Source organism: Histomonas meleagridis, assembly GCF_020186115.1.
Source record: "Histomonas meleagridis strain 2922-C6/04-10x chromosome Unknown contig_15, whole genome shotgun sequence".
Classification (NCBI taxonomy): Eukaryota; Parabasalia; order Tritrichomonadida; family Dientamoebidae; genus Histomonas; species Histomonas meleagridis.
In genome coordinates this window covers 14,747-81,629 of record NW_027150778.1, presented here as the reverse complement: position 1 = coordinate 81,629, position 66,883 = coordinate 14,747, and the positions used below count along the sequence as shown (strand labels likewise).

The window sequence follows — 66,883 nt, the reverse complement described above, 5'->3', positions numbered from 1 at the left end:
TGCCAACGATACCGAGATATGGATACTCGTCCTCGGGGACAAGGATCGTCTTGTTTGCCGAAAGAAATGCTAAGGCTTCATCAACATCACCACCTTTGCACCCATAGTTGGTGTGGCCCCATGTGCAATCGTTGATTTGGGCTGATGAGATTTGATGCTTTTTAACACCCATAAGTGCAAATTGGGCAGAAATGGCATTGGCCGTGGATTGCGCCCAGCATGAGCCACATGTGGCTTGATCACGTGGGAGATCTAATATGTTGGAAAATTTACGCCATGAGAACTCTGATGGTGTGGTGCCTGTAAGCTTGGGAAGTTGTGGACAGTATTTGGATTCAAGATTACGTGGTGGCATTGCAATATCATCATTATAACGATGTGTTGTTGGACCGCCACTTGCAATGTTGTGACATGTGGTGGGAAGAAGGAAGGCAGATTCATCGATAACTGGGCCGAAATCTTCAAAATCAAATATGTATTCAGCTGGATGGGATGAACGAATTGAATAGCCGTGTTGATAGAAACGAACTGGAAGACTTGATTCAGCGTCTAAGTAAAACACATAGAACCAATTGGAAACTTTTTGAATGTTTGACTTCTTCCAAGAATGACATTTTTTGCCAAGAACAACATGAATACCTTCGTATACCCATGTGTCATCAGCTGGGTCAGGAAGGTAATGGTTTATATCATCTTCATTACCCTTTATTTCGCTGAACAAACAAGACTGTACATCAAATGGTGTTTCCTGGATTGTATAAGTTCTATTGCCAAGAATATGAACAATGCGTTGTGCTCCTCCAAATTTGATTTCACTTTGGCGTGCAGGTGTATTAAAAGTATCTACATGAACTTCGACTGGCTCTCGAATTTTTTGATATGGAATGCTCCATGTACCGCGAATGCGATATTTAGGAGGCCACTGAGGAATAACTGGATCAGCACTGAATGTTAGAGCCAAGAAAGCTGAAAACATTTCTTTGAGGCGGTTTTTTGAACCGATGCATTATCACATCACATGTCGGAGTAGAAAAAATTGTTTTTGTCTTTTTTGGACATATGTAAAAGAGAAATATATATATTTCATTATTTGGATTACTTCTTTCAATAGCAATGGAAGTATGATTGGAAAATATCAGATATTTTTGTACTTATACTTAAATCAGTCAAATGAACTTCCCATTGTTTTCCATTGTATACATCATCGTTTTCAAATTGAAATGAAGACGATATAAACGTATTTATCGTGCTTTAGTATAAATTTGGTTATAAGAATTGTGTCTCATATGTTTAAAATAGAATTTTATGTATACAAATTGACTTATGTCTGTTTCGTCTGTAAATTAAAAAATTTATGGAATGAATTGATCAATTGAATTAATCTCCAAATTAAATCACGATTTCAGAAAATATTCATTCATCTTTCATTTGGTTTCAAAACGACGCTTTTTTCCACGTATTCCTTCACACTTAAACACTAACATTAAATGTTCTTTTCAAAAAATTGGTCACATACTTTAAATTTCACATAACATGTCAAAATATCAGGATTTTGGGGTAATTTATGCGAATACATTATAAACAAAAAACAATTAGATTTGTTAAGCAATGTTATTCCTTAGCAAAGAAGGAGGAAGATTTAAATTTACCTCAATGCTCCCAAGAAATTGAAGAAAAATCTCTAAACCTGATGAAGCAAGGAATAAATCCAGCTGACTCTCTTGATTGGCATTTCCATGGGATTGTTCCTATCTTTAGTCGGAATTTTTTGGGACAAGTTTTACTTATGCTTACATATTTTCCAGAACCTGGTTCATGTTTTCTTGAATATCTTATAGAAGGAAATTCACACAATACAGACCGTCTTCCGTGGGATCAAATTCTTACAAATCTAATTTCCCATTTTCCAAATACATTGGGAATTCTTGATCATTGTTTTCAAGTACCACATTTATGCAAATATGAACTACGTTCTCTTTTTATTCATATAGGAGGAGTTAAAAATTTATATATTTTTTCTCAAGATCCAACTTTTCACAATGTTTTATCAAGTATCCTCAAATCCCTTTCCACCGAAAACATTTTTTCTTATACAGAGGAACCTAGCATTCCCATTCAGATTGAAGTCTATCATGATGAAAATTTATTTCCAACCATTGATGAATGCGAGACGAGTTTTGAATTATCATTTTCACAATTTTGTGAGAATTTACTATCATCAACAGATAAAGAAACGCGTATTAATACTCTTAACTCACTTGGTGAGCTTTCGCATCAAAAAACCTCCTTTAACGATTCAATTTCGAGTTTACTTCTTTATTTTTTTGAATCGAACGATCAAGCCGATGAACAGATTTTAACTCTCAGAATTTTGGCGGTTACTCTTCAGCCACTCAATTTTGCATACCTTGGCAAAATATGGGAAGTTCTTCGTAACTTGATCGCAAACACAGATGATATCGATATCATTGATACTATTTGCACGTTTTTGTGTAGTAACTTTGAAAAATATGGAAGCATTTTTCTAATTGAGACCGGAATCATTGATAACATTGTCTCATTATTAGTATCAGATTTACCATTTTCTACCAAACAAAATGCTACTTTAATCTTATTGAACATTGCTAATTCATGTTCAGTTCAACAATTACTTGATATTGTAACAGATGATATTTTTACAAATTTTTTATCATTTTTATATACGGAAGACATACAAATAATCACGAAGATCTTTCATTTCATAACAAGAATTTTAAAGGTCTTCGATGATAAAGAACATTTGTATGATTTGATTTACCCATTTTCAGATGTAGTTTGTAAATTTCTTGTGTGTGATGACTTGGAAATAAAATACCATGCGCATTTTATTAACAAGTTTATGATAGAATTTGGAGAGAGTTAAAGTCAGATTAGATTCTGTTTAGAATAAATTTTTAGATATTTTAATTGTTGCTTTTTTTATGCGTAAATAAATTAATATTTTTTCTTTTCTTTTTTTTTATTTATATGAAAAGTAATCTAAAAAAAACTTTGGAATGAAAAACTTATTTTCTTTTATGTTATTTCATTTATTTCTTCAGAATGATCTGTAAACGGTTAATGATGGTATGTCAAAATTATAATGTAAAAATGAGCAATTCCACAAATTACAAAGTTTGGAAACATGTTCACAATTTCCATTTTTGTTAAATTCAACGTTGAAAAGCAAATAAAACATTCCTTACTCAAGATCATCTCATTTATGTCATGACAAAATACATAGCTCATATTATTTATGTTAATATTTATCATGCTCAAAAATTCCCTTGGTGATATTGTTCGGCCATAAAGTTTTTCTCTTCATCAATTTCTTCTTCATAATCCATGTTAATGTTATTTTCTTCAAGGTTCAAATCAGAAATCAAGAAGGAAATTTCTTTGGTGGCGTTGTCTAAGGCTGCTTGATCAACTGAAAGAATTAACGCTAGATTTGAATATAAAAATTTTTGGATTGAAGGCGACAAAAGGACGCATTGTACACCAAAGTGTTCATGAATAATCTGACTTAGAGCCTGTGAAATGAAGCAAATCTTCACATTTCTTTTTCTTCCAATATAAGTTTCACAAAATTTTTGAAAAAAACTTAGGACACTATGGTCTAAACAATCTGGCGTTAAAATTTAATGATACGATTTTGTTCTATCATATGATGAATTTTTGCAGCAAATTCTAAATCTGGAAAATTATACTCATCAATTTTTTTAAAACTTGCCAAACCATAATTAATATCGATGTTACTCAGTAAGGCCATATTCTGGTCCTCAAAGAGATGAAATCCAAATGGAGAAGAGATGACCAAAAAAGATTGCACCATTCGGAAATGTTATATGAAAATCGTCAAAAAGTTTAGTCAGCGGCTTTTTGAGTGCGTTAAAATTTTAAACCATTCAAACCTTAGGTTATAAAATTTCCAAAATCATTTTATAAATGGAAACAACAACGAAAAGGAAGAGAGAAAAGTTTCTCCCTGAAGAAGATCAGAAGCTCAGGGAGCTAGTGGCTATCCATGGAGAATCGTCTTGGGATATAGTTTCAAAGAATATGAAAAATAGAAATCAAAGACAATGTAGAGAAAGATGGAAACATTACCTATCATGCTCAAGACCAAAGGCACCATGGACAAATGACGAAGACGAGTTGTTGTATCAAAAGATGACCGAATTAGGTCCAAAGTGGACAAAAATTGCCAAATTTTTCGATGGAAGAACAGACATTCAAGTCAAAGCAAGATGGATGCAAAGGTTTGCAATGTTTAGTGATTTGCACATTAAGAAAAAACGCCAAAATACACAACCTAAAACGATTATCGATAATCAACAAAAAACACAAATAATCAATAATAATAACAAAAATAATATTAACCAAAATAATCTTCAAAATAAAACAACACCAAAACCACAAGAGATGGATTTGTTTAATCCAAATCAACAATTATTTGATTATCAATCGCTTGATAATTCTTTTTCAAGTTTTGATTCATTATGTTTCTTTTGATTGTACAGAATGAACCGGACTAAGTAAATGTCGAATAAAGTTTTAAAATTATTTTTTGTGTTTTGTTAAATTAAAAAATTTTTGAGGCTAAAATCAAACAAAGTCTTCAAAAAAGTCCAGAAAATATTTTCGTGTAAAGTATTTAAATTCGTGTTCGTTATTTGAAACCGTTTTTGTGGATTGCAAAATAGTGAATAAAACAATATTCATGGAACAAATTTAAAAAAAAATCAATTAATGTAAAAAACATTTTTCATTTCATTAGAAAAAGTTACTTTTAATTTAACTGGTGCAAATATTTATTCATTGGTTCAAAAAATAATGGAATTATTTGATTTGCAAAATTTTTTTTTTGTGTTGGTTTTAATTTTTTAATAATAAATATGACTTTCTTTGCATTTTGTTAGCAAAATAATGAATGAACAAAAATTAATTGATAAAAACTTTACAAAAAATCTTTTCAAAATTCATTGATTAAATTCATTTTATGCACTATTCACCAATTAAAAAACAGAAGATATAATTAAATAATTTTATGAATAATTTAAGAAATATCACTACAAAAATCATCGGAGATTTCAAAATAAAAAATTTGGCGAATATTTATAATGCTTAATGCAGTTTTATTAAGGAATATTATAATAGACACATAATTCTTCAGTTTATATGATAGACTACAGTGAAAAACCTGTAGACGGGTGAATGATTGCTAAATATATCTTTAATATTATTTTAAAACTATTACAATATAACATTTGTAAATTATTCAGATTATTTTTAGAAACATTTATAAAGACTTCACAATATGGTAAATTGTCAAAGTGGTTATTGAAAAAAATTTCAATTATTCGATTTAATAATTGCATTCATTGAAAGCCACCATGAATTCAACAAATTACTTTATGGAAACACATGATAATTAAATAAAATATGATAAAAATGAAGAAAATATTTAGTCTATATTTACCGTTATGCAATAATTCCAAATCAGTTTTCCTTTTCATGCCGATACTGCGGTTATTACCGGTTTGTTTCAAATTTCTCACAAAATTCAAATTAAAATTTCTGCTCATTGAAAAAGTTTATGAAAGAACGTTAAAATACATAAACAGACGAAAAAAAATATCTTGTTTCAATCAAAAAATGTTTCAATTGATGGTTTTGCTGAAGGCGAAATTTTTGGAACGTTCCGGCTAGTTGATAAAGGAAATGATAAATATCAATTTATATGGAAGCCTTCAAATCTTATTGATATAAAGCAATTGGTTAAATTATCAGTTCCCGTAAAGATAAAATTGCCTCTAAATAGGATATCAGAATTAATTGTTGATATGAAGTCTTTTTCTGAAGTAACTTTAAATTTTCTACTTATTGATTTTTTACTGTTTCCGAAATTTATCTTTCATGAATTTCCTCACCTTTCAGTAACAAGCATGTTAGAGTTTTTAGTTTATAAAAATGTTTTATCTAAGCGATCAAAAAGATTATACACTATTATTAATAGGCAAAACATAAATTTTGCTTTTTTTGGTTTTGCCTCACCTTCATCTCTTAAAAGAAAAGATTCAAAGAAAATGACATCACATAATTTAATTTTGAAATCTTTCAATGTCAGACCATTTCTTAATTGTATTCCACCAGTTACATATGCTGAATTCGAAAGTTCTGATATCACTTCAATTAAGAAGCAAATTTTCAAACGAGGAATTGATTCAAAATCACGTCCGAAAATTTGGACCCAACTTCTAAATCTTACTCAAGACATCCATTCTACTCTTTATGAAGAATATAAATTACTAAAATTACAATTTTCGAATCTTACATCTTCGCAAATATCAAACAATAAAATTCTAAAAGATAGTTTGCGAATAATTGAACTTGATGTCAAACGTAACGATCGTAAAACGCCAGCTTTTTCGTCTGATGATAGTCCAAACTTGATCTTACTTAAACAAGTATTAATTATATATTCCATCTATAATCGAGACATTGGTTATATTCAAGGAATGGCCGACATTGTATCTGTTTTGATTCTTTTGTATTTTAAAGAATGGCAAGATAATGAAAAAGTCGTTTTATATAACAATGAAATAATCGAACGAGAAGAAGCCGAAAATTTTATTTTTTGGCATTTTGTACGTATATTTGAAATAACTCAAACTGATCGAATGTTTAATCAACTTAAATATTCGGAAAGGTTTATATTAAAAGTGAGCGCTTGTATAGCTTTTTCTGGGCATGAGCCTATAAGAGAATTACTTTCGGGTTATAGCCCAAAAATTATTTCATTTTTGTTAAGACCTGTTTTGTTATTGTTTAAAAGAGAATTTAAAAATAAATATTTGTTAATACTTTGGGATTCAATTTTCGCTGCTGAAGAACCTTTTGTATTCATTAGATTTATAACAGCGGCAATTTTGGTGTTTATTTATCCAAAATTATTGGAATATATTAATAATAAAATTGAGGTTTCTAATATTTTGGAAGATGCTGCTGAAAAAATTGATGTGAATTCAATAAAGAAAATTGCTTTTGCGTTGATGAAAGAAGTGAAAAAATCAAAATTATTAAAAGAAAGTACAAAAAAAGCAATTTATGGTCCTCTCCTTTTAAATACAGATTTTGTAGATTATTCGCCACAGTATTTCAATCTAAAATAAATTATATATATAATTTAAAATAATTTTTTTCTTTGATCTGTAGGGATAAACGATAGAAAAATTCAATCACTTTTGTGCAAAAAGGTGTTATCGTTCCATTGAAAAAATGTTAAAAAAAACAATAAGAAGACGTTAAGACCTGTTTAATTGGAGGAAACCAAAAATGGCAAATACACCCATGAACCTTTTAGAAAGTATAAGCGATGATAACTTTGGTGTGGATGACTCAGAAAGCTATTCAGACAAGGAAAGTGGTGAAAGTGAGAAAAGTGATTCGTCAGATGATATTCTTGACCAAATCAACAAAATGCAACAAGAAAAAAAACAGCACTCAATAGAACCAACAAATCCAGAAAGTATACCAGAAATAGTTCCAACAATTATTGCTCCAGAAATAGTTCCAACAAAACCAATTGAAGTTGAAAAGCCAACTGAAACTCATGAAGAACCAACTGAAACTCCTGAACCAATTCAACCAGAAGCCCCCCAAAGCCAAGAAACTTCAAACATAGAAGCCACTGAAACAACTACAAATGAAGATACAGAAGAACAAAAAAATAATTTTACAGAAGAAGAAGAACACCAAGAAGAAGATAATGAAGCAGAACCCGAATTCTCCTACAGCAAGTTTCTTCTTAGTGGTATTCTCATGATTTCTCCAGATATTAATACTTCAGATTATTTCGATGATGAAAATAGTATGCCTCCAATTTTTAATCAAGCTTCGCCAACAAAGAAAAAGAGTATATTCGAACTCGAAGATTTCGAGGACTCCATCCTACTGCCTCCAAAAGAAGAAGAACCTGAAGAAGACACCAAAAAAGAAATTTTACCAAAGAAATTTCCGAACACACTTAGTGAATTTTCAGCTTTTGTTTGCTGTGGGAAAACTCCAATTTTCCTATTTGATTATGGGAAATGTTTAACAGCTTTCTTTGCACATGATTTACATTCTAAATATAAAACATTTGATTTCGATGATTCTCCACCTTCAAGAAAAAAGTATTCCATATTTTCTTTAACAGATACAAAAGTGGGTATTCTTGGAGGAAGTGGAACTAAGAATGGAATAGATTTATGGGTTCTTTCACATAGTCCAATTCCAAAATGGGAAAATATTAAACTTTTAGGATCTCCATTTCCAACATTAAAAGAACATGCAACAGCTTGTCTTGAAAAAAACAACATCTTTTATCTGTATACATTCGGTGGATTCAAGTTCAATTCATATATGAAAGATTTACTTATCATATTCTATTCAAAAGGATTTTGTACATATCGTGAATTTACACCAAACAGCTCAAGTCCTGTGCCAAGGATGAAACACACCTTAACTACATGTGGTGATAAAATTTATTTGTTTGGTGGAATTTCAGAAACATCTACATTACTTAATGATTTTTGGGTTCTTGATACATCAGTCAATGGACTTTTAAATCCTATTTGGAAATTAGTACCAGGAGAATGTCCTCCGCCACGTCATTCGCACGCTGCTTATTGCTTGAAGAACAAGCTTTACATCGTTGGCGGTTATGACCAAAACAACGAAAAATTGAATGACATTTGGCGGTTTGACGGTGAAAAGTGGACACTTTTTGCCGCCTTCGATAGCAACAAAAATGTTTTCCCATCTTATCTTGGATTAATATCTTTTGAACCCAAATATGAAATTGTACCTCGCTTGCCTGCAAGCCGTGCATTCTCGTCCAAATTTATCAAGTTCCAAAATGATAATGTCAAACATCTCAAAAAAGCTGGCTTTTATTCACGCCAAATTCGGTACGAACAAGAAGCGCAGCAAAAGATTCGCCATGTTCTAGATCGCTTAAAGAACGGGAAATCACCACAAGCCTTAATGAAGGAAATCACATCAATTTTTAATGAAACCATTGAGATGACCAAAGTACAAAAGATGGTTTTTGACGAAGCTAATCGCATCTTACAGCAATTTGGTTCCAAACTATCCGACCGTGGTCGTATATATTATAATTATTATAATCTTAATCACCAACTTCATCATAAACAGAAAGTTTTTAAGCACAATGCTGATCGAGAATCTGATGAACAGAACGAAGATCTTCAACTTGCCAAAAAATATTCGAAAGAATTATTAAGTTTACAAATCCAACGGCCACCATCAGCGTTACCTAAGAACTTTACCGAGGACATCACAGTCATGTTAAAAGACTTCAACAAAGACGAATCACATCAAACATTATTTTCACATTTTTATTATGTTAATCAGCAACTTCAATATGAGAGCAACAAAAAAGAAATACAAAAACTTAAGGAACGGATCCAACATTACCATAACAAGTTAAATAACCAAAGCAAAGATTTTTCACAGTATATGAAATTGTTAACTGATCTCCAAAGTGACATCGAAACGACAAAGAAGAAGACCGAAGAATGGCGGAAAATGGACAAAGAGATTGAACTTGAATTCGAAACATTAAATGCGTTAAGAGAATATAATGAAAATCCAAACGAATTCAAGAAAATGTATGAAGAACTCGAAAAGGAAAACAAAAACATTAAAGACCAAATAAAAGTAGAAATAGAAACAATCGCAAATAAAAAAGAAGACTTAGAAACATTGAAGAAATTAATAGAAACAATTAGAACGTCGTTCGTAGGGAAGTCTGAAGAAGAAGTGAAAAAGGTTCTGCAGGAATTGGTGCCGAAGTTAAACGACACGTCAAACAAAATATTCAAATAAAAATTTGCGTAATTTGAGTAAAATAAAATTATTTTCGTTATTTGATTTTTGTTTGCTGATCAGAACGATTTAAAGTTTTGGTTTAATAATAAAATTGTTTTACATGCTATATATCGTAAACGGTAATGTCTATGTGTTAAGCAACAAAAAATTGCAATAATAATATTGTGATTGAAAATTAATTTTAAAGATAAAAAGCATTGAAATGAAATTAATAGACACTCTTCATTATATTTTTCATTTTGGCAAAAATCGAACAAAATGGGAAAGGTGTTGCAAACGTTCTGATTAATATCACTTAGTAGCAAAGTTAATGTGCTCCTGTGGGCAGCGATCTGCCCAAGATGAAAAACACTACTTTTTATAATAAAAATCAAAAGAATCATGATAATGGAATAAATTCACTCATAAAAATAATATATTTCTGAAAAAAATGCAATTATTGTAAATTTTGATAGAAATATAAAACAAAATGAACTTAATGTTATTCCATCAGCAACTACAATTTAGAAGCACAGGGAGATTTTTTTTTTTTTGAAGTAACAATTCAGTTAAATCAATAAAAACAAATTATCAATTTTGTATACTTTATTTACATAATTTGAATTATTATTTGGTCGTAATTTCCAAAAAATGTCAACACAAAAATTTGCGCAATTATTGTAACGGTTTCGATCGTTATATATTGAAAAAGCTGGGCAGGCCCGTTGACCGTAAGAAAATTGATGCCATTCGCATTCAATTGAATGAGACAACAAAGTCATTTTTCACAGAAGATATTTCAATGGTTTATGACGGGTTGTTTTTATTTTGGTGATGAGCAGCAATGAACATATTTCAACACTGTTTTCATGTGTTGAGATATTGTCTAATAATCAGGGCGCTAATGAAATGTTTCAAGAGGCCAATAATTGGATTTGTACATGGATTCAATCAGATTATTTATTTAATGATTTTCACGCAGTTTTCGAAATATTTTCATCAAATCCTCATGACCAAAACACCCAGAAAGTACTTTTTGTAACTCTTAAGGCAATTCAAGAAAGTATCAGAATGAGGTTTGGATCTATTAGCCAAGAAATAATCGTAGATATTTTAAACTTAACATGGCGGCTTTCTCTTGATCCAAATTTAATGAGTATATCTCGTGAGTTTTCTTTTTTAATTATTTGTGACATATTTAGTTTATCACAAAAAATTGAACCAGCAATTATAGAAAGCATACCAAATGATTACAAAATGCATTTTTTTGCCCTTCTTTTTGAAGTTGGGCACGAAGAATACTTAAAACGTTATCCAATTAATAATTCGATTCAATCACAACTTTTATTATTTGGAATAGAACTTCTTTCTAATTCTCCCATGTCACTTGAATGGCTTCGTATAGCTTCTTCTTTACTTCCAGATATGGATGGCGATGTATTTTTAAACCATTTTTCCAAATTAATTCCAAAATTATATGAATCTATAGGCGATATTAACATGATGAAACTTACTGCTGATATTATAGCGACCATTTATTCATATTCCTATACCATTTATCAATCAGATTTTCTTTTTAACTTAATTCAATTTACAATTTCATTTTCTACCCAACTTAAACAATTAATAGCAAACAACCATGAAGCTGCCATTTTCTTATATAGTATTTGGGAAGGTTTTTTCCAATTAGATTGTGATGAAATAGCTAATTCACCTGCATTTTACAAATTATTTGTAAGTGTTCTCCGCGAAATTTTCACTGTTTGTTCAGTGATTCCACCAGACTTTGAAATGTGGGATGAATTTTGTATGATGATTATATCCTTCTTTCAAACCTTTGGAAACACTCATCCAGTTTTCTATTATTTGATGGATCTTTTTAACTTGTTTACGAGTATCGTCAATACTGGGGTACCCCCGAATTCGTTAAAGAAATCGTTATCAGAACTTCACTTTTTATCGCAACCACTTTTATGTAATTTCTTAGAAGAAGTTCAACCTAAAACACCAGGGACATTACTTATTGCAGCTTTTAATGCTGAATATTTGCCTCATCAACTTTTACAAAAATTTTTGGAATTAATTTTTACAAATAATTTCCCATTACCACATGTTTCAATTTTCTTACGAAAAACATTTCGTATTATTAATGGATTTCCTTATAATTATGTCCAAATAATACGAGCAACATTGAAAGAAATTCCAAAATATCAATCGAAAACTTTATATTTAATTTTCAAAGAAAAACACGGTTTTATCTCCAGCGATATTTCAGAAGCTTTGTTTGATTTTTTGGGGGTACCTCAAATTCACCGATACGCAAACGCACGTTTATATAATTCCATCCATTTTATATTCTTTTACTAATAATACATATGAAAAGACATATGAAATCTGTATGTCAATTGGGTCATATATCTTACAACATTCACATGTAATTTTTTCACAAGAGATTAATCAAATTCCACAATATGTCAATTATTTATATCAACTTATTATTAAGATACCACGAAAATCCGAAGCTAATAAGCAATCGATCTTGATACCATTTTATCATTCATTATTTATAAATCTTTTACAATTATTAAAACAAATTTATTTATTACCTGATGAATCAACGCAAGAAAACTTTTGTCGATTGTTTATGTATATCATTGACGAACAACTCATTGAAGATGCGACATATTTTGTCGAATGGCTTGAATCCATTTCACAAATGAATATTCTCACTTCGTTACATTTCAAATTACTAACAAAGATACCATTTATGTTGTGTAATAACATGATCAATTTCATTCGATCTGTTAATGAAAATGTTGATCCGGAGATATTAAATGGTATTTCATATTTCATGGAATATGTTGCGACGAATCATTTTGATATCTTTCCTAATATTTTCTCGCAACAATTAATTTTGTTTATAATCATTCATTCGTATTCTATTAGAGACATATTTAATACATTAAAAAATATAATCGAATCAAATCAAATTAATATCGATTTTGCATTGGTGTTATTAAAGACTTTGTTATCGAAATGTGAAAATAGCGACTCACTATACCCAAATCAATTGGCCGTTTTGGTCAATAAAATGGCACCAAAAATTCCGTCCAATTTATACTTCGGCGCTTTCGCTGAAGTGTTCAGCAACTGCAGAAATGAACAAATCGTCTTCAATTATGCGAACGCATTGGTAAACAAGGAATTGGGGCAACAGTTCGTGGCAGAGGCAACAGTGGCGTTCTTCGATTACGTACGATTCAACGCAAGAAGAGAAAATATATAATTTGTGTTATTAAATGTTCTTATCATGAAATTTATAATTTTTTTGAGATGGGTTAAAAGTGTCAATTGGCTTAACAAACAAAAAGTTTCAAAAACGATCGTTTCTCCCAGAAAGCACAGCCGATAAAAAAATATTTCTGTATCTGTTCGTACAAATTTACCATTAAATATTTTACAGAGTCTGCCAAAAATCATTTCTTTGAAATTTTCCCGAACGATCATTTTTAACATAAAATATCTATCATCCTCTATCGTGAATAACGTATTTTTTCCCGGGGCAGTTTAAAGGTCTAAACTGACGTTCAAAAATAGTTCTATTGAAACAAACTTTTTGAGCGCTCTTAATTCAAAAATCCGTTCCTTTGATGCGAAACGATATCATTTTCTTTCTTTCATTTTTTTGTCTTCTTCCACAATTTAAATAAGGGAACTTTCTGTCACTTTTCATAAAAATCATTACATTTCAGCTTTGTGAACATCTTCCGATTGCAAAAACAACAAAACGCGTTTCAGTAAAAGTTATACAAATGAACTGACTAAAAGAAGAAGCGGTTGAAGCTCTCTGTATCGTTTTTGACTGATTTATTAGCAAGTTTCTCAAGTTTTCGCACGAATGTGTAATTTCTTCTTGATTTTCCCCATATGTTTGTTTTGCTTATTACAAACCTCACCAAAAAATTCAGGTTCAAAGATTTTTAGTAATCAATTATCTATTTCTCAAACTCTCAAGCATTCCCCTTGCCTTACTTTAGAATCCAAAGGGACTACATACTTCTCATTCTCACTCCATAACAAAAAGAGTGTATCCATTAAAAACACAAATTTTATTATTTTAAAAGATAATGAATGGAATCCATTTAATACCAGTACAAGCAGATATCAGTGTCATTCCCCTTTGTTAGAATTACCGATTTCATCTGTTAAACATTATTTTAAATTCTTTTCTTTAGTGTTTAATCATTTTTCATTAAAAGCACACTTATCAATGCCAATGAATAATAACTTCATAAAGAAAATGTTCAAATTCAATGAAAATGTTCAAGCTCTAATGCACTGCTTTTTTATTTTGGGATTTTCTTTATGTTATGAAATTAAATTTTTAGTTAATAAATTGAAAACAAGCAAAAAGAAAAAACATAAAAATGTTTTAATTTTTGTTGTATTTTTCATAAATTCTTTTCAATTATTTTGTGTTGATAACCTAACATTAATAATAACAAACTCAAGTGATTTTAATGAAACTGTTCAATATCAAAACATCACGAAATTTATATATATTAGTGAAGGAATTTATTCAATTCCAAGTAGTTCATTTTCAGAATGGCATTCAGTTGTTTCAGTAAATTTTGGTAATTCTATATCAGATATTGGAAGTTCAGTGTTTTCGTCATGTTTTAATTTAGAAACGATTATAATTGGAGGAAATGTTACAACAATTGGCGGTAGTTCATTTTCAATGTGTTCATCAATCAAAAACATTACAATTCCAAATTCAGTTACAACAATTGGAAATTCAGCATTTGTATCATGTTCTAATTTAAGGATATTAACACTTGGATATGGAATCAGAGAAATTGGAAGTTCAGCATTTGGGCATTGTTATCAACTTCAATGCATTTATTATTATGGAGACATCGAACCAAATATTGATGAAAATGCATTTTATAATGTTTTTACAAGTGTTATCACATATCCAACATATATAGGAAGTAAATTTGGAAATTTAGATGTTGCCAAAGAAAACGCAGAAGGAACCTGCAATCCAATTCCAACACATTCATTTTCAGCATCACATACATTTAGTAATACATATTCTCAGTCAAATACATTCAGCCAAAGTAATACATATTCTCAGTAAAATACATTCAGCCAAAGTAATACATATTCTCAGTCAAATACATTTAGCCAAAGTAATACATATTCTCAGTCAAATACATTCACTGAATCGTTTCAAAGCGATTTAACATTTTCATTTTCATATACATTAACACTTACGCTCACAATTGCATATTCATTTACTTATTATGAGACGCAAACAAGTTCGCTTTCATTATCAATATTTAATTCAACATTTTCTTATGTCGAAACTGAATTTCTTTATTATGATTACACAGTTATTATGTATTCGACACATTTTAATTATTTTTCAAATTTCATTACAATGCTTCGCACCAACATTTTACATACAAATGGACTTACAACTAATGCATTGATTGGAATTGTTTGCGGATCAATTGCATTAGTGTTAATAATTGTTGGAATTGTTATATTCTTAATCAAAAGTAATAACAAAAAAGGAAAATCGACATCAGCATTACAATTTAAGGATTCGACTACATCAAGTTTAAACCAAATTGAAGATGTAAATACTTTAGTTGAAGATATTGTTAAAGAAGATGAAGACAATTGGCTATGATTTAATGTAAAATAAAAATATATTTTTAATTGATATATTTTTAATTTAAATAAATATTATGAAGTGATTCGCAATGAGAAATATTAATCGATTTTCACTTTGCTATAATTAACAATGAAAACATCGAAAATGTTGAATATTGTTTTGATGAAACTTTCTAAAGATCAAATAGAATAAGACATTATTTATTTACAAATGATTTATAGTTTACAATAGAAATTTTTCGTAAAGTATCAAATGTTAAATGTAAATGATATAAATCATTAAGTTGCTTTACAAAACATTAATGGAAAATTAAATTATTTAAATGAAAAACATTCATATCGCAAAACATTATATATAAAGATAATTACAATATTAATATAGAAGTAATAAGATATGAAGTTTGTGATATAACTTTATTTACAATTTATTAACATACAATGATATGTTTTCCTTACAGTCTATCACTTAATTATACAAAATATCTCTTTTCTATTTTAGGATGTGTTTAGTTTATTCACAAAATTTAAAGTTACATAATTAGGATAAAACGCATTTCTCTCAAAAATCATGAAATTTAATACTATAAAAAGTGCCAACAATAACAAAGACATATCATTTTAATCTGCAAACTCAGCTCTAACACATTCATTTCTTTTTATTATTTAAAAGTGCTTTTGCAAGCATTTTAATGTATTATCTATTGTGGGTGTCTTTAAATATTGAAACAAACAAATTTTAGGTTTAATTGAAAAACTTCAAAAAAGAAACAAATTTTTTTACATGTTAACCGTGTGATTTTTAACTTTTGTATTGGCCGATGTGTATTTGGTAAAGGCCTTCAACTATATTAGGTCATAAACCATGAAAATTCTTCAATTGCTGTTCATTTCGGCCTTAACAAAGCATTTTACAACCGACATAATACCAGGTATACCATTTTTTACAACCACAAAAATATCAAATATGAAAAAGAACTTAAGCAAAGAAGGGCACTCTCATACACACAATGTAGAAGTTCCAGTCTTTGGAATTACGTATGCAAATTTTGATATATTTAACAATAATTCTGCTTTCTTTAAAACAAGCATATTTTTAAATTTCTTGACTGACAGTAAGTGTACATCAGAAATACTTCAATTCTTTTATGACAAAATAAAGTTCCTAGCATCATATTTTACAATTTCACAAAATAAATTCTTTACAACCATTATGATTATTGAAAACAATATATCAACACAAGCTTTAAAGATGCATTATGGGGATATATCTTTAATCCAGTATGAATTTCTTTGTTTTGCATTGATGCCAAACGATAAGCAAGTCCGACCATTTAAATTCAATGCTTATGTTCGTTTAACCGCTATATTTTCAATGATGATTGTGGTGGTTTATATCAATTTTTTTCAGAGAAAACCACTGTTTCTACAGAAATTTTATTTGACCAACTACAAATTGAAAACAAGCAAAAAGAAAAAACATAAAAATGTTTTAATTTTTGTTGTATTTTTCATAAATTCTTTTCAATTATTTTGTGTTGATAACCTAACATTAATAATAACAAACTCAAGTGATTTTAATGAAACTGTTCAATATCAAAACATCACGAAATTTATATATATTAGTGAAGGAATTTATTCAATTCCAAGTAGTTCATTTTCAGAATGGCATTCAGTTGTTTCAGTAAATTTTGGTAATTCTATATCAGATATTGGAAGTTCAGTGTTTTCGTCATGTTTTAATTTAGAAACGATTATAATTGGAGGAAATGTTACAAACAATTGGCGGTAGTTCATTTTCAATGTGTTCATCAATCAAAAACATTACAATTCCAAATTCAGTTACAACAATTGGAAATTCAGCATTTGTATCATGTTCTAATTTAAGGATATTAACACTTGGATATGGAATCAGAGAAATTGGAAGTTCAGCATTTGGGCATTGTTATCAACTTCAATGCATTTATTATTATGGAGACATCGAACCAAATATTGATGAAAATGCATTTTATAATGTTTTTACAAGTGTTATCACATATCCAACATATATAGGAAGTAAATTTGGAAATTTAGATGTTGCCAAAGAAAACGCAGAAGGAACCTGCAATCCAATTCCAACACATTCATTTAGTCAATCAAATACATTTACAAGATCAAATTCATATGCACATTCAGATTCAATATCAATCTCAGCATTATATTCATTTAGTCAATCGAATACATTTTCTATTTCGAATACATTTACTGGATCATTTCAAAGTGATATTTCATTATCATTATCATTTTCATATACATTAACAATTACATTATCAATCACACATTCATTAACTATTTATGAAACAAAAACGAAAACATTTTCATTATATATAAATAATTCGACATTTTCATATATTGAAACAGAATTTATTTATTACAATTATACGATTGTTATATATTCGACTTATTATAATTATTATTCCAATTTCTTTACAATGTTTTATACTAATAATAATGATAATCAAAATAACGATAATAAAACAACAATTATCATCATTTCTGTTTGTGTAATTGTTATATTAATAGTCATTATCATATTATTAATTATATTATTGACACATATTCGAAATAAAAAAGAAGAAATTTATGAGAATGATAAATCAGAACAAAATGAAAACGAAACGACGAATACATTTACAACAGGAATAAGTAACATAAATATTGAAGAAGATCCATTTGCTGAAGATTTTCGAGAAGAAAAATTCATTGAACAAATATAATTTTCAATGTTAGATATTTGTAAATTTTGTAATGATAATTATAAATATTATATAGGGTGGTCCAAAAGTCTTTACATCCCACTTTTTCTCGATAACTAAAAGATATTTTAATAAAACTTTTATATTATATAATAGTCTTAAATGTGTAGAATATTTTATCTATATAAATATTTTTTCTTATGTGAATGTATAATGAGTTATGTACGTTTAAAATGTTATACGTCATTTTTTTTTAAAATGAAAACAGAAAATCGAACGGTATTTCATTATTGCTTTCTTCGTGGATTATCAGTTGAAGATACATATAATTAAATGATCATAGCTTATGACCATAAGTTTCCTCAACCCAGAACAATTAAGAAATGGTCCGAGAGATTTGAAGAGAAATCAGAAAGCATCGAAGATTTACCCCGTACGGGGAGACCCAAAAAAGAGGGGTTAGATATTAAAATTCCCGATATTCTTAACAATGAATCATTTTCTTCAGCCAGGCACATAGCAGATATATTAGACAAACCAAAAACAACAATATTACGTGTTTTACATGAACAATCAAAATTCAGAAAATTTAATTGTAAATGGATCCCTCATCAGCTAACGAATTCAAACAAACTTAGTCGAGTTGAGATGGGGAAAGAAATGTTATCAATTTTACTCGGCAACAAATATTCATGGAGCAACATATTTACTGGTGATGAATCTTGGTTCTATTGGGTATCTAATTATACCTCTCAATGGCTTCCTTTCTATTCACAACGTCCAGAAAATCCGAAACAATTAATTAATAGTCAAAAAACGATGGTCAGTATTTTTTTTCTACGGAGGGGTTTATTTTGATACAGACTTTACCTAAAAAAAAAAACTGATTCCACATTTATGAATGAGGTTGTTCTTAAAAACATTCATAAGAAGGTAAGAAAAAGGAGACCTGTAACTATTACAAAAGGCTGCATGATTCATATGGACAATGCACCATGTCATAACTCCGATAGTGTATCAAATGAAATCGAATAATATGGACTTGCACGCATGCCACACTTACCCTACTCCCCAGATATTGCTCCTTGTGACTTCTGGTTATTTGGGGATGCAAAATGATAGTTATAAGGTTACCAATTCAATGGGGAGGAGGCCTTGATTCAAAAAATCGTCGAAATTTTGAGAACGATAAAGAAGTCAACTTTACAACGAATATATCGCGAATGGTGTCTTCGTCTTGAATGGGTAATTAACAACGGAGGGGAGTACTATAAGAATATCTAAATAAAAAAAATTCTAATTATTATTTATTCAGAAAAAGGCATGTTGCACGAACTTTTGGACCACCCTATATGAATCTCATTAAATAAAATACTTTGATGATGCATAACATTAATGCATTATATCATGTTAATATTAACTTTAAAACTTTCATAATGATATTAAATGGATATGATCAAATATCTTTCATACATTCAATACGATGAATAATGAGGTATAAATATCAAAGAACATATGGCTTATTCACATTACAGATTATAACTTTCACACTAACACTTAATTAACATGGAACTCATTATCAATAAAGAAAAAATAAATAAGTGCCAATGGTAAAATAACATATTCGAATTTAAAAAGTAAAGCGAAAGTAATAAATCAATTCATAAATGATGAAGAAAATTAATGTGAAAAATTAATACTGCAAAATAAAAATGAAAATAAATATCAAAATGTTTATTTATTGTAAAACTATTTTTGAAATGAGTGTTAAGAAGCATATAACCATAACATTGGAATTTTAATTTATTTTACAAAGACGTTAAATCACCTCACATGTTTTATTTATTGACATGTGACATGAAACATTATCAAAAAAAATCAAATTAAAAATTTGTTAAAACAATAAGATGAAAATATTTAATCGAGGAGGTTTAAACTAATGTCGAAGACCAGGCGTATCATGAATTAGTGATAAAGCCAATTCTACACCAAATTATGAAGATAATGACACAGCAGTTTCACACGTAATGCTTCCCAAATATGAAGCATTTAAAGCATATCCAGTTCCGATTGAATTAGATCAATATGAAAAAGAAATGTTAGGTGAAGCGTGAGCACGTCTGACCAAGGTAAGAAAGCGAACGTCAATTAGAAGTATTACGTAATATTACATCATTAAAGAAGAAACGTGAACAAGCGGAGCAGGCATTATTATTGAAGAGAAAAATGAAGTTTGAAATTGATGTTATTAGCACGCGCAAAGCGAAGAATTCAAAATTTGATACTAAATACGACGACAAAATAGCGAAACTTCAACTAATTCGACGCATTAAGAACAAGATTCAGGAGAAGAAACAATGAAAAGAAGTTACAATTACGCAACTTAAGACAGAATTAACGAAAATGAAATTATTTGTTAATCAATGCTGAACTTATATTACCATTACCGCGAATTAATGAAGAAGAACTTAAAAACATTGGATCATTTCGACATATCCAAAATGTGATATCGAAATCATCAACATTTAAATGATAACGAAAGTAAGTTCATGAAAAAGATTATTTCGACTATATTAATATTGATCAACAAAAGGAAAACATCCGAAATATTTCATTAATAAATCACTCGAAAGATGCAATTAAACATCCGAAGAAAGAAAACAAATAAAAATTTTATTCTGAATTGGCGTTACTAAAGAATTACTTGTTGAAGCTGAAACATTAATTAAATCGAATACTGAATAATTTGCTCAAATGGAATGAAATATACGGAAATTTTCGAATGAAGAAGAAGTAACAATTATCAGCATAAGTCACATTAATATTAAAGAATTAAATCATCAAGTGGAATTACATGTTAAAGAATAAATTTCTCAACAGATTCAGAATGAGAAGAAAAGATATTAAAAATTCGACTTGAAACAATTCAACAAGAAATTCAAAAATGTGAATACGAAGCAGCCGCGCTGCACCTGAATATCGTTTTATTCTTGAAAGAAAAGGAAAAGGAATAAATAAAATAAATTTAATTTCATTAACAGTTCTTCGCTCTAAACTCATAATTTAAAAAATGTTCAGAGAAGTACTTCTCACTTTAATGATTTCTTGAAAGTTATAATTTCGATGTGTTTCTTTTCTTAATTCCTTTTACAGAAAAACAATCAGCAGCAAATCATTTAGAGAGTGTTATAATATGACATCAATTACTGTTGAAGAAGGAGTTGAAGAAATTTGTGATTATGTTTAGCAACAATGTAAATCATTCCCAAATATTTCAATTACATCGATTTCTAACACTGCATTTTCATGATGATAATGTATCATTAAATAATTCAAAATATTCTAATTATGATAATGATGGAATTCTTTATAACAAAAACATCACAGAACTTCATTAGTAACCAAATGGTGAAGAAACAATATCATTTCCAAACACTGTCACAACTATTCGATCATTATCATTTGGAGGATCTTCAATACGAAATATTACAATTGCAAATAAAATTAAAACGATTGAATCAAGAGCATAATATTTATGATCCGATTTGATTACAGATAATATTGGAGAAGGCGTTTAAACAATTGGAGAAACAGCATCTGCATCATATACTTCGTTACCAAATATTACAATTCCAGGAACAAATAAAACAATTGGATCATAAGCATTTTACACATGCTCTAATTAATATTGAAGAAGGAGTTAAATAAATTTGAATTTGCAATTTCAGGGTGTAAATAATCTCAAAAGCATTTATTATTATGGTGAAACATAACCAAATGATTTAAAATAATAATTATTTCATATAATATAATCATATGTATATAATGAGATGTTTAATTCTTGTCTATTGCAAATCATTAATTTAATAACGATAAAAAATGTTTAATAACATCAAAAACACACCATTTTAATCACCAAATTCAGCTCTATCACTTTGCATTCATTATATTATATAAAAGTGGCTTTATAACCATTTAAATCAACATCTTTTATGGGTGCCTTTAAATATTGAAACAAAATTCAGTGTTAAATTGAAAAACTTCAAGAAAACAACGAATTTTTTATTAATTAACCGTGTGATTTTTAACTTTTGTATTGGCCGATGTGTATTTAGTAAAGGTCTGTAAGTATCTTACAAGCTGAACCATGAAAATTCTTCATTTACTGTTCATTTCGAACGTAGCAAAGCAATATAGAGCCGATACGACGCCAGGAATTCCATTTTTTGCGACCACAAAAATATCAAATATGAAAAAGAACCTAAGCAAAGAAGGTCTCACTCATACACACAAAGCAAAAGATTCAATCTTTGAAGTTAATATTGAAAATTCTGATATATTTAACAATAATTCTTCTATCGTTAAAACTGGTTTATTCTTAAATTTCATGACTGACAGTAAGTTTCCATCAATAGTACTTCATGATTTTAATGATAAAATAAAATAGTGCGATAAACTATAGAATATACAATAAAGTATTGAAAACATTCGGTGGTTTTTGATCGAATCGCATTGGAAAAGAGAAACCGTCAAACCGTCATTGAATAAAAAATGCACTCGGGCAACTTTTTACTTAAGGTGCTGTGCTTATGAAGGTGGGGCTGCGCACTTTGCTAAGTATTCATCGATCTTCTTGAATGAAGCCTCTGCAGCAAGACAAGCATTTTTAATGATTTCTGATTTATCCTCCATTGGTTTTATTTGGTTATACGCAGTTAACATTTGTGTTTTCATCATTGTTAATGATGGTATCATGAACTGATTTGGCGGCATACTTGTAGTTGAATCAATTGACATTTGATATGCGTTTAAAGTTGGCACTTGCATTTGTTCCATGTTCACTATTTCCACTGTTTTACCACCCTCAGGCTCCTTCTTTAACATTTCATTCACTTCATCCACAAGTTCGATGTATTTTTGCATCTTCTTTAACTTATCAACGTCACCTTCGAACCTCTCTACATCCAATTCGAATGCCCTTAATGATTCTTTCAATGATTTCTTATTAGCTTCTATCGAATATATATCGTTACTCTCAAATGCGTCTTTCATACTGCCTAATGCCAATATCAAACTACCGCTTTTAGCTGCTAAGAAGTTTTCCATTTGTAAAATTTTTCTTTTACCTTTTGTATCAACAATCAATTTCTCTAATTCATTAATCAAATCATTAGCTCCATCATATTTAAGATCCTTTAACTTCTTAATGAATTCTTTAATTTTATTACGTTCTGTTTTATATGAACGATCATTCTTCTTCTTATAACAATCGTCAAGATCTTTTTGATGTTTTCTTATTTGTTTTTGAAGTTCTTCGAAATTATGTTTAACTTTATCGAGTTCTTTTTCAGCATTAATTTCTTGTTTTCTTTTTTCTACAATTTTCTTACAATTTTCAAACCAATCTCTACTTTCTTTTAATGCCTTCACATGATTTGGATTTTGGAAATCATCATCACCAAATAAAAGTCTTCCATATAAAACCATTGGAGTATCATCATCACAAAACATTGGTAATGTTTTTTTCATACATTCCATTACGAATTTAAAGTTTTGGTCAATAATTTTAATTAAAATTTGTACTTTCGGTTTGTAATACTGAGTGAAATCTATAAAAACTGATGGAAGTTCTTTTGCTAATTTCATTGATATTATTGATTCTTTACATAAATGAAATATTTCTATTCCTATTTTGTTATAAGGTAAAACTATATGAGTGAAATCAATAGTATTTGAAGGCTCTGGTAATTTTCTCATTAATTTATTCCAACTTTCTGATTTATCTTCATCAACTTTTGGTAAGATTTCTCTCCAAAGAAATTCCGTTTTATGTGCATATTGTTTTGCTTCATAAGGATTATGAATTGTTAAAAGTTTTTCGGATATTTTTGTAAATATATTTTCAAATCTTTTTTCGAAATCTGGTAATATATTAATCAGATCGATATATGGATCTGTATCATAATTACTTTTTATTTGTCTGAATTGCTTATATATACTTTTAAGGTTAATATCAATGTTTTCTAACTGCTTAAATAGAATTCCATTGTCTTTTGTAATGATATCAACGTCTTCTTTCCATCTTTTATAAATATCATAACGTTCCATAAACTCTTGGTTAATTGGCTTTTTAAGATATCGTACATTTTCAATTGCTCTTTCTTTTCCTACGGGACTATTATAACATCGAGAATACTTTTCATACTTATTCATTAATTCATGTTCGAATCCATCCATAAATTCTCTGAATTCGGGATAGCATTTTTCACCTGTGACTAGTTTTTTCCATATATATGTAACTCGTGCAAAGAATTCATTTAAATAGCGGACAAAACCAACATGCTGTTGAAATGAAACCATCATTACATGTGGTGAATCTCTTTCTGGTTCAGAATCATTCATGCCGGTGTGAATAATCCCCTTTAAAATGTTGAGTTGATGAGCTTCTGAGGCAGCCGCTTGATCGTCCTTGATCCTTTGGATAATAGAATCTAAGTCACGATATTCGTTGAACTTGGGGAAGTTCATTATGAGAAGTGAAGTCACTCTTATAATAAATTCATTTTGAATCATTTTTTTCTGAAAAAAATCACTTTTTCAATGAGGTAATAATTGATTTTGTCAAAAATTGAAAGCAACAATGCTGTTGTTGTTGTTGAGTTATTTGTAAGTAATTAGTTAACATGTTAACATGTTTAATATTCATTTTTTAAGGTAAATCACAATTTTTCACATTCATTTTTTAATGAAATTCACACGGTTATAATGAATCATCGGATCTAGTGGATCTTTAAAAAAATGGGGAATGGAGCTTTCCTAAAAAGAACGAATTAGTACAGTGTCGTTTGCGAAAGTACTTATGTTGCATTATCGCGAAGAAAAATACCAAAAATATAAATTTATATATTATAATGTTCAATTCCGAAACTTCATTTATTTTATTACTTAAGAACAACATTTTAGTAATTATGGATATCAATTATATTGATTATATATCTGTTTTCATATATAGAAACTATTTTCAGTTAATTTTAATCAAATTAGTGGAAAATAATTATTACAATTAAAATTGTATGTGTAGTAATAATTCAGAACAAAAAATATATATGTGAATTTGTAATTGAGAATGTGTTTCATTTTTTTGCTTTTAATGAAATATTTTTTTCATAAAATTTTATCGAATTGCATTATGCATATGTATAAATATCATATTGCCAAATTCACATTAGAAGTAAATATAGAAAAATACTCTATGTAATTATCTTGTCAAGAAATTATTTTTTTATTTAATTAGATGTAATTTTTTTATATAAATGAATCAATTTTATCACAACAATTGAATTCTCATTTAAAGAAATATATTTATAATGAAAAATAACGAAATGTTTCTCAAGCCATATTTTTGGATATTTTCAACATTACAAACATGTTGTTAAAAATAAATTAGTGTTGCTGTGGAAATTATTTTTAATTTATAACAATGTTTCTAATATATTTCTAAAATCCATATGTGAATTTATATATTCACTATTTCAACCACAAATCTGAGATTTTCATACATGAATTCATTAAAAAACTCATATATAGATTATCTCGCGAGAATTATTTTTATGTCACTGCTCAGATCCACTGTTCTGTTTCCTGCTGGAGGCATGTTGCTATATTTGCTTCGTGTACTACGTCTTCATCTAATTCACTCTTTGATTGAATATATTTTTTCGTTAGCTGCTCATCTCCTTTTTTCTTTTGACGGAAGAGAAACACTACTGCGCCAGCAATGATCAAAACTGTAGTAACGCATCTGTAAATGAGGCTAAGTAATATCGATTTCCGATCCTTTTGTGTGAAAAGCACATTGACCAATGAGTAGTAAGGAAGGATCGTAGAAAACAGTGCTCACGTAAGCAATGATATTTGAAATATCGATGAAAGAGGCCATTTGCTACCGCAATGGGCTATAGCCAAAGGTACGAGCGAATGACCATCACCGTTTGCACAAACGAAAAAGAGCAAATGAACAAGCTATAAAGTGCTTGAAAGTGTCGAGTTGAGGGAATTCCTTTCTGCAAATGAGTTTGAACTAATGAACGCCCTGGACTTTGTGAATGAGTTCGAGTTAGTGAATACATTGGAGTTGGTGAAAAAGCTTGTTGGATCTGGGATCCATTTGCTTAATGACTTTAGTGCGTGATAATATTAGTGTATGCGATATGGTGAGTATAAGCGAAACATTAGGTGAGGGCAAATGAGATAAAGTTATCGATAATTTTCGTGTCTGCATTTGCGAGAGTGTTGTTGAGTGCTTCGTTATTTGTGATAGAGTAAATGAAATTGTATATTTAGAGATGGAGTCAAAGTGGGAAATACAGATTACGACAGTGTTTGCTATTGGGGTATATGGAACGAGTGTGTTCGAGTCAGTAAGCGAACTTGTCCAAGTTGATGTCTGGGACAGTGTGTTGGTCTTTGACAGCGTTTACTTTGAAGAAGGGGTTAACGTGCTTGATATGACACGAATTTAATATTGATGTTAAATAAAAATAAAATATGTTATTCTATTCTTTATCGATATTATTAGTATATTAAAAAAATTAATAAATATTATTAACATCACTTGAAAAGAAGAAATTTTTCTTTTTTGGCGGCCGTTAATTTGACTCCTTTCTGAATAAGTGAAAGACTGTGGTCAATACAGATTATTAACGAAGGAAAATGATAGTTTTTAAATTTTTTTTATTGAACAAAAATAGTCGATGTCGTAAAGTGGGGGAGTAAAACGCAAAAGAACAATTCAAACATTATTTTTTGTTCATTCAAAATATTCTATGAGATTACTCATTCCAGAATTGTATGCCTAGACACCGTTTGTCGAAATAACGATAGGAAAATTTCAAAGCGTTATTGAATTTACGATAAATTTGAGTGTTATCAATACACTTTTTCAGAAGCATGATCAAGTGAACTGGCTCTGAACAGCCAAAATGATATCTGCTCCCAAGTGCAAGTTAATGCCGATTGATCTCTCAACAATACTTGCAAGATCAGATACCCAACTCGTAATTGAGCTCGAACATCCAAAGTATATTCCAGAATTTATCGAGAGATTCCAAAAATATACATACGGACTCCGTCTAAAGACAGACGGAGAAAACTACATTGCGAAAACAGATATTTTGGATCCCATCCGTCTCCCAAATATTTCGAAAATTGAAGATGTATGTACTGAAATCTTCAAAAGGCAACCACCATTTTCTAAATCTCTTGGAATTCTTGGGTATAACGATAGATTTATTGCATTAAATGTTAATCATACAGTTGGATATGGATATACTTTACTCAAAATCTCAGAATTAATTCAAGATCCTCAACCAGTTCAACTTCCCATCTTACCTGAATGTCCACAAGTCACATTTAAAGACCTTATTAAAGATTTAGATCCAGAATTTATTGGATCAAATCTTCAACAATTAACTTATTTCAAATCAGAAAAAACTTCACCTTCTTCACCAAATGCTATCTCTGGACATAATTTCATCCGCGATGACATTACAAGCTACAAGTCATATGATCCACAAAAGAAAAGACTTAGTGGATTCAATGATTATTATTGGGTTGGAGCTATTCTTTCTGGGTGCAGTTTAATGAACAAACTAAGTCCCTTTGGATGTATGACTGTTATTGATATACGTAATCTGATCAATAATCCAGGAATTCAACATTCAAATCATTATGCATTTATGGACCTTGTCTCACCAATCACCAAAAGCATGACAGTTGGCGACGTTCTTAAAAATATTCGAGCCGATTTCGAATATCGTAGGAAGCGTGGTGATTATAAATATATGTTTCTTCCAAATCATACAAATCGACCTGATCCGTCAATGATATATAGCATCGTTTCGAACGCAGGAACATTTAGGATACGAAGTCCAATCAAAGACCTTATTATTGAAAATCTTTGCATGAATGATAAAATTGATATATTTGGTTGGGTTGGACATTCACTGATAAATGAGACAACTGGAAAGACGACTTTCACATTCGGACCACATTACTCAACAAATTTGATTAATGATCGCGACGCACTTAAGATATCGAAAGGTGTTCAGTATTTCTTAAAAAACATTCCAAAAGAAATGAATATTGTAGACGCATTTGAAGAAATTAGAGAATATCAGAAGAAAATTTAATAAATTATTATAAAGTATACTTTGATTTTTGATTGGCATAAGAACTATGAAATCAAATTCTAATCGATAAATCTTAAATTATAAGTGGAACTCAAAGATGCCTTTGTCGAATATTAAATAAGATTTAACTTTGATATTTTGAATTAATGCATTATTTTTTTTGTTGCATAATTACCGATGGTAGCTTCTTTTTTATGTATTTTTTATCAATGAAAAAGATCTTTTAGAACAGAATCTTCAACATGTTTGTGTTGAAGCCGTTTAAAAAAAGTCTATTTCAAATAACATTTCACAAATGTTCAAGCTAAAAAGAGTTCCAAAAAAATTATGGGTATTATATATAATATGTGTTATAATTGTTATTTTAATTAATATAAGTATTTCTCCAATAATAGGTGTAAAACAAGTCAATCAATGTAACTGTCCAGAATGTTTAGAATCTCAACCAAAAGTATATCAAAATATCGAAGATATGACATTTGTTACTGTACCTCGTCCAGTTACCAAAAAAGAACAATTCAGAAAATTAAAATTAGCAGTTTCGTCATGGCTTGCTTCTTCGCCTTCTTCACATGTGCTCATGCTTATAAGTTCTCAAGAACTAGATCCGACAGGTACGTTTGTTCGTGAGATTGAAAAAACATTTGGAAAAGACAGATTAATATTTGCTTCTGGACTTCGTACAGATCTTTCAGGTGTTCCATACATCAATGAATGGTTTATGCTTGGAATTGATGTTTGCCCATCGAAATATATTACATTTATAAATAGTGATATTCTTATTTCAGCAGGTTGGCTTCCACGTGTCAAGCAAGTATATGGAGCATTAGAAGGCAAAAACCCATTCATTATTGGTCAACGAATTGATTTTGATTTAGAAGACAAAAGATATGACAAGTTAAGATTTAATCAACAAAATCTTCTTTCTGACATTGATTCTATGGTTCAAGAATCAAAACACAGTGACCACAGTCCATATGGTATCGATTTCTTCACATTTCGAGCAGATTCTCCACCGTTCGATCCACGAATGATTCCGCCATTTATCATGGGAAGATACAATTGGGACAACTGGCTGATTGGCTACATTAATAACGTTTGCGATTCTGTTACTTTTAACCTCGATCCACCAATTTACCATATGAATCACATCAGACATAACTTCGATCCGAATCAACCAAAAGTTGCAATCAATCATCATCTGAAGATGGCTAACAAAGGATTTTTCGGATCAAATTATGATACAAAATACCAAGTCGTTAATGGTTTTGTTGAATCACGTCGAAACAAGTCGGAAAAATACAAATTACCAGAAATATAATGTAAATAAATATTTATAAAATTATGTTTTGAATGATTAAGATATCGCTCAAATGAAATTTAAATCACTCATTCAAGCAAATATCATTTGTTTTTGAACAAAAAACTGTTTTCAAGTTTATTTGCGCAAATATAGATTTTTTTCTCCAGGCAATATCCAGTAGGTAAAGAGAATTACAAAATTACAAAATTTGATGACCTAATTACCGAATTACCGATGGTCATGTAAATCTTCAAAACTTTTACATTAAAATTTCAATATGAACTGTTTTTTACTAAAACGATGCGTTGAAATTTTTGGAGTATCAAAAAAAGAAAAGAAATTTTTATAGTTAAATAGAAAGCAGAACTATAAAAATTTTGAATATGATGATAAATTTATTTTGGGTAGCCGGATCGTACCAAAATTTTTTTGTATTTCACTAGTTGTCATAAATACACAGGAAAATAATTTGTTATTAAATCAAAATATGATCAAACTTACAATAATATTAAGCTGATTTTAAAAATGAGAAATTTCATTCGGCATTTTGGATAACATATCAAAACATGTAAACCTAATGATCAAATTTACAACGAATGTAATATAGGTTGAATAATAGTCAGTTTCAAGAATGCTTCTACAAGTGTTCAATCTTGGATCAGATCTCCAAAATTTCATTTCCAAGTTATTAACGAAGCCAAACACACTTAGAATTCATAAGTAACAATTAGAAGATTTCTACAACATAAAAGTTTTACTTATGTTTTCACCTTTAGATTTGATATATTTGGATCGATTCATTTCGCTTTCGGGTTCTATTTTTATTCCCAAAAATTCCAAATTATTTGGTTCTCTCTTTGGCTGACTGAATAAATTCGGATGGGCTTGAACAAAAAACATTGGAAAATATGGCCCAAAGTAGCAACCATCAAGTTTAGAATTGCACGTGTATACATCTCTACATGATGGACAATATGTTTTGACTGTTGATTCGCCTGGGTTTGGAGATAAACCAATTGGAAGTAATGGATGATGGTTGCATGAAATTCGTCTGCATGTTCCAAACATTTTTTGCTGATACTTACTAAGCATTGTATCAACACCAGGAAATGTGAGAATGTATCGAGAATGAATTAAGCCGTATAAAAGTTTTGATGATTCATTATATTGTGGGTCTCCATTGTCGGATAAAATATTGTTTAACGACTCATTGAAATTTGGAACTATGCTTTTTAGACCATTCAAGTTGAAATTATCTTTAATATATAATTGATCAACAATACAAAGCCACTTATTTTTCCCCACAAAATCACTGATCCACTTTGATACACATTTATTTACTACTATATTATCGCTTGGAGGATTATCTGATTTAAGATTTGGTGCTGTTTTCTTAAAAAATGTTTGCATAATGGGTAAGAAAATAAAGTATTCAAAAAACAAGAAGAGAATGAAATGCATATTTCATAGTTGAATCAATTGCTTGTAACATTTCCAAGATTTGCTAAACAACAACATTGAATATATTAACAATTAAGCTGATTAAAGTAAAATTTTGGATTTATTTGATCATATTCAATTTTTTAAAAAAAGTTTAAATATGCTGTATTTTATTTAAATATCAAAAAATCATTCTTAAAAAATGATTTAATTTTATAATAGCCTTGTAAGAAAACGAAAATTTTCGTTGATATTTTGGCATATAATATTTTGACATTTTGATGTTGCAACCTTTTGACAAGCGGTTTTGGAGACTTTTGTTAACTGAATTCAATCAAACCACTCCTTAACATTGAATTTCGAAATTTCAACCACTGAAAATTGTGAATTTAATTTGTCGGTTACGTTCAAATTTCTGTGCACATGGTGATCACTTTTGGACCTAAATAACGGATTTTTTGAGAAGGACAAGGTGGGGTGATCTGCGTTAAAACATGAAATTTCTTGTTTTTAGAGATTCTTTAAATATTTTTATAACATATTTAGAATTTAATTTTTTATAGAAAGTACGAAAAGTATTTTTAAAAATTATTGCCCAACAAGAAAAATTTTTTTGTTCATTTAGCCAAATTGTCAAAAATTTGATTTCTGAGCACAAGATTTTATAAATTTTGTAAACATCTCAATTTGCTGACTGATGGTATTCAAACCCGCACCGTATTTCAATTATAGAGAGTTGCAAATGAACTTTTTGATAGCATAGAATTCATTGATTGGCCTCTTCATTGTGATTTATGGGAAGAATTAGGAAGAAATTTTTACCTGAAGAAGATAAAAAACTAAGAGAGCTTGTAGAAAAATATGGAGTGCATTCATGGGAAACAATATCAGCTGAAATGAAAACAAGAAATGTCCGACAATGTCGAGAAAGATGGAAACATTACTTATCAATCGATTCAGAAAAAACGCCGTGGACCCCAGAAGAAGACGCAATTTTAATCCAAAAAATAAATGAACTTGGTCATAAATGGACAAAAATTTCAAAGTTTTTACCAGGAAGATCAGATATACAAATTAAGACAAGATGGATGAAGAAACTTAAGAACGCAAAGCAACGAATTGAAATTCCATTAACAATAGAAAAAAAGGATAATAGTTCTAATAAGGTTACTGACGTCGTAAAACCTATGAATGAATACGAGATAAATTTTGAAGACATATTTGGAACAGATCATGATCAAGATGACCTATTTTGTGATTTTTTTGATGATCTTAGTGTAAATTTCTAATTATATGTTCAGTTTTTTTTGGTGAAGCACTTATCAATTAAATGCGCGGACTAATTAAACTATCTATTTTTTTATAAATAATTTAATTTCATTTATTTGATAAGTAAATCTTTGAAAATTTATTTGATTTTATGTTTTTTGAAGTTATTTTCTTGAGTAATCATTTTAATATGCGGATAGAGTGTGATGAGTCGTCATTCGTTGAAAAATTTTTCATGACAAAAAATGACCGTTAAAAAAAATATTATTTGTTTTTATGAATTTTCGTAAAGAATGTTGACAGCTCCAGTGACTTCGTTCTTACAATAAGGACAAACTTTTAGCGTATTAACTCGTTCTTTCAAGCAAATTTCGCATACACATAGGTGACCACATGGAAGCATTGCTGCAACAGCAGTTCTTCTTTTACAGCACAAACAAAATGACTCTCTTAATTCTGATTGTGACATTAAAGGTTTGTTGTTTTGTCCGAAAATTGTACCAGCTACATATTCATCAGTTTTCACTTCTTCTTTTTGTTCATCACGTTCAGCAGCCAACGCCTTCATATATTTCGAAAATGTTAGTTTCACTCCTTGAGTTGGATTTAATCCCTTATCATTTACACATCTTATATCAGCACCTGCTTTAATTAATGCTTCCACAACTTTTTTATCCATCTTTAAAGCGGCTAAATGTAATGGAGTATTTTTAGCTGAATCAGTTACATTTAAAGGTGCGCCTGCCTCAATTAACATATTAACCATTTTCAAGTTACATAAGTCGGATGAAATGTGAAGTGGTGTTTGACCGTTATTATCCTGCACGGAGACGTTAACTTTGTACGATAGGAGGGCTTCCATGAATTTTTCTTGTTGCGTTTTGGCAGAGATGTGAAGTGGTGTTTGACCGTTAGCATCGGTTATGTTCATATCTGCACCAGAATCAAATAGCTTTTGAAGAACGTCAAGATGGCTTGAAATAACAGCTCTACTAACAGGACAATTACCGTCTTTATCTTTCCCGTTAAGGTTTGCATGATTTTCAATAAACAAATTTACAAGTTCAATATCACCGCAAGTTGTTGCCAAATGTAAAGGAGTTTCTCTCATTTGATTTTGCGAATTAACATCAGCGCCACCATTAATTAAAAGTTTAGCAACTTCTACAGCATTACGAGTTGCGCATAAGTGTAATGGCGTATTTCCATCCTTAGCAGCAGCATTTGTAGCAGCGCCGGAACTTAATAAAATATTTACTATTGGAACATTAATGATTTCAACAGCATAATGTAATGGCGTTTTTCCTAATTCATCTTTGGCATTTACATCGCAATTTTTTTCTGTTAAAAACTTCACCATATCAATTTTTTCGAGTTCCACTGCTAAGTGTAAAGGCGTTTTTTGATGTTCTCCTTTAGCATCGATGTTCACAGAATGCTCAACAAGAAAGTTTGCTACATCTTGATGACCTTCTTTCACTGCGTAATGGAGAGAAATATTTCCATTTGCATCAGACGCATTTAAGTCTGCTAACGCTTTTTGAAGAGCCATCAAAATTTCAATTGAGCCACTTGCGCATGCTAAATGAATTGGCATTACGCCGGACTCATTCGGCTCATTTACTGGCGCTCCTTGTACAGAGCAGACAGGAATTATGTTCGCATGTCCTCCTTCGGCTGCAAGATGTACAATCGTGGAACCATCTTTTGTTCGAGCTTGCGATGAGGCGCCAAGTTTAAGGAGCGTTTCGAGAATCTTTGGTTCGCCAAGTTTGGCCGCTATAAGAGCTGGTGTAAGACCTTCGTTATCGGCAAGATTCCAATTAACCCCATATTTTTTATTGCCTAGAAACTTGACCATATCAACACTACGGTAATAGATTGAAAGATGGGCAATGGATTGGCCTGCATTGTTTTGAAGATTTAAGGGTGGATTGAAATTACAAAACAATTGAAGAAGACCTGTGACTTTGTTAACCATGGTATAATGAAGTGGAGTGTTCCCATCTTTGTCTTGGGCATTAATTGGGGCTTTAGCTTTGAGTAGTAAATCACATGTTTTCTTCATACCTTTAATGGCTGCATGATGAAGAACATTTCGGCCATCATTATCTACATTGCTAATCGGGAATTTTTGTTTGTATAAAGGAAAAACAAGTGAATCTAAATCATTATCAATTGCAAACATCATTATATCACATCCATTACTATCTCTACGTGCCATGTTGAATTTAGAATGAATAATGGAAAGAGCAATGTCCTTTTGACGGCATTTAACAGCATAAAAGAGTGGTGTTAATCCTTCTTCATTTTCGTCTTTAAGTGTATATCCATTTTTAAGTGATTCTTTGAAACCTCCAAGATCACCTTTTTTAATGGCATCCCAAATAGTTAAAGGTTCATTTTCTGTTTTTGGTTCTTCCATCTGCAATGTTTAAATGTACGTTTCTTCTTTTAATAGTTTACATTAAAAGTATATTTAAACGTACATTATAAAAAATTCAAATTTAAAAAAATGTGAGCATTTGGAAATAATAATATTTTACTGACAACAATTATTCTGTATTATGATTTGTTGTATCAACATTATTTTGTGTTTCAGGTTCATTTGGATTATTTTTAATTAGAAACATTGCTAAACTTTCAACGGGATCTTCTGGCCTTTCTTTAACAATCCAAGAAATCCCTTCTAATAAAAGTGGAATAACAGTTGCTTCCAGATATTCTTGTTTTGGAAGTGATCTAACAGGAATAGCATCCTGTAAATCTAAAGCAAGTTTTTCTAATCTTTCTGTTTCCTCAAGGTCATCTTGAAATTCTGGTTCTTCAAGAATTGATTCTTCTTCGCTCATTTTTTTCCCTCCTAAATGACAGTTTTGACTCAAATAGAAAACGTTTATTTTATTCAACAAATTTTAAAATGAGTTCAAATTTTAATATTTCAGTGATTGGAGATACGACTGTAGGAAAAACATGTATTGCTAATGCAATCCTTAAAAAGCAATTTGATGATCAATTTGTGCCAACAATTGGTGCATCAATGTTTAAAGCGATTTATGATAATTCAGGGATAACAGAAACTTTCTATATTTGGGATACTGCAGGTATGGAAAAATATCGAGCATTAGCACCTATTTATTATAGAGATTCAGTAGCCGCTATAGTTGTATATGATGTAACAAAACGCAACACTTTTGAAGGATTAAGTGATTGGATTAAATCATATCATGAATCTGCTGGCGAAAGTGCTCCAATTCTTATCGTTGGCAATAAAATTGATCTTGAAGATCGAAAAGTCCAATCTGATGAAGGTTGTGATTTTGCTCAACAAAACAATTGTAAATTTCTTGAAGTATCAGCTAAAACAGGTGTTGGCATTGAAAATATCTTACCTATACTTAGTCAACTTCTTTCATCTATTGATTTTGGAGATGAATATCTTGCTAAAAAAGAAGAAGCCCAAGTGCTTGATGAGGCACCCCAAACCAAAAAGTGCTGTAATTAGAAATAAACATTTGAAATTTGTTTTTAAATTTTAATGAGCAGCAAACAGAAAATGGAACGATTTTTAGCTTCCTTAAAATATCGAACAGTCAATGAAATCAATGCTCGAAATCGAATTAAAAAGGAAAAAATCAATCTTGAAGAAGATTTTAATAATATCAAATCTTCTACTTCTACTATTCTTTTTCGACGTCATTCACTACCACAACGCCCTATTCATATACATGTAATTAACAACAAAAAAGTTAATACTACAGAAAATGTTAAACCTAAATATGTTCCAGCATCACCTTATCCACTTCCTATGTTACCAGCATCAATTAAAGCTACGCCACCCAGTCAAGTAGCGACTCGTACGTATAAATTATCACAACTTCGACCAACTCCAAATCAAATTGAATTCTCAAATCAAATCGACATCACACCAATTCCAGATATTTCCATAACCAAACTTACCTAAGATTATTATTTATTTTACTCATCTAAGTTGTTTTCACAAGTGTATATTCTTTATCAGCTATCACAAGTTCTTCCAAATTTGTTAATTTCTTTTTTGTATTTTCATTATTTGTATTTTGGTTTTGACTTTGATAATCGAAGAACGTTGCCTTCATTTTTGTTATATTATCTTCGTCATTATTAAAGTTACGTTTTAATGCGAAGTCCATTCTTCTCATTAATTGTTGTACTCTTCTTGTTGATAATTTTTTCGGTGCACCATCATCATTAAATATGTTAATATTCTTTCGATGTTTTTTGTTCGTTTTTGTACATATTGGACATTTTTTCTTATTGTTAATACAATTTTGATGGAATATATGTCCACACGGGAAAATATCGATTTTTTCCCCAAAGTTATGAGAGTATGTTGATCTTTTACATACGCCACATAAATTCGAAACAACTTCGGTACCTTTAGTTGATTGTATATACACTCTTTCGATTAAGTTTAAGCAATCAGATGTTAATAATTCCCCTAAACCTCTTAAAATGTTTTTTCTATAAGTGATTTGACTATATATGTTTTGAACAGCTTCATTATAAATACTTGTTTTTAATCCTGTGAAATGTAATGTCAAGATACAAAACACATGATAAACAAATTGTTCATCAGTTGATATATTTAATGACCCATAAATGAAATAAGCAAATATTAATGCCGTCGTTTGTGATATATTATCTTTTGCAAATTGTGAATGATAAAGTGGGAATTGGAAACTTAAACAAACTTTTTGATATCTTTTTTCATGTCCTTGTTCTTTAGTTTCTTGTAATAAAGTTAAAGCTGTTCGGACGACTTCCATACAATATTCTATTTCTTTATAATCATTAAGTTCTTCAATGTTTTTAGGCGAGATATTACTATCAGATTCTATAAATTCTAATAATGTACGTTCTATTTCATACCCAATTTGTTCAACTGCTTCTTGATATTGTTGTCGATAAATTTTGATTTGGATTTGACAATCAATGTTATTTCGACTAATTTGTTGTACTTCATCAAGATCTATTTGTGATATATATTTTTGTAAGAATTTAGACGCTTCTTGTGATGAATATGTTAATAATAATTTAAAGATTAATACGAGCCAATGTTGTTTAATTGATACATTATTAATATAATTAAGTAATGAATCTAAATATAAAAGTTTTTGTTTTTGTGGTAATAATTCAATAATTTCATCATGTAAACTTGGAAAATATTTATTAATAATTGTTGCAGTTTTATTTGAGTCATATAATACTAATAATGTAATGTTCGAAATTATGGCTATTCGCATTTCATCATAATCTTTAATATATTGTTCAATAAAATCAAATACTATTGGTCGTGATTCTTTATGTTTGATTAACATATTAATGATTTTAGAATATGATTTAGTTGGTAAATATCGATCCATAATAACATCAATAAAACCTGCTTGTTCACATAATTCTTGTAACTTATCTTTAGGTATCATATTTGGATATTCTTCGATTAACGCGTTTAAATAATTTTGACGTAATAATGCGGGTTGTGATGATTCAAATATCCATCTTATTATATGTTTAATAGAATCTTTACTAAGTTTATATTGGATTGTAATGATGAATGGTATAATTTTACTAATAATTGATTCTATTTGTGCAAATTTTTCATCATTAATTACTTGTAATACTGCTTCAATTAAATGTTCAATTCTTAATGTATTATTCGGTGAAATATGTAATGGTAATATTCGGATAAGTGAATCAATGAATAAATTTGCGTTATTAAAGTTATGTGAAAAATATGATTTTAATCGTAGATATTTACCTGCTTCATTAGGCTTCATAAGCCAAATGATTGTATATAAACGTAATATTAATTTGTTTTCAATTTTTATGTCTTTTCCGAATAATTTATCAATGAAATTATATAAATGTTCTTGATCTTTGATTAATGAATATGCAATTATAGTTTTTTCGGGATCATTTTTTAATATTTTCTCTAATAATGTATAAAGTTCATATTTAATTGATATAGGTAAAAGTTTTTGTGTTGTTTCTTCACCAATATTATGTGTAGATAATTTATTTTCATATTCTTTTAATTTATTAATTGTGTTTAAATATTCAAAATAATTTATAAGAAATTCTTCATTACAATAATCAATAATTATTGTGCTACTATTAAATATTGCATCATAAAAGATATCAATCTTTTCTTTATCTTTAAATAATTTATATATTTCGTTTAATAAAAATTCATAAAAATCTAATGATATAATTGTGTAGATTAAAAATATTAAATTATTTAAAATGATATCTCGATCTTGTTTAAAAGAATCTTCTAAATAATTAAATGATATTTGTTGGAACAGTTCAAACGTTTTAATACGCCTTAACGATGAATTTGTTGGGACTCCTACAAAATTTTGTTGAATCCCTAAACAAATTTCGGTTAGGTGATTAAATGCCTTTGAAAAATCTCCGTTTTGAGCAAAGCCGATAATTAATTCGTCGTATGGAAGAAATGAAAAGGAATATAATCCACTACGAACAGAAACAAGAATCTTTTGGTTGTAGCAATGCGTATCATGTGCTTGATTAAAAATTTCGGTTAATTTCTCGGATTTGCTTTGACAAATTAATTCACCACTAATGGTCATTAACGTCATTACATCATTGTATGTTATGCAAGAAAGAAGTGTAGGCGAAAGAAATTCAAATGATGCAATTTCTTCATCATTTTTTTCTTTCTTGGAAAAAAATTTCATGTTTTGTGGAGATGTCATTTGATATATTTCAATGAGATTAAGCGATGTTATTGATACATAAATGTTTTTATTGTTTGGTTGCAATGCAATTTGAGAATTTGGGGGTGAAGATGATTCCTTGATAATAAACGTCTTTGTACCATCCGGATCAAAAATTACATACTTGGTCCCAAAGACAATAAAACCAATTGAAAATGGTGAATTAACTGGTGATAAGATTAATTGGGAAACTTTTGATTTGCCTTCGTAAACAAGTACCTCTTTGAATTTTAATACTTTAAGCACATATGACATACGAATAATAGTTACCATACCTGCTAAATCTGCAACAAAAATATTGTTTTGGCTCATGTCGAATTTAACATGAGAAATGGGTGAACTGTGCATTTTATTGTGCTCTTTTGCTAACAAATAGCCTTTTTGAATTGACCAAAGAATAACTGATCCATCTTCATGTCCTGTAACAACATATTTCATGTCAGCAGAAATATCTATACAACATGGGCTTGATTTTGTTTTTGGTTTGCCGCTGAAAGTTTTGATTTCAGCTGTATCAAGATTATAAATTATTGGATAAAATTGATCTGTTACAAAAACAAAATTTGGACCACTATTTGCAGAACCAATGATTGTTTTTATGTTTTCTTTGCACATGTATTTTTTGAGTGGTTCACATTCATTTATAGAAATCTCTGATTCCATTGAGGTTGCAAGTATAGAAATTAGAATGGTTTATCTTAAATTTGAGGGCTTATTACAAAAATCGAAGATTTTGAATTACTTGGTTTGGGGAACACCATATTTTATGAGCAAAAAGTGAGAAGAATTGAGACGATAAACCACTGAAAAAAAAATCGCCTCGAGAAATCCAGAACCTCAATTTCAAACTTCTCTTAGTTGGTGATTAGAGCTCAAGAGGAAATTGAAGTGTCTTTCCATTCTGCTTTTGCAAGGATTCTCTAGCATGTTAATGAAAAAATGAATTCATGAAATATTGATTTTGATTTTCTAGAATCACAAAATGATTTTGAAATTACATTCATCAGCGATGTTGTTCCTTTATAATTAGCTGTTTTTTAAATATTATTTTTTATATCTTTTGATTATTTTAAGATATCTTAGTCAACGTTGACTGCGAACGTTTAATAAAAATGGAATTGGAAAAAAAGTTAATTGAAGGAGAAATTGACATAAATAAATATTTAAACCTTATAAATCAAGAACAAGTAAGTCAAACAATTACACGTATATCTTCTGATGTTAGTATGTACGAAATTATTTTTAAAGCATTATCAGAAAATTTCAAATATGATATACAGATTTTGTTTGCTTCAGCTCTCAAAAGGCTTATAAAAAACACATTTAAAGAATTAAATGTTGAAACAAAAAATGCTGTTAAGAATTATATATTACAAGTCTTAAGTTTAATTCATAACTATTTAATACAAGAAATTATTGTTGAATCAATAACACCAATACTTAACTCGCATGAAGAATGGCCTGAACTAATAAATTTTGTTGTTAGTTTATTATCCACGCAAGATTCATTTAGTTTAGGCTTATTACTCATATCATTACTTATTCCATTTTTAAATTCGACATTTTTAAATCAAAACGAACAATTATTTTTAACATATATACAAAACTCATTTAATACAGATGATATGCATTTAAAGCATATTGCATTAAAATGTTTAGTTTCATTATCTAAATATTCTAACATTGATATTAGTTCATTTAATGGAATAATTTTAAAATTTATTTGCGAATGTTTTTATATTTCTTATGAATGTTTTTCAGTATGTAATTTATTATCAAAATTATTACGTGAAATCGAATTTAACCCAAATGAAATATTACAATGTTTTTTTACTATTTCTAATGAAGAAAATATATCAATAACAAATAAAATCGCTTTATTTATACCAATTAATATAATAATTGGTAAATTCGGTTCAAATTTTTCACAAGATTTCTTCCAAAGTATTTTGGATTTAGCTATTTCTCTTTCTTCTAAATTGTTTGATAATGAATGTTGTTATAATAACTTATCAACTTGTGTTAGTTTTAAGTTTTTAAGAAATTATAAAAAATATTTTTCAAACGAAAATTTGTTTTGTTTTATTTTTAAATCATTAAAATATTCAAACTTTAATGAGTTGTTTTCTTCTTTGTTAGTAATATCAGAAATCACTGAAATCCTTTTTGTTGATTTAAATCAATCATTTGAATTTCTTTTAAAATGTTTTCAAACACCAAATCATTCAATTAAAGAACTTGTTTTAGAAATTTTTGATGATTTAGTATTAGATCAACGATTTTCTCAATTTAACATGAAATTATTAAATATATTAATCGAAGCAATCCAAATACCTCATGAAACAATACAAGAAAATGCAATGAAAGTTTTTGTTCGATTAATTTTTTCTTTAAAAATTGATATAAGTTTTATGGAAATAATATTAAATATACTTTTTGAAACATTTTGTAAAGGAAATATCGTAATACATAATTTATCTATTATTGGATTTGCTGCATTTGTCGAATGTTTCCAAGAAAACGTTTTACCATTTTTTGACAAAATTTTCCCTTTACTTTTTGATAGCGCAAAGAAATTTGAATCGCGTTCAATTGAAGCGGTTTCATATTACTTGTATACATTTCCTAATTACACTGAATGTATAGTAAATACACTAGAATTATATGGTGTATGTTTAAATACTAATCAGTATGAAATTGTTTCATCAACAATTTGGAGTTTATGTAAATTATCATCAAAAAGAATTAATGAAATTATAAATTGTTTACCATTTATAATAACGAAAATTAAACAATTTTTATTAGGTGATGAATTTAGTATTAAAGAAAATAATATTGATATTCAAATTAAAGTCTTAAAATTAATTCGAATTTTGTCAATGAATTATTTAATTCAACAATTATTTGAAGAAATCGAAAAAATATTAATAGAATATATAAACAAAATAAAAATAATTACAAAACATATTGAAAAGACATTAAAAATTTTTATATTAAAATATCCAAAATCATTAATTGTTTTCTTTGAAATGTTACAAAATGATTCGAAAATATTTCAAATTTTTGATTTTTTACTAAAAAATAATTTAGAAATTCCACCAGAAATATTTAATAAATTGCTTCAAAACGCTTTTGTTTCATTAAATGATTTCAACAATTTTAAAGTTTTTAATTTGTTAAATACAATTTTAACAAAATTTCAAATAAATTTTCCAATTAATGAATTTGTTTTAATTGTTGAAAAGTTTAAATCCGAAATTAATCATAAAATATCAACAAAAATAATTTTGATTTATTTGACTTATTTTTATAAATATTCAACAAAACAAATAGCAAATGAAAATATTATAAAAATTTTAAACTTTTCTTTAAACTCAATAAAATTTTGTGATTTTTCTATTCGTCCAATTCCACTTCAATTTGTTACATTTTTAATAACGCAAAGTTTTCAACTTCCGAATGAATTATTCGAACTAATTTATAATTATTCAATGGAAATGTTTTCAAAAGAATATAAAAATGATTATAAATATTACTTCGAAACAATTTATGAAATTATTACATTAATATTGTCAATTATTATATATTGTCCACAAATTTCATCAAAATTTTATGTCTTTCTACAAAAGGCTTTCGATTATTTACCACCAAAAATTAAGTACAATGTAAATAATTTGTATCAATTGATTCCATTTTTGGCAAAAACACAATTTTTCGTTACATGCCAAAATCTTATACCAAAATTCTTCGAAATGCTTTTGAATACTATAAAATTAAAAGAAAGTCTTTTAGAAATTGGAATCGATTTCACATTGCAACAAAATATTATTGATCTTGCTAAAAAAATTTATTCATCAAGTGATTGGATTAAAGAAATGACAGAACAAATATTGGGAAATGATAATGAATTATTGCAACTATTTAAGAATTAGTTTGTAATTATTTAAAGTTGTGTTAATGCAACATATTAAATATTTAATAATTTGATGTTGTTAACCCATAGATCTATGAGAAGGCTGGTGTCAAAATCTATGCATCTTGCAGCTAAAAAAATCGTTTTATATATATATATTTCTCTTTAAACATAAGAAAAATAATTTGGTTCTTGATTTCGCTTCGAGAATCGAAAAATTCGAAATAGAAGGTATTATAATCGATTATCTGATCATTTGGGTGTAGAATCTCGTGTTATATTCAATATATAATTCAGTAATTTAGACTTAATGAACATATAAAAAAAAACTTTTCTACACTCAATTTCTATTTGTTTGGATTGTTCCAATTTTATTAAAATGTTTAATAATTTACATTGTGCTTTTGAAATAATGTTTGGGTATGTATTACATGAAAAGATTTAAAAAAGAAATTTAAAATATCATCAAAGAGAATAACTCCTTTATTATCAATTTTGGAAAAATAAACCATTTGAATAATTAATTATTATGAACTACTTCACACTAAAATAGCATTGTTTATGTATTTGCGTTTTACTAAATTAAATTTGAACTTTAAATAAAAAGATTTTATACTTTTTTTAGATTTTGAAACAAGATTTCCGCATTATTCAACATATTTTATTGCTTCATATATTTTCGTTGCCATTCCATTTATTTCTTCATTTTCTGATGCCAACAAAACTTCCAATTCTTCTTTTCCGCCAGCTTGTACAAATTCGGATAAAATATTTATATCTTCGAAATTATCTATTAGATAATCCAAAAGAATCAAAGAACATTTATTCATTTGTTCATCCTCAAACATCAAAAAGTCATCCAAAATTTCGACGAATTTATTTTCCAAAAGTTTATTCCAGAACTCAGGATAATGATTTAATATCAAAGTTAAACAATAAAAACCAATTTTTTTCAAATCAAAATTCGAATTTTTAGCAAATTTAAACAATATCTCAATCAAATTTTCGAAATTTATGATATTCATTAGTTCACAAGAGTTTTGTATTATCATAACCAAAATTTTACAAACACTATAACATATAATAAAATTATTCGACTCAATATGCTGAAGTATAATTTCGATGTCATCAATTAATAAAGTTTGAAGTTTAACATTATCCTCACTACTAAATGCATAACAGATTACGTTCTGATATATATGAAATAAATACTTCAAATATGATATATCTGTTTGCGAAAGGTTTTTCTTAAGAAAAGAGTGAAAAATAGAATTTTGGAAATAATCACAAAAAAAAGAAGTAGTGTGATCTGATAGCTTAGAAAGAATAAGAAGACATGCATATTCTGTGTCAGGTGTACAATGCTCTATGAGTGGAATTAAATAACTATAAAAAATTTGAATCTGATCATCGTCAAGTGGATATGAAAGAAAAGAAAAAAGAAGCTGATAAACTTGCTTTCTAAGTGCATTAGTGATCTCTTTGCTTTGAAGAAGTGAAATAAAATAATAATAATTAAAATTATTCATTATCTCGTCACGAACTTCATTTGAGATATTACAAAGATTACTCAAGATTTTGATGTAATATTTAATGTAGTTCAGGTTTTGCATTGGTTGGCTAATAAGTTGTTGCAATATTGCAATGATGTTATTTGAAAATAATAATTCACAAAACTTTGGATCAGTAGATGTGACATTAACAAGTAGCTTTATGGTAATCGAAAATATATTTTCATCTTTAATATCTTGGCTTAATTGGTCAAGAAGAAGTTGAAGAAAATTTGTTTTTTCAAATATTTCATAATATTGAAACTTTCTACATTGTGTTGCCTGATAAATACTTGTTAGCATGTCATAAAATTGTTTTATATCTCTGTTTTCATAAAATGAAATTGCATCTGTAATAAATTTTGATAATTGATTGAATGTAAAAGGTTCTTGAGGTAGCTGTTTGATAAATTCTTTGGAATCTAGATCAATGATTATGTTTGTATTCGCAGGCTCTTTGTATTGCATGATTTTGGGATATAAATTTTGTTCAAACAAAGTTTCTTAAATTGGCGCCATTTCATTAGATTAAAAAGATTAATTTATCTAATAAATTCATTAATTTATAGTTATATCAATAAAAACTTCAATTTCATGTAATTGATTTACACATCATTTATTTTATTGATTTTTTTTACACCTAATCAACACAAAAATTTGCATCAATGAAAAATTTATAATGTATTTATATTTATTCTTTATTATTTTGTTTATCTAATTCTTCAAGTTTTTTCATCGCTTCAATAATTTCTTCAAGTGATGCGCCTCCCATTAATTCAACAGGAACAGCCGGATCTTCTTTCGGGTATACAAACACATCAGTTGAAACTTTTACCTTAATACCACTCATGTTTTTAATGTCATCCCAATCGAATAAACAAGAAGAAGTAGCATCATTCCATGGTGCGATGTCGACAAGATGTGTTCGCATTTTTGGGCTAATATATAAATCTAAGATTAAATGACTATCTCCAAGAGTTTCTGCATACTTATCAATAAAATTTTGAATACAGTTTTGGATATCTTTTTCATCAATTTTACATGGAACATCACCGTATCTTGATGATACCCAATATTCCTTTGGGGTTTTATAGAAAACTCTAAATTCTCTGTCTCGTTTATAGTTAAAGTATTTCTTAAGAACAATTATTGGATTCAATGTTTCAGTAAATTCTTCCCCAAAAGGTTTGGTTAAATCAACAAGAACACGTGTAGAAGCTTTAAGAAGGTAGATCACATCTTCAAATGTCTTAACTTCCATCGTTCTTTGTGGTCCAATCCATTGTGCATCAGTAGGAGCAGTAAAGTTTAACTTTACAAAAGCTGTTCCATTTAAATCTGAAATTGCATTTTTAACTTTAGCACATAAATCTGGAAACATTTGTTCATCAACAATAAATTCTCCTTTCATTAAAAACTCTTTAAAGTCATTAGGGATTGGGATGAAATATCCTCTTACGGTGTCTTTCCTAAATATTGGATACCAATTATCAAAAGAGCACCTTCCGATTTCCATGCGAATTCACAAAGTTTGTTAGAACAATACCGGTATTTTGGTGTATAGAAAAAGTTCAGTAAACTTTACAAATGTGAAATGTGATGTTAAATGATTAAATTTTTTTGCTTCCAACTCATTCATTTAAGAAGATACGCAATTAGAAATCAATTGATCCATACATATCAAAAGTAACACAAAACTATTTATATCAAAATTTATATTTACAAAAAAATTATTCATCTTTTGTACACAATCCAAAATCATGATATAAGTTATCAGGTAATTTTGGGTAAATTTCTTTCCCATGCACCATTTGGAAATTATCACTTCTTCCAGAATGCCAAAACACTGTTTCTTTAAGTTTATGTGTTGCATGTGGGCATTTTTTTATTCCTGTAAAATTTAATGTTCGAATTCTTTCGAAATCATCATTTGAAAAAGAGTGACCCAGAAATTCTTTTTGTTCTATATCTTTCGCAGTTAAGTTCATTCTTTTTGTGAAGTTATATATTACAACATCATCTCCTACATAATGAGAGACATAATAAGGTGTCATTGTGTCAAGTAAATCATAATATTTTTGCGCCGCTGCTCTTGAGATAAACCAACCACTCCCACCATGAATGTAAAACGTCCCACCGATGTATGGACAAACTTGGCCTTTGAATACATATGTTGACGGTGAATATTGTGAAATCATTTTTTCATAAAACTCGCCAAACAAGTCTAGATTAACATAACAATCTTCGGTAGCACGATATATCCATTGTAATGTTGTGTTTTCGAGAAAGTCTTTGACGGAATCATTGAAAAGATAAAATAGTTTTCGAAATCCGCCATTAACATATTTTGGATTAACGAGTGTGATGTTTTCGAAAGGTTTGTAGGGTGTAGCAGAAGAAAATTTAAGGACTCCGCCATACCTTTCAATAAATTCTCTCCCCCATGTTTCGTATAGAAGAACCGAGCGCGTCCAATCTTCTGTTGTAACAAGCGCTGCAACATAAACAGATAATTTTTGTTGAATGGATATAATTTTGGATAACGGGACGAAATCGAAACTCTTCATAAAATAAAATAACAAGAATAATGGAACAAAGGAGAAAGCAGATATTTTTAAAAAATAAATATTGCGCCTAGAGGTTAAATGATTTAGTGGCATGAGGGGTTCGATGATGGAATAGCCCGTTAGACATCCAACCAATTATCTTCTCAATTTATAAGTTGATCAAAATGGATTGAATTTTTGGTTTACAAATTTCAGATTCAAAATAGGTTTACGAACTTTTTTCAGCATAATGTTTCCCTGCTGAGAACGGACTCAAAGAATGGATGTTAGATTATCCCAAATGCACTTATGCGCTTTTGTGGATCTGCTTCAAGTGTTCTTTTGAAGATATTTTATTGTTTCCAATTTGATTTGTATAGGTTTAAACAGTTGTTAAATATATGCATATAGTTCAAAAACATCGGAACATTTTTTGTAGTTGACACACTCTTTTAACTTTGTAAGTTGTGTGAATATCTTCACCATGCTTTAGAAAAATAATATTTCTATATATTTTATCCATCCGCTGAAATTAATCACAATCATACATTAATTTCAGCATATTCGACATTTATATCATTTTATAAAATTTATGGAAATAACAACACTATTCCTTGGTTACACAAAGATGTTTATCTTCTTGCTAAATTTTTTCGTACGTAACATAAAAAAAAAAAATAACAATTTATCAAACAAAAATTTATTTATTTCCTTAAAATATTCAAACATAATCATAAACATAACGTGGTGAGGATAATAGTGTTTATATAAATTTATCTATAAGAATGAAAATAAGTGCATTTGATTATTTTAGCTCAAAACACAATCTTTGGTTTTCGAAAATATTTTGAATAAATTCCAAATTATTAATATAAATTTTAAACAAAATAAATAAAATTTGTTAGTATTACTATTGTTTTGAAATTCAAGAAGTAAATTGGCAATTGTTGTGTTTCCTTTATCATTTGCCCACATAAGTGCTGTTTTAAATAATTTAAATAATTTCCAAATATTATTTTGAAACATAAAATTATTAAAATAAATATAAAATAAAACAAACAAATATCTTTATCATTAATATCAATTCCTTTTTGTTCAAGAAGTAATTTAACGATTTCTGTATGACCCTTTATACATGCCCAAATAAGTGCTGTATCAAATAATTTGAATAATTTCCAAATATTATTTTGAAATATTAAATTATTAAAATAAATTTTAAATAAAACAAATAAATATCTTTAGCATTAATATCAATTCCTTTTTGTTCAAGAAGTAATTTAACGATTTCGATATGATCATTCTCAGATGCTAAAATAAGTGCTGTATCAAATAATTTAAATAATTTCCAAATATTATTTTGAAATATAAAATTATTAAAATAAATTTTAAATAAAACAAATAAATATCTTTAGCATTAATATCAATTCCTTCTTGTTCAACAAGTAATTTAACGATTTCGATATGATCATTTGAAGATGCTAACATAAGTGCTGTTTTAAATAACTTAAATAATTTCCAAATATTATTTTGAAATATAAAATTATTAAAATAAATTTTAAATAAAACAAATAAATCTCTTTAGCATTAATATCAATTCCTTCTTGTTCAAGAAGTAATTTAATTGTTTCTGTATGACCATATCTAGATGCATACATAAGTGCTGTTCTAAATAATATAAATAATTTCCAAATATAATTTTGAAACAAAAAATTATTAAAATAAATTTTAAATAAAACAAATAAATATCTTTAGCATTGGTATCAAATCCTTTTTCTTCAAGAAGTAATTTAACTATTTCTGTATCACAATTTGTAAATACAAGCATAAGCTTAGTTTGAAATATACTTAATAAAATTCAAGCTTTATATTAAAAATTCCAATCATAAAAAAAAACAACAAATAATTTAAATAAACGTCTTTTGAATTTATATCTATTTCTTTTAGTTCAAGAAGCAATCGAAAAACATCAAATTGATTGTTTTCTAATGCTTGTTCCAATGCATTTCGAAATCAATGATAAAAAATCCAAAAATTATAAATATACATAAAGTAATTAATATAAATAATATTTTTATAGTTTAAATATATCCCATGTTCAATCAACATTTTAACTACTTCAATATAACCTTTCTTACATGCTCCATTAATCACACTTTCAAATAAAAATAAGAAACACCAAAATATTATAAAAAACTAATTTAAATCAATATGAAATACAGTTTTCACATTAACATCAATTCCTTTTTGTTTAAGCAAAAATCGAACAGTTTCAACCTGATTTCCAGAACATGCATAATAAAGTGGTGTATAACACTTATAAAAGAAACGCCTTAAAAATATTTAAAACATTAAAAAATTATTTTGGATTTGAAATTTTTTTTTAAAACATTTTTGATATTAACACTCATTCTTTTTTCTTTAATAAAAAATTTAACAATATTAATGTAACCTTTAAAACATGCGATTTGAAAAGCTGTTTGAAATAATATTAAGGAAATCTCAATTTAAATTGAAAACATAAAATCAAAAAGTTTAAACTTTAAATAGAAAAAATAAAAATCTTCGAAATTAATATCAATACCATTTTGTTCAGATACATATTTAACAAGATCAATGTTTCCTGAAGAAGTTGATTCAATTAGGAGATTATTTGGAATATAATTATTTTTATTGATGAAATATTTGACGAAGAAAAGATTTCCAAGTTTTGCAACCTCTAAAATGTTTTCCCTATCGATTTTTATACCACTTTCTTCCAAAAATGAAAAAACTTCATAATTAAAAGATGTAATACATGACATTACAGCTTCTTCTGGTTTAGTAAAATTAAGAATTTTATTTTCGTAAATATATTTAAAGATATCATTTCGGTGAAATTTAATTGCTGTTTCATATGCACCTTCAAACGATGAATGATTTTGTTCACATAAATGAATAATTTCTTCATTTCCACCTGCAACTGCATATTTACCTGTGTTTTCTACTTTTGCACCATTCATAAGTAAATATTTAAAACATTGAACTGAAGAAAAAAATGCTGCATAATCAATTAATGTAACATTTTTATGATTAACAAATGAACATCTTTCATAAAGTGATGGTTCAATTGTTTGATTAAAATCAAAATTTGCTTGTGATGATATTTCTTGAAGTTTTTCGATTTCATCAGATCGAATTATTTTTGCAATTTCATTGGGATTAACTCCTTCTTCAATTAGTTTTTTATGAAGTTCCCAATCATTCTTTGAAAGTTCACTCAAGTTTTCATTAAAGAATTTCTGAAATTGTTCTTCTTCTTTCAATACATGGAAATCTTTTTTTGAAAGATAACTAATAAACAAAAATGTTGTCTTAGCTTTTGCAATTTCTTTACTAATAATATTTTGTTCAATTAGTTTTTCTAAAAAATAGTAAGATTCGTGCGATTCATTATTAAGAAGAACTTGAGTAAAAATTTCAAAAATTTTGTATTTGGTTTTTTCATAAATAAAATAAATAAATTGAATATAAAGAGAAATATTCATGGGTTTAGATAAAAATAATGAATATATTAATTGACATACAATGAGAATAAAAGAATTTTGAAAATTGGAATTATATAAATTCATTAGGAGTTCAGTAACTTCTTTTATGTTATCATCATTTAACTTGTAAACAATTTGTTCAATTTCTTGTAGGTATTTCAACCCATGATCACTGTTCTTTGCCTCAGAACATTTCATTTGAATATCCGACCGTTATAAACCGAACAAATTTTGAGTGTGTATTCAAATAATATTCCGTCATAAACTATTCAAATATTCATGGTACATCTTGTGATGACTTTTAAACTTTGGTTTATGGTGGGCGCAAATCTCCATTTTTTGTCCTTGAACGAAAAGGAACTGTTTTCGTAAGCAAATGTTCTTTTTATGAAAACGTTTATATGTGACCGTTTATATTCGCACCAAAAAAATTCAAAGCATACTCAAATTTTCAGAATAACGATAAATATTTTGAATACCATTCAAACTTGCACACCAAATTGCCGGTTTTTCAAAGTGTATCGTTGATGCCCACCCCATTCAATTTTGCCCATGGGCAGCCTTGTGAACCGTGGAGCCCCTGGTTAAAGTTAAAATGGAATATTTTATCATGTTCATATTATTTGTATGACATTATTTCATTTAAATGCCAAAAATTTCAAAATGGGATTTTAAAATATGATAATTCACTAAATAGCATTTATTTAATATTTTATATTAAATAGGTTTAAAATGAGTTCTTTCATATATTTTCAGTGCGATTATTTTGTGAACCATTAGAAGCATTTTATTTAAATCATATCCAATTATCTGTTTCATTATTGATAAGATTAGTTATTCCTTTGTCAACATTTTCTGATATATTATATGAAGAAGATTTAGATGGAACATTAGATGTTGATTTTGAAATATTATTTTGACCTTTGCGGATTACAAATATTATAATACCAATAATCAATAAAATTACAATAACAGAACCACATATAATACCAATTAAAACATTTGTTGGAATTTGATTTTCTTGTGTTTTAGTTTGTGGAAATATAGTAAAGTAATTGGAATAATAGAAATAATAAGTAGAATATTGATAAATAGAATATTCGTAATATATAAATTGAGAGTTAATATATGTCGATATTGAATCAGTATAAGTAAATGTGAATGAATGTGTTGAAAATTTGTTATGTAATGTTAATGTTTGCGTAATTGAATAAGTTTTAGTTAATATATATGAAAACGAAAATGTTGTTGGAAAATGTGATAAGTCTGCAAAAGTATTCGACTTAGTAAATGAGTTCGATTTTGTAATTGCATAAGTATTAGAAAATGTGTTTGGCTTAGTAAATGTATCGGAATTAGAAAAGGAATTAGTAAATGGATGTGTTGGCCATTGATACGTTTCGCAATCTTCAATTGAAGAACCTTTGGATACGCTAAGATTACCAAATGTTATGTTTTGATATAAATCTGATGTCATAACATATTTCGCTGGTGTATCAACAAAAGAATTGGGATCTATTTCTATTGGATGTTGATATCCAGTGAAATAAATACATTTGAGATTTTTACATTGAAATGCAGAACCTCCAATTGAAGTTACATTTTTCCCAATAATAGCTGTTGTCAAATTATTACAAGATTGAAATGCAGATAATCCAATTGATATAACTGAATCAGGAATTGTAATATTAGTTAATGAAGAACATTCAAAAAATGCATGGCCCTCAATTGTGTTAACATTTTCACCAATAATAACTGTTTCTAAATTAAAACAGTAACCAAATGCAAACGATCCAATCATTGTAACTGATACTGGTATTATAAATGTAGTTATTAAAAATCCAGAAAATGCATGATTCCCGATTGTATTAACAGTTTCTGGCATTTCAAATGTTTTGTTCGTAATTCCTATTGGATAACAAACAATTGTTGTAAAGTTTTTATCATAAAGTACTCCATTATCACTATTAGAATAATTTTTATTTTCTTTCGATACATTGATAAATTGAAGACTTGAACATCCTTCAAAAACACCTGATCCAATGGATGTTACTGATTTTGGAATTGTTATGTTTTTTAAAGATTTGCAATATATGAATGCATTAGAACTGATTGTTGTCACATTTTCTCCAATAAGAACTATTTCTAAGTTACATTTATAAAATGCAAATTCTTTTATTATTGTAACTGAACATGGAATTGTTATATTTTTTAACCAACAACATCCATAAAATGCAGAAGTATCTATTATTGTAACAGTGTTTGGTATTTTGAATGTTTCATTTGTAATCCTGCTGGATAACAGATAAGGGTTGAGATATTCCAATCATAAAGAATACCATTATCACTTTTATAATGATTGTTATTTCCATCTGATACATTAATAAATTCTAGACTTGAACATCCTATAAAAACATTTGTTCCAATAGAATTTACTGTATTAGAAATTGTGATGTTTTTCAATGAGGTACATCCTTCAAATGCACTTCCTTCAATTATTGTGATAGGTTCATTAATTTGTACTGAAACCAATCCAGACCAGTCAGTGAATGCACGACTTTGAATAATATTAATACCAGAAATCATAAGATATTGAGTTTTACTTTTATATTTCTCTATGTCTTTATATTCAGTCTCATTAGATATATTAAGTGTATTTGTTGCATTGTTGAATGTTTCTAATGACGGCGTGAAAAAAAAAAACAAATGAAAAAAGAAAATCTTTGTGATAAATTCCTTTGGAAATAGTATTTTTAATTATACTCATCTTCTTAAATATAATCGAAAATAAAAGCAAAATACAAACAAAAAACTTGATAAAAAATAAAGAAGTTTGAGGAAAATCAAAAAAGAAACTTAAGAACATATGAAAATTAGAAGAACATTTTGTGGGTGCTTTGAAAAAGAATTTTGCATTTCCTGATGTAGCAGGTTTAGTATAAGTTAAATCATTTTTAGGTAATGACAAGGTTGATAAATACTGTTTTTCAGGTTTGTATCTTGCAAAAATATTCAATACTTTTAAACCATTACTTGTTAAATTATAATTTGAAGAATAATGACCGTATGTAAGTAGATCAAAATCTTTTTCTTTGCTCAACAACTGATGCTTTATTCCTTTGTCTATTATTTTCGAATAAGCATTATTTATAAGTTTGGATTTTTGTTGAAATGTGTTGTTCAATATTAGTGACATATGAGATAGCAGCCGTGTACACTTATAGAGTATGATCAAAAATAAGCAATGGCTTATGATATTCAAAGATTTCCATGAGAACATGATCAAGTCTGGTTCTTATGAATGTTTCTACTGGGCAAGTAACAGTTTTGATAGAAATTGAATGTATCCAAATTTTACAATGTATCAAACATATCAAAAAGTTAGCAAAATGTGATGAAAAATCCGCTTTTCATTCATTTTATTCAATTTAAATTGAGCACAAAAAATTAAAAAAAGCGATCATATTTTACTCAATCTTTTACGAGATTGATTCAAATCGGGACAAAGTCTGACTTCACAGATATATTTCAAAATTTAACATCAATATACATATATAGTTGCAGTGATAAATTCCTAATGTAATCTTATGTTTAACGTTGAATAAAAAGGCATTTAAACTCTATAATGGAATAAGTATCAATATATTGTGATCTATAATATGTGATTTTCAGTCTTCGAAAGTTATGTTTTACATTTTATGCTACAACATTTTATTCGATTTTTTTAGGTATTGAAAGCCAATAAATTTTGTTTCATTCTAATTTTTTGGTTCTATGAGACAACCATCCAGCATCTAATGACATTTTTTTAAATTTACTAAATTTCATTCGATACCATTAAATTCCCTCAATTTTCAATTAAAAACTCATGTTCCATAAATACATATCATCAAAATAATTTATCATTAATTAATATTTATTGAATCTGTTTAACCGTTATAGATCCATCATTTCCACACAACACCAACAACTGTCCATTCTGTATGTACGAACACAAGCATATATCCTTTTCATCATTACATTCGTCCAATTTTCCATTTACCAAATCGAAGACATAAATTTTATTTTCGCATGAACATAATAAAATTTTATCATTATCAACAAATTCGCAACATTTTACTTTAAACTGTAAGAAAACTTTTGAAAATTTATCATTTTCGAATATATCAATTTCACCATTTTCGCATAAACATAACAAAGATTTATTATTATTCACATTTGGTATTAATTTTATAATATTTAAATTATTATGATCGAATTTAATTAATTTTTCGTTTTGTATATTATATGAATAAAGATTTCCATCATTACAACTTAAATAAAACAAATCATTTATATAAGTTGAAGACAAAACTTTTAATTCATAATTAATATCTATATCCCATTCAGATATTAATTTTTGTGTCTTTAAATTCCATAATATTATCGAACCATTTGACGTAACAGTATAAAAATGTTCTTCATCAATAAACAATGAATTAAAAATCAAATTTTCTTCATCAAATCGAAAGTCAACTCTAAACATATAATTAATTTGATTCTTTATAGGTTCCCAAATGAATATACATCCATCATTTGTTGATATTACTATATGATCATTTCCATTTAATACAATTAATTTAATTTCGATGATTTCGATTGATATATTTTCTAATTTATATTCGATGATATCCAATTTTTCATCGATATAATATATATTATTATTATTTGTAGTAAAACTTATTCCATTATTACAAGATAAATATTTAAATGTTTCATTATTAGTTAAAACATTTTTATGGAAACTTTCAATAATTTCTTTTTCTTTTATGTTGTTTGAATTCCGATGTCGTCTAACAATAGCATTATAAATAACAACTCGTAATAATGCATCATCTTGTTCTGCTGGTGATATTGATTGTTCTTGTTGTTGTTCATATATTAAATCTCCTAAACTTTCATCATAATCAATGGAATTTTCCGAGTTTTTAATTTCATTATTTTGTTGTTCAATGAATTGTAATGTTTCTAATGCTATTAATCGAATTGGTTGATTTGGATCTTTACTAAATAACTTCAATAAAAACATTGCAATTGAATAAGCAATCGAATTACAATTATCTTTTTTCATTATTTCATCAATTCGTGCAAATAATGGTATATTATTATTCGGATAAATTGTTTCTTCTATTTGTTTAAATGTGTTATGTTTAATTTCATATTTATTTATGACTGATTCTGAATAAGGATCAAATGTTGTAACAAATCGTTTTAATAATAATACTAATTGAAATCGTACCAAAAATGATATATCTGAAATCGTTGTTAATGCACTAAATAATAATTGTGTATTCCGTTGACATTCGAAAGGTCTAAACAAACTTGATAACGCTGATAATGCTGCAGCTCTTTCAGCTTCATTATCATTTTGTGAAGATATTGCAAAATGGACATGAATTCCATTTGTAAATATACTTGAATCAGGTGAATAAAACATAAATGAGCGACTAAATATTAACAAAAGAAAACATGATAAAACTGATTCATTCTCTGATAAACAATCAAAGATTTTATATATGAATTCATTTGACGTACAAACTTCTTGGAATTTCTCAGTCGAAATGACTAATATTGATACAAGTGCAGCACAATAAATTCGTGTTTTAACAGATAAATCTTTCCGAAATATATAACCAGGGAAATTCGATATATCAAAATCATTTTGAACTTCATTTGAAAACGAAGGCTTATAAAATAATACGCAAATAATTAAGAAACATAATGGTGCAAATATTGGTGACTTTGGATCTTTAGATAATAATCTCCCAAATAATGATGGAAAGAAAGTAGTTAATGCAAACATTGATGGTGATGATTTAGGATCAGCTGTAGCATATTCCGATAATAACATTAATGGTTTATCATTCTTAGGATCTGAGACAAGATCATAAAATAATAAGATCAAATGATAAGGACGAATTAAATCAAATTGTCGATTTCGTATTAAGACTTCAAACGTCGTCGATAATCGATTATACATATCATTAGCAAAAGATGGTCGTGGTATAGATACGGAACATATCGCTGTATCTAATAATATAGACCATTGACGCCATAATGGATGTACTGATAAATCATTAATCGATGGATATGATTTAGGATGAATTCCATAAGGCCTCAAAAGATATTGTGATAATAAATACGCCTTAAATAAATTAAAGGTAACAACATCATTACGAAATAATTTCATATATAAGTCACGAGGTAATGAATCAGCTGCAATCCCATCAATGATGGACGTTAAGGCTATCGACAATCTCGCCGAATCAGGTGACTTGTCATCCCAAAGATGTTGACATGGAGGATCTAATGTTGTCGGCTCAAGGCTTAAGCGATAATATTGAACCATATGACAGAGAAGTGCCATTTTGACTGGAGTCAAAAATGCTGATGTAAGAAAATCTTTGGGGAGCTTAGGATCGTCAGGAAGCTTCTCACCTTCACTAGTGGCACATACACATACCCAATCGTTCGGTGAATTAGTTGGGGAATTTATGCAAATTTCTGATACATAAGATTTAAACCCTTCTATGGCAACTTCGGCATTACTGCAATCAAATAGAAAGCTGGTAGGTGGAGTAAGACGCTTGAAAATGGATGAAAATGAATATGGAGTAAATACACATGATCGTTTTTCTGAACACCAAATGCCTTTAGATGTGATGTCTGGAAAGCCGTAGCCAATGTAGTGAAAAAGAACTCGACCATTTGGTACATCATGTCGAACAATTGAAAAATTATTTAATCTTTTAGATGATGGAGCAATCGAAAAGAAATAACGAAGATGTGGGCGGATGGCAGTGTAATGGCTTTTAAAATATTGCTGCATCATATTTGGATATTCTGATGAAAATGAATTTCTGGTGTTAATCCAAGCAAGAATACATGGTAAAGTAGATGTATATGAGGAATTTGGTTTTGGGAGCTGTGTAGAATGAGCAAAATTTACCAAAATAGTGTTAGTTGCTTCGAAACTATTTTGATCAATATACTCTGGCTCTGGAATTGACTTGTTAAAAAAGACGCTATCAAAATCATCTTCAATGCTATACTTTGAAAGTCTTCTTGGTTTTCTTCTATTTGATAAAATATTATGATAAATTGGAAACATGTCTTGAATAGATTCTTCAAGTTTAGGTTGTTGCCACATTTCTTCATTGTCACTCTCCCATTCGTCAAAATCAGAGGAATCCATGTAATCAGAAACGCTTTGGATGTTGGATTGCATTCTTGTTCCAAATCGTCAATTCAAAATTCTGATGGGTCCAAAAATTGAGTGAAAAATGTTGTACGTTTATTAATAACGTGTTTTTGTGCAAAAATGGAGAAAAAGTATGTTGATGCTATTTTAAGAGAAAATTCCATAGATAACACTAATCAAAATAATATTACTTCATTAAAATGTTCTAGTTTTAAGCTCCCATTAAATCTTTCTTTTAAAATGTTCCCAAAATTAAAAAAATTAAAACTAATTGATCAAGATATTTCTGATTTAGATTGGCTAAAAGACACCCCTTCAATTGCTCATTTATCAATATCTAATACATTACTTAAAGATGTCAAAGGATTAAATTATCTATCAAATTTAATATCATTAAATCTAGATAGAAATCAAATTAACGAGTTTCCAGATATATCTATGCTTGATCATTTGACTTCTTTTTCAATTGCTCAAAACCCATTTCAGCAAAATCCAATCTTTCCAGAATTATTTTCTTTAAAATCGTTAAACATTTCAGAAACAGGATTAACTGAAATCGATAGTTCTATATCAAATTTACGAAATTTAGAAATTCTTAACATTAGTGGAAATAATCTTTTAAATTTTAATTTTATTCAACATTTATCCAAACTTAATAACCTTCAAAAATTATGTCTTTCGGATTCAAAGCATGGGGGAAATCCTGTTTGTCTTCTTTCGAATTATCATTTAATATTGATTTCATTATTACCAAAAATTAACACATTAGATACAATTAATTTAACGGAATCATATAAAAATTTCTGCATCAACAAATATTCACAAGTTAAACTTTTTTATGATTCTGTAAAATTTTCAGAATTAACATCATTAAATATTAATCGATATAATTTTTTACAAGAAGTAAACTCGATACTATCAAAAGTTAATTATGAAATTGATAGTAAATCAATACAAGCAATAATAAATGAATATAATTTCCAAAGAAATTCTCTCGAAAAGTTCATTATTAATATGAATAATATTGCATTAAATTCTGGTGATAATATTTCACTTGGAAGAATTGATGAAAGATGTGAAATGTGGAGGGAATATTTAGTTCCAGATCTTCAAGAAAGAATAAAAATTAATTCTTCTTCAAAATTCACTGCAGCATGGGATATAAATTATAATATAATAAAACACAATATTTTTCATAGCGTGATGCCATTTTTTGAAATAAATGATTTAGAATCATTAGATCAATTATTAAATAATTGGCATAATTATAAATTTGATAAAACTCAATTTTCAAATGTTATTAATTTAGATGATGATTTTAAAGCATTTTTGATTACTCTTGTAACCAATAATGAACAGTATATTCCTAATCAATTGGTATTGTTTACTGTTCCTGAAGAAACTTTGTTAATGAATATCAATGAAATTTGCAATTCTTCAAACGAGCAAATTAAAGAAGAAATAAATGATGAAACATTAATTACATTTAATACTATAAATTTCGAAATTAAATCAACATTAACAAATATTAAACTTATTAATTGTAACATTAATTCATTATCAATATTTTCTGGATTAGAATTTCTGACAAAACTTTCTTTACAACATAATAATATAACTTCATTAAAAGATTTAGAAAATGTACCAAAATTAACAGATTTAGATATAAGTTTTAATCAAATTTCTAATATTAATGATTTAATTCCAAATGATGAGATCAAAATAAAGATTAAAAGTATTAATATATTTGGAAATCCGATATACTCAACAAATGTTTATATGTTTCTTTATTCAATTTTCCCAAACATTGAAGAAAAGCCAAATCTTAAAAAAGAAATAATTTTTGATTTAAGTTCATATATTAATAAAAATGATTTTGCTTCAATTTCTACATTAGATTTAAGAAATAATTGTGTAACTTCTTTAAGTTCATTATCTCAATTAACAAATCTTAAATACCTTTATCTATCACAAAATGAAATCACAGAAATTGATTTTAAATCAAATTCATTAATATTAGCAGATTTTTCAATGAATAAAATCAAAGAATTTCCAAATAATGAACAATTTCCTAATTTAAAAACACTTTTAATTAATTTTAATGAAATCGAAAATTTAAATCATTTTAATTCTTTGATTTCATTATATGTATCAAATAATAAAATAACAAATCTTTCATCAAATTTATTTCCAAATCTTTGTATTTTACATATATTAAATAATCCATTTAATAATTTAACAAATGATTTTCGTATTTTGTTCCAATTTTCTAAGTTAAAAATGTTAAATGGGACAATAATATCATTACAAATGCATCAAAAAGCTAAAAATATGTTTAATGGAATTATCTTAAAAGAAGATTTACAAATGTTAATTCCAGAAGATGCTCTTTTCGTAGATTTAAATGGAAAAGAATATAAAAATGTAAATTTACTTAAAAGTCAAAAATTACAAAAATTAAATTTAAGTAATAATTTAATCACCAAAATTTCATGGGAAAAAGATTCTTTTCCATGTTTAATAGAATTAAATTTATCACAAAATCAACTTCAATCATTTGATTTTCTTCTTTTTTTACCAAAACTTGTTTCCCTTGATTTATCATATAATAAATTAACAAATAATTCATTAAAAGGATTTTATAATAATAAATATCCGTCATTAGAAAAATTAAATCTTTCATGGAATTCAATAAAAACAGCAGAACATTTTGGAAATACTCATTTTCCAAAGTTGAAAACTCTTGATTTATCACATAATTATATATCGAATGTTGTTTCTTATGCTTTTAATGGTATTGAACATTTAAATTTATCATATAATTCATTAAGAAAATTGGATAACGTTGGTTCTAATTCTTTAATTTCTTTGGACGTTTCTCATAATAGAATAACTACAACTGAAGAAGTGTGTAAACTTTCAAAATGTTCGAATTTATTAAAGTTTTGGTTTAATGGAAATCCTTTAAACCAAAGAATTTCACATCGAATTCGTTGTCTATCAATTTTAAGGAATTTGAAGGAATTGGATGATAAAATTGTTTCAGAGAGCGATTTATCTCAAGTTAAAATGATTGAACAAAATTATTTCGATACACAAAGAATTGTTTCCCCTATTCAGCCTGGTAGAACACCAAAAGTTAACACTGTAGTTATATCACCAGTTCTTCCGCAATTGCATCAAAATAATTTCCCTAAAATTAGAAATCGAAACAACAGATAAAGAAATTTTTCATTAATAAATTAGAAATAGAAAGAATTGTATTTGAAAGAAAGTAAAATATTTTTAAATAATGAAAATATCCTCTAAATTTTTAATTAACTTGAAACATGTGCTAAACCACATACAGTATGTGAGTTTAATTAATAAATTACAATATATTTTCAAATTGCAAAAGTTAGGAACAGAGACGATTAAAAAATTTCACAATTTCCCACTTTTTGATCATTGTTTAATTATGTGAAAATCATAATGATAATATATTTTGATAAATTGACATTTATAATTTTCTTTATTTATATATTTTTTTTTTTATCATTTACATATATTCCTAAGAAATTTAATGTCTCTTTATTATAAAAAAAAATATGAAAAACATGAATTGTTTATAAATATTTTAAACAAAAAAGTCACACACTTTACATTAGTTGCGGAAATCGTCGAAAAATGAGGCACACCAAGTGCAGAAGCTTCAATGCGCATTACAACACGAAGTCAAAAGCTGTATAAGACATCACACGAAACAGAGCATTTCTACAAATAATATTTATTGTTCCTTATTCATGTAAGGCCTTTAACCTTCTTTCGAATTCTTCTTCTATTTCTTCCAATGTCACCAAAATGTGATTATCGCCAATTGTGAAATGAGCCACGAATCCCATCATATCCTTTGAGATCGCTTCAGGCTCTCGCACGTACTCCTCCATCATGTATGTCCTCATCACGCATCTTGGCGTTGTCACAATTCTTTCTCTCTGTGCCTGCCAAATGTGAAGTTGATGCTCAACATTTGAAGGAATTGATCCACTACTGGAATCGATTTTGATCAAGTTTCCTTTCAAGAAGTTAAGTATATCTTCCATAGACGTTCCTTCAGCAAGAGCATTTTTAAATGAATCAGGAGATATATATGCCGAAGTAAATCCTGGCATTTCATATGTTATTATAGTAAACTTCCTCAAGAGTGCAATGTTAAGTCTTGAGGTTGTATATGCTGTTACTTTGAAGTTTGTATCAATTAAGAGCCATCCATCTGTCGATACATATTGGTCTTTACCAAAGAACTGTAGCGCAATCTTGGTAGGATAGTAATAGCCATTATCTACCATAAGAAGACCAAGATTAGAAAAAGGTTCATACAACTGCTTCTGAGCTTCATTCAATTCCGAAATGGGGTACCCCCGCGTAAACTGAAGTGAACCGATTTTCAGAACAAAACGAACGGTTGAAATAAGGGTTGATGTGGAGTCGGTCAGAAAACGCTGGAGATAGGACCTCATTATCCGCCAAATTTGAGACCTACGATCAGCTAGAAGAAATTGATGCCCTTCTTTGGTAAGTTGATTATCTGTACGATTTATGAGACCTGTATCTTTAAGAAGTTTTTTGATGCCTTTGTCAATATTAGGAACAAGGTTAAGCATCCAGTAGAGAATTTTTTCGAATTGATTTGTGGCATATTTTTCGAGAATTTCTGGATCCATATATGGAACTTCATTAGATGGAATGAACTTTTTCTCTGGCTTAACTGGAAAAAGCCCTGGTGAACTTGAGAATAATGGTTTTCGATCTGTTATGGTTGGTTGACTTGATGAACTGGATTTGACTGATCCATAAAGAAGAACATCGCGAATCTCAGGACGAATTGCTATCTGATATTCACCAGAATGATCTTGCGTTATAGATATAAAATAACAATCTCGAAGTTGTTGAAATGCATATTGATGTTGTTGCTCTGTTCCTGGAACTGCCCACTCTCTCACATCAAGAAATAGAATAGGTTGGTTTAACATTAATAATCTCATTAAAAAATGTTGAGTTAATGGATCAAATAATTTAACAAATGTTCGGCATGTATCAGGATCAGAAAGAATTTCTAAAACAAGATTTTCGGGCATCTTCCTTGCGATAAATTCTAAAAGATTCGAATCTTCATTTTCATCGAGATTGGTCATTCTTTGATGATTTGCACCGATATGAATTTCAATGTTTTTGGGGTGCCTCAAATGTTTTTCTGAAATCGAATTCACATTTTAACCAATCATATTTATTTTCATTTTTATTAGTAAATGTTTTAATTGATCATGTGTTGCCATATTAAATATATAAAATCTTACCAAAAACAAAATATGTTTGATATCACTCAAATAATTTATATTTTCGATCAACTAATATGTAATTCAACATTTGAATATCTTTTCTTTTATATGACATCCAAGTGATTTTAACTCAAGTATACTTTTGACTTATATGTAACAAGTTAATTTCATTTCATGAATTGTAAAAAAATTGAAAATATATTAATATGACTAATTGTCAATAAAATAATCACAGAAATACTTTTTGGGATTTGTAGCTCAAATGCAGTAAAATAGTTCATGGAACTTAAAAAACCTCATCGATTGTAAACGGTTTTCTTCGAAGGTAAATTTATTTGGTTCTTCATGCATGAACAAATTTCAAAGGTAGTATCACTTGAAAAAATAATTTTCAACCTAAACACTGAAAATATTGATGAATCAACCATATCAATCTCTTATATGTTTGGTGAAAATTATATATATTCTCTTTTTTACATTACATGTCAATTAATTTATGCTTCATCTGTTTCACAGATTAAAGATTTTAAAATATATTTCAATTTTCTCAAAGAGTTAGAAAAGAAATACGAAAATAAAAATAATTATCAACTAATAAATATTTTTTATAAATTTCTTCTTTCATTAAATTCAAATGAATCAAATTATCTATGAGAAAAAATGTTTGAACAAGGTCTAATTGATACTAATATATTAAGCAAAAAGCGCTGTTTATATTTTGTACATTACTTGAAAAATATCGAAAATCTTAATAAAGAAAAATTTTATCGTGAATTTATGGAAAATATTGAAACCCTTTCAAAGAATGATTGGGAACTTCATAAAAAATTAATTGAAGAAGGAGTTAATCCAAATAAAATTGCAAAAATCATTCGATCTGATGAAATCGAAAAACTTCAAGAAATATCATCACAAAATAATTTTAATTTTAATCAAACAATTAAACCATCACTTTATGAAAGATGTTCATTTATTAATCAAGAAGAAGTTTCATTAATTGATTATGCCGCATTTTTTGGATCAGTTCAATGTTTTAAATATTTACTTATGAATGGTGCAAAAGTAGAAAACACAGGTAAATATGCAGTTGCAGGTGGAAATCTTGAAATTATTCATTTATGTGAACAAAATCATTCATCATTTTATGGATAATATGAAACAGCAATCGAATTTCATCGAAATGATATCTTTAAATATCTATATGAAAAAGAAACCAAAGCTTTAAATTATTCAAACATGTTATCTCAATCTATTTTATGTAATTCTTATAAAATTCTTTCTTATTTATATGGTAAAAATGTATTTGTGCCAACAAATCATTTTATAAATGATATAGTAGTAACTGGTAATTTATTTCTTATAAAAAGTAATAAAGAATTTCAATTTTCAGATGATACACTTATTTTAAGTACAAAATGTGAAAATATTGAACTTGTTGACTACATTCTTAAATTAAAAGAATTTGATATTAATGCAAAAAATGTTTAATTTGTTTTGTATGAAATTTGTTTCTATAACTTATGGTTTTAAAATAATGTTTGGAAATTCTATTAATATTTTGAGACTTCACTTACTAATGCACCACAATGTGATAATTTAGAAATGCTTAAATTACTTCTTGCCCAAAAAGGAATTAATGTTAATATGCATGATATTAACTTAATTTATATAAAATTCATTTTAATTATTTGAGAATTTTAAATAATATTTGGAAATTATTTGAATTATTTAGAACAGCAATAATGATAGCATCAGAAAAAGGAAGCATAGAAATAGTTAAATTACTTCTTGAACAAGAAGGAATTGATATTAATGTTAAAAGTATTATTTTATTTTGTTTAATGTTTATTTGAAGATTTTAATATTTTCAAATAATATTTGGAAATTATTTCGCTAATTTTATACAGCACTTATATTTGCATCAGAAAATGGTTATACATAAATAGTCAAATTACTTCTTGAACAAAAAGGAATTAATGTTAATGTTAAAACTATTTTTTTATCTTATTCTATGTTTATTGTATCTATTTTGGATTTCAAAATAATATTTGGAAAATATTTAAAATATTTAATACAGCACTCATGTTATTATTAAAAAATGGGTATATTAAATTGGTTAAATTAATTCTTGAGCAAAAAGATATTGATATAAATACACAAGATTTAAATTTATTTTATTTAAAATTCATTTAATTATAATGATATTTTAAGATTACGTTTGGAAATTATTTAAAATATTTAATACAGCACTTATAATATCATTCATTAATGGTTACATCAAAATAACAAAATTACTACTTATGAGAAAAGATATTGATGTTAACATTAAAAATATTTATTTGTTTTATTTGAAATTTATTTTAATAATTTAAAATTTCAAAATATTATTTGAAAATTATTAAAAATATTTAAAACAATACATATTTATGCATCTGAATGTGGTAATACAGAAATAGTCAAATTACTTCTTGAACAAAAAGAAATTGAAATTAATTTCAAAGACAATACTTATTTTACCAACTTAATGATTCAAAATATTATCTGGAAATTATTTCAATAATTTTATACAGCACTTATGTTTGTATCTGAAAAAGGTTTCACAAAAATTGTTAAACTACTTCTTGAACAAAAAGGAATCGATGTTAATTCTAAAAATATTTATTTGTATTATTTGAATTTTATTTTAATAATTTAATATTTCAAAATAATATTTGGAAATTAATTAAATTATTTAATACAGCACTTATTTTAGCATCTTCAAGAGGTTATACAGAAATTGTTAAATTACTTCTTGAACAAAAAAGAATTGATTTTAATGCTCAAGATATTTATTTATTTTATTTATAATTTATTTTAATAATTTTATATTTTAAAATAATATTTGGAAATTATTTGAATTATTTAAAACAGCACTTATTTATGCATCTGAAAAAGGTCATACAGAAATAGTTAAATTACTTCTTGAACAAAAAGGAATTGATATTAATGCTAAAATTAAAATTTATTTTAATAATTTTATATTTCAAAATAATATTTGGAAATTATTTAAAATATTTAAAACAGCACTTATGAACGCATCTTTAAATGGGAATACAGAAATGGCTAAATTACTTCTTGAACAAGAAGGAATTGATATTAATGTTAAAAATATTTATTTATTTTATTTGAAATTTATTTTAATAATTTGATATTTCAAAATAATATTTGGAAATTATTTGAATTATTTGAAACAGCACTTATTTGGGCCTCTTGGAGCAGTCATCTAGAAATCGTTAAATTACTTCTTGAACAAAAAGGAATTGATATTAATGCTAAAACTATTTTTTTATATTATTCTATGTTTGTTGTATCTATTTTGGATTTCAAAATAATATTTGGAAATTATTTAAATTATTTTGGAATGCACTTATGTTTGCATCTTATAATGGTCATACAGAAATAGTTAAATTACTTCTTGAACAAAAAGATATTGATATTAATGCAAAAGATATTTATTT

The 66,883-nt window shown here is 27.8% G+C and overlaps 12 protein-coding genes across 12 annotated transcripts in view; 4 read left to right on the top strand and 8 right to left on the bottom strand.

Moving 5' to 3' along the window:
* GO595_001741 (Clan CA, family C1, cathepsin L-like cysteine peptidase) overlaps positions 1 to 976 on the bottom strand; it is a gene marked incomplete at both ends in the record, with an annotated part of 1,374 nt that extends 398 nt beyond the window's left edge. The window contains one exon of the mRNA XM_067914573.1: positions 1 to 976. This exon is cut by the window's left edge and continues 398 nt beyond it. Coding sequence (XP_067777990.1) covers positions 1 to 976 — 976 coding nt within the window.
* A 6,395-nt stretch (positions 977 to 7,371) lies between these two features.
* Positions 7,372 to 9,912, top strand: GO595_001740 (multiple epidermal growth factor-like domains protein 8; the record flags this gene model as incomplete). The annotated part of the gene is made up of 2 exons (XM_067914572.1): positions 7,372 to 8,195; positions 8,289 to 9,912. 2 exons carry the CDS (start codon positions 7,372 to 7,374, stop codon positions 9,910 to 9,912), a joined length of 2,448 nt encoding a protein of 815 aa, XP_067777989.1.
* A 12,986-nt stretch (positions 9,913 to 22,898) lies between these two features.
* GO595_001739 (uncharacterized protein) lies at positions 22,899 to 23,849 on the bottom strand (the record flags this gene model as incomplete). The annotated part of the gene is made up of 1 exon (XM_067914571.1): positions 22,899 to 23,849. One exon carries the CDS (start codon positions 23,847 to 23,849, stop codon positions 22,899 to 22,901), a length of 951 nt encoding a protein of 316 aa, XP_067777988.1.
* Positions 23,850 to 27,292: 3,443 nt separating this feature from the next.
* GO595_001738 (uncharacterized protein) lies at positions 27,293 to 28,501 on the top strand (the record flags this gene model as incomplete). The annotated part of the gene is made up of 1 exon (XM_067914570.1): positions 27,293 to 28,501. The coding sequence occupies one exon, from the start codon at positions 27,293 to 27,295 to the stop codon at positions 28,499 to 28,501; it is 1,209 nt and encodes a 402-aa protein (XP_067777987.1).
* Positions 28,502 to 28,973: 472 nt separating this feature from the next.
* GO595_001737 (uncharacterized protein) lies at positions 28,974 to 29,822 on the top strand (the record flags this gene model as incomplete). The annotated part of the gene is made up of 1 exon (XM_067914568.1): positions 28,974 to 29,822. The coding sequence occupies one exon, from the start codon at positions 28,974 to 28,976 to the stop codon at positions 29,820 to 29,822; it is 849 nt and encodes a 282-aa protein (XP_067777986.1).
* Positions 29,823 to 32,787: 2,965 nt separating this feature from the next.
* Positions 32,788 to 34,938, bottom strand: GO595_001736 (ankyrin repeat protein; the record flags this gene model as incomplete). Its single annotated transcript, XM_067914567.1, has 1 exon — positions 32,788 to 34,938. One exon carries the CDS (start codon positions 34,936 to 34,938, stop codon positions 32,788 to 32,790), a length of 2,151 nt encoding a protein of 716 aa, XP_067777985.1.
* Positions 34,939 to 35,068: 130 nt separating this feature from the next.
* GO595_001735 (Dpy-30 motif family protein) lies at positions 35,069 to 35,365 on the bottom strand (the record flags this gene model as incomplete). Its single annotated transcript, XM_067914566.1, has 1 exon — positions 35,069 to 35,365. One exon carries the CDS (start codon positions 35,363 to 35,365, stop codon positions 35,069 to 35,071), a length of 297 nt encoding a protein of 98 aa, XP_067777984.1.
* Positions 35,366 to 35,433: 68 nt separating this feature from the next.
* GO595_001734 (ras-related protein Rab-31-like) lies at positions 35,434 to 36,018 on the top strand (the record flags this gene model as incomplete). Its single annotated transcript, XM_067914565.1, has 1 exon — positions 35,434 to 36,018. The coding sequence occupies one exon, from the start codon at positions 35,434 to 35,436 to the stop codon at positions 36,016 to 36,018; it is 585 nt and encodes a 194-aa protein (XP_067777983.1).
* Positions 36,019 to 45,449: 9,431 nt separating this feature from the next.
* On the bottom strand, positions 45,450 to 46,274 carry GO595_001733 (cell division cycle protein; the record flags this gene model as incomplete). Its single annotated transcript, XM_067914564.1, has 1 exon — positions 45,450 to 46,274. The coding sequence occupies one exon, from the start codon at positions 46,272 to 46,274 to the stop codon at positions 45,450 to 45,452; it is 825 nt and encodes a 274-aa protein (XP_067777982.1).
* Positions 46,275 to 46,488: 214 nt separating this feature from the next.
* GO595_001732 (uncharacterized protein) lies at positions 46,489 to 47,325 on the bottom strand (the record flags this gene model as incomplete). Its single annotated transcript, XM_067914563.1, has 1 exon — positions 46,489 to 47,325. One exon carries the CDS (start codon positions 47,323 to 47,325, stop codon positions 46,489 to 46,491), a length of 837 nt encoding a protein of 278 aa, XP_067777981.1.
* A 9,064-nt stretch (positions 47,326 to 56,389) lies between these two features.
* On the bottom strand, positions 56,390 to 58,095 carry GO595_001731 (putative Meiotic regulator-interacting; the record flags this gene model as incomplete). The annotated part of the gene is made up of 2 exons (XM_067914562.1): positions 56,390 to 56,418; positions 56,502 to 58,095. 2 exons carry the CDS (start codon positions 58,093 to 58,095, stop codon positions 56,390 to 56,392), a joined length of 1,623 nt encoding a protein of 540 aa, XP_067777980.1.
* A 3,749-nt stretch (positions 58,096 to 61,844) lies between these two features.
* On the bottom strand, positions 61,845 to 63,242 carry GO595_001730 (RNA polymerase II transcription factor B subunit 2; the record flags this gene model as incomplete). Its single annotated transcript, XM_067914561.1, has 1 exon — positions 61,845 to 63,242. The coding sequence occupies one exon, from the start codon at positions 63,240 to 63,242 to the stop codon at positions 61,845 to 61,847; it is 1,398 nt and encodes a 465-aa protein (XP_067777979.1).
* Between the last annotated feature and the right edge of the window lie 3,641 nt (positions 63,243 to 66,883).